Raw genomic sequence first — 72,089 nt, forward strand, 5'->3', positions numbered from 1 at the left:
GCTAATATAAAAAGTAAGCTAGTGCGTCTCGAAACGAGTTTGTATTGACCTTCCAGGATTTTTAACGTTACAGTATAAACACAGTGTTCACACAGTGTGTACAGTTTTGCTGTAATAGACTTGTGTACATGTTGTCCTTCGGAAATAGTTATCATGGCCCGTATTAACAGTGTTTCAGTGGAGTAAAAGTGACAAACTGGTACCACATCTCGCTAATACAGCTAACGCTACTCATAGTAACGTACAGTAACACTGTCAGTCTTACGTTACTCGCCATAAAAAGCGAAAATGTGACATTTTCACGCTATTGTCGGAGCTGAAGTCGGTGTAAAATGAAAGTAAACAGAAACTTGGACGGAGTTGAAGTACAGTTCACTTGTACCTGCGTTCACAGCTCGGTGTTTTTTTTCCTCCCGTAACCCTGTCAGAGTAAAACCAGGTTAAACAGACACATTCCCCTACCTGCAGGACACTGTGATTTCAACTTTGGTGGCTGGAATAGACGCGTTGAGCGGGTCGAAGTCGCCTATCGACGCCATGTTTAAGAAACCGTTGTTCATCCTGTCAAATGTTTTCCTTTTCCTTTTCCCCTTTTCCGTGCAGTCCAATCCCCTTTTTATGAGCGACGAAGGAGAGCGAGGAGCTGTGTGTGTGTGTATGTGTGTGTGTGTGTATGTGAGTGTGTGTGAGTGTGTGTGTGAGTGTGCGCCTCCTCGGCGAGAAGTGGAGCAAAGGTGCCAGAGAGAGGGAGAGAGAGGCTGGGAGAAGTGATGTCACTTCTCCCTTTCTCTCTTTCTCCTCCTCTGTGTGTGTTTCTCTCTTTTCCTTCTCCCTTCCCTCTTTCTTTATGCCACCCTGCCATCTCCTTCCCCTCTCTTTCTGTCTGTCTCCCAGTCTTTAAATTCAGTTCAGTTCACTTCTGTTCTCTGCATGTAAATTCAACGCTTCAGATTTACTGGCATGGAAGTAATGACAATGATACAATCATCACGAAAATTGAATAAATTTACCATGAAAAGTCTTTCCTGTGTGTGTGTGTGTGTGTGTGTGTGTGTGTGTGTGTGTGTGTGTGTGTGTGCGGGCGCGCGTGTGTGCGTGCGTGCGTGTGTGTGTACGCAGGCATGCACACATTTCATACTTCCATTCACATCAGTTCAATTCAGTTCAATTCAATGTGAGTTATTGGCATGAAACACCCCTCACTCCTTGCATGGCCGGGTAAACCCGTTACGGGGCCCAGGGTAAAAAGGAACTGTGGGCCCCTGATGATGTCATGAGGTGTGTGTTACAGACACTGTAGGCTGTAGTGTTTTATGTACTTGACTTACTCGTTTTAGTTTTAAAACGCATCTCTTTTGCAACATTTACATCTGACGTCCACACTACTCTAGAGTTTTCGAGCACCTGAAACTGAGACTTTTGGAAAGACTGCTGGACCCGTTTTAGTTTGAAAACTTCAGGGTAGCGTTGTAGTCTGGACGGGCCTTTGGAAACGATGAAGCAGACACCCACGCTTGCCTCCTGGTCTTATCAGTCACAACTACCAGTGGTGTACCGGTGGACTACTAACATGGGTAATCAGTTACAAGTATTACTGACCTTGTTGTGTTTGCTTGCGGCTTTTGCACAGTAAAATTCTGCATTTTAACGCTACAACTGCCTTTGCTGTTCCTTGTTTGTAGTATTTTGTTCAACTACTCAACTGCATAGTAGATAATCAGGTATGATTGTATGGACGGAGAACGTTTCTGATATGGGGCTAAAACGGTCGTCTGGGTGGAGATCGATTTCATTTTGAAATGAAAATGTATTAGTGTGGACGTAGCCTAAAGTCAGATTCAGCTGCTTCGATATTGACCTTTTTATTTACTGATGCGTCTCTTATAAGTCCTTCTACTTCATGAAGAGCTTTTTTTGATCTCTGGGTGTCTAGGCCCCTGTAGAGTAGTAACCCATTTGTGTGTCAGGGCAGTAGAGTATACTGTATGTTCCTTTGCCACACGCTTTTTCTAGTCTCAGCAGTCTGTGAGGATATTATTAGTATTGTTGTTATTAGTGTTTGTGTAGAAACACTAATAACTTTAACACTAATAATCTAACCCTCTCTCTTCTCTCTCTCTCTAAGCTATGAGGATAAGCATCTGATTTAATTAACTGAAAGGGAGACCCTCCGCCGGCACAGAACAGAATGACAGCATGATGAATGTAAAGGGATAAGGAGGAGAGTCATATTATGAGGACATTGTGTGTGTGTGTGTGTGTGTGTGTGTGTGTGTGTGTGTGTGTGTGTGTCCAAAAGAGACCTTCAGCATATCAAACTGCTTTGCCCTAGAAGTGTGTGTGTTTGTGTGCTATTAAGCAAAATCTGAAAGTTGATGACATATTACTTCATGTGTTTTTTGCACTCAAGTATAAAGGGGTTCAAAAGAGCGCATTCCTCCTTGTGTAACTCCCTGGCTAATGAATACATGTCACATCCCCATATCTCAAGTATTACAAACTGCCCTACTCACCTACTCACTTTTGCTGTATGCTGCATAAATGTGTGTGTTTTTGTGTGTGTGAGAGCATTATGTTTAGATAATAGAGTCATAGGATCTTAAAATGACGCATCTCCGTATTACTCAGTGTGTTTACCAGCCAACCACGTCTCTAAATATAGCAGTATTACACACACATGCACACACACACACACACACACACACACACACACACACACACACACACACACACACAGACACAGACACACACACACACAGACACACACATGCATCAACATACCCTGGGCAGGATGTGTGGCATGGTGGCAAAAACCATTACGGCACCTTTGGGCAAACATCATACCACCAGCCCCATGTCCACACGGGTGGCTGGGGTGGATGGGTTCAAACACACACAGGGGCAAATATAATGGACACACACTGAGAGAAACACACACATGCACACACGCACACACAAACACACACACACACACATACAGCAGGTACAGACAGAAAGACAAGCCATTTGTGTGAGTAAACATCACATCACTTCCATCTGACTGTAGCACCACACAGAGCAACACACACACACACACACACACACACACACAAACACACAAAACTTTGCAGTCCATGCTTTAAGAAGGGCCATTTGTTACAAATAAACTGCTGTATAATTATGACACACAATCATGATAGCAGTCTCATGCATCTATATTAAAGCCCCACCTACATAGCATTCATCATAATGTGTTTGTATGTTCATTATGGATCAACATTTTAAGAACAATGTATTTTTCCTCTTTTACTTCTTATGTATCACACAGTCATTTAACAGAAGTAAAATACTATATCTCTCCTTTCTGCATAAATTGTATCTCTGGTGCATTTTATGATAAATATTTATGACTGTAATTCAGATCAGTTGACAAATAGTGGGGCATTGCATTTACTTGACAACTTCTAACATTTCCACAAACAAAAGACTAGATTCAGGATTCAGGCAATTAGATCAAAGCACAACAGTCACATCCAGTGCGTCAAGACATATGTTTTAATTAAAAAAACTATCTCAGTATAAGGTGCAATTAGTTATTTCTCATGTTGGATATCTTAAGAACAATGTCCATTTAGTACCTGTTCTGAAGCTTTTGGTGATTAATATGTTTTAATTTGGACTTTTTGCAATGAATGATATAGTGTGCAGGGGAATTAAAAAAAAAAAAACTAAATTAAGCTTTCTTTTTTGCAGTTAACTGTCAGGATTGAAATCCAGTTCTGACTCACCTAAATAGTTGTGTTAGTGTTTATTTGAATCAGCCATTGCAGATTTGAAAAATGCACCAACTAAGTGTTGTGTAATGGGCGTGTGCTTGATTGGGGCAAATGGTATGACAAACATGGTGTGAAATATGTCACTTATGTGTACTAGAGAACAGAGTCTACAGAGTTTAGAGCCATGCTAGCAGCTCTGTGAAGCTGCACTGTGGCACAGTGGTGCTTTGAGCTATATGCTCAGTTTAGCATATTGTGATGCTAACATCAGATAATTAGCACTAAACACAAAATACAGATGAGGTTGATGGGAATGTCATTAGTTTTTGTCATACAGCAAAGTATTGGACAATCAAAATTTTGACCAGATGTTGGTGCTATATGAAAATTAAATGGATCACCAAAGTCATTAAAATGTGGCAAAAATTTCTCTAGCAAACGTCACAGCAATCCATCAAAATAGCTGTTGACACATTTCACTTAAAACCTCAAATGTCAACCTCGTGGTGGTGCTAGAGGAAGAGGGGGTCACCAAAGTCAACAGGATTCATCATCAGGAAACCATGAACAGCTAAAATGTTGCTCCAATCCGTAGCATAGATGTTGGGATATTTCACTGCGTATATATGAAAACTCTGATTTGATATTGGCACTCGGGGAATAGTTAGCAGGTCACTAAAACCAGTAGGATTCATCCTCTGGGGACCATGAATGACTGCACCAAATTTGATGGCAATCCATTCAGTAATTGACCAGTGACGGACCAAACCTACTGTTCAAAAGTCTGGCATTGCAATCCCTAGAGAAACATCGCTAGCTTGACTAAATATCTCTAAATGCACAAGTTACAGATGTTTGCTGGAGCTACCTTCCTGATACATCAGTGAGTATAAAATATAAAGCCAGGTCTGAATTGGTACAGTAAATATTATTACATTAATATGCGTAAACTGTGTAAAATGTCCTTCTATCTTTCTCTTTCAGCTCAGCCGCATCCTTAATGTCCTGTTGCCCTGGTGTTAAAGTCCCAGGTAGTTACGCTCTCTAATGTGCTCATTTACTCTCCACTACACGGGGTTCAACTGGAGAGCTCTCTGGGTTTAATAGTCACTGACACTCAGCCACTAGACACACAACTGATACCCACCTGCACTTACATGAAGAGATCTACAGCAGATGACTGAATGTAAAGAGCTTTCCTCTGTCGAATGTAAATGTGAATACAAGGGCACACACTTGACCTGCTCACTGTGGCTGCTACTATCAGGTTTATCTCCCTCTGTCAGCCCCCTCCCTTCACACACACACACACACACACACACACACACACACACACACACACACACACACACACACACACTGAAGATCTCCTGCTTGGTCTTTGGTCATCTATAGTCTATGTTAATATCCATCATCATCTTCACGCTGCTCTCTTTATTAAGACATAAAACTCAAACTGATTCAGTAATTGAAACACATATGCTATTTCTCCAAAGGCACTGCCCTCTAATTTCATGCTAAAATGCTTTCACCAGCATATTGCAAATGTTGTTCTTCCCAGACTGACTTTCCTAACAACTCAGATCAAGGTGGGTCTTTGTAGCCACATTAAAAGAGCAAGCAGCAGTATCACAGATCATCACTTCTGGTCATAAAGCTGCAGCGCTGGTATTTTTAGCTGGAGGATTCACTCTGCAGATGCTGGGGTGGTGAATATTGACCCTGTCCTCCTGAGCTTCATTCCCGCTCAGGAAAAAAAAAAAAAAAAAAAAAAAAGTCTTTAACTACCATTTGGCTGTCTCTGCCTGTTTCCATCCCCCACACCTTATCTCTTTCCTCTTCTGTTTCAATCTCAGACACGTCTTCTCCCACCTATTCCCTCTTTGGGTTTGTTTGCGCGTGGTTGTCAATGCAGCGAAATGCAAAGAAGATGTGCTTTTTCATATGGCAGGTTGAAGCGAATAGCTCGCTGAAATGTCAGAAAACAAAACCTTCCTGCCGCTAATGATGCTCATATATATTTCATGATTCAATCCGAAAGGTAAAAACAGTGGAATACGTAGTAGAAGTCTCTAATGCACCAACTAATGGCCCAAATAACAATGGGAAAGTAATACTGAGAAGATGTTATGAAACATACAGTGCATCATTATTATGTACAACAAATGCATTTCCCTCCTTATTTTCATGGAATCTCTCCTCAGCACAAATATTGAGGAGAGCAAGACACACATACGCACACACACACACACACACACACACACACACACACACACACACACACACACACACACACACACACATAGACATTAAATCTCATCCCAGGCCATATCAGATAGAAATTAACCTGTATTGATTTTAATCTTTCAGTAAATACAAAGCACCCGCAGCTGTACAAATCACATTATTCAGACAGATTTAGCTGTGAAACAAGAGGATCCGACAGGGCACCTACTCATCACCAATCAGTGTGTTCATTGAGCAGATTAGAGGAGGATATGTCATCCAAACTCATTATAGATCGCGCAACAATTAAACTTAAAGTGGAACTCTCAGGCCTCGCCCTACGTCTGGGAAGTCATTATTGATTCCTGGTGAAACTTGATCATCATGGGTGGTGCACTGTATGTGCCAGTAATATGGGTGTTATATAATTATTGTAAACAGTAAATATCCTGAGGAGCCGGTCGGACAGTGACTTGGCATTTTTTAGGTCAACATGCTTGTGTTTTTCCAAGAATTTATTTTTATTTAAAGATCACTGTGTGCCCAGTTACCTGCCTTGTTATTAGCCTGCATAATAAAAGGGAGCAAATAGGTGACTGTGGGCGTTGACAGTTTGATAGAAAGCAGATTCATAGGGCCATACAAGGTCACACTGTTGTCCAATGTTGTCTGTATGTCCTTTCAAGTGACCCTCTGTCACAAAAAAGGTAATAGAGTTTCTGGTTCATGTTCATAATCATGTCAAATCTAGATGGATGTTTGAAATAGTCATGCGACAGCCATTAATGTTAGTATATATGAGCTAAACTAAGCTAACCATCATTTTAATGTAATAAAAGCTAAATATAAAAAAGACAATGCTGGAATTATTTAAGTTCCAGCATGTTATGTCCCATTATACCATTTTGTACAGGTTACGTAGAGATACAGTGGTGTGGTAGGTGGATTTCTTACCTTTGGACGGAGCCAGGTTAGCTGCTCCCCGTTGCTTCCAGTCTTTATGCAAAGCTAGGCAAATCGCCTTCTGGCTTGAGCTTTATATTTAGAGTATAAACAATGATATCAATCTTCTAATTTAACTCTGGGCAAGAAAGCAAATACGCACATTTCCCAAAATGTTTAAAAAAAATCCCTCTAAGGTCATGGTTACCACAGTTACCTTGTTTGTGCTTCCAATACCTCATGGCAAAATGCATGTACATAAGATGTGAGATGCTCAATTAAAGAATAATTTTCTCTTTTTCCATTTACATACTTTTTACTTGACAAGGCGAAGAAGAGGAAAATTTGAGAAAATTCTAAAAAAATAAAGATGGCTCTGTGTAGCAGTGTTTGGTTTTTATTTTCTACCTTGATCTCACGGCCACCTATGGGCATCCTGACCCCCCCCAGGTTGGGACCCACTGCAATAAAGTAGTTAGCTATAGTATCTACCTAATTTGAACCTCTATTATATCCATGTGCAAATCATATGTATATATACAGTGAGGACATGGTGGCTGGCTCATTTCCAAGCTGACAATGAAATGACATTAATGCAAATTGGTCACACCTCTCAATATGAGCAACCATTTCCCTGTCAAAACCAGGAGAGGAAAGAAATAAGTTACGTTGAGTGAATTAGTTTGAAAGATGCATTGTGGGGGATGTCATCAGAAAGAACCTATTAGAACAGAATAAAGTACAATTCAACAGAGGTTTAATGCAGAACACACGGGGCAGTGCGAGTCAGTGCTCTACTCCTGCGAGGGCAATTAACACTCTGCTGCTCTCAGTGCGGATACACATTAAATATTGATCCTTCCATCACTGTTCACATTAATTTGCATCTTCAGGGGGAGTTTCTAACTCTTTTTTTTCCCACCTCCCTCCATCTTTGTCTGTGTCTGCTGCTCTGGAGTAAATCACAGGGCACAATATTACTGCCTGCAGTGATAATTAAAGGAGGAGTGGAGCACGCCGCGGATAAATGATGATTTAGTGAGAGCACATAGGATCCAGAGGTTATGTGAATTCTTGTGAGGTAAAGATACTGTGTAATGTATGTACTGTATATATAATGTATGTGAGGCTGTGCTGTTATTTGTCTTGAGTGAGGTTACTCCCCTAATCCCCTCTTTATGAGACAGGTATCATGGGTGGGTGGGGTGGGGGTATGAGCACCAAAGAAAAAAACTCCACAGATTAGAATTATAGTCATAATTACTGATATCCATTAGAGGAAGTAAAACAGGCCGCCAAGAGCTGTTTGTCATTAACCATCTCGTATGATCAAGCTGCTTCTTTCAATTGTTGTCATTTTTATTCATGGCCTGTGGATGTGGGTATTGCCTGGGATTTAATTGGAAATGATTCACTTAACTGAAGGGGATCACTCAGAATTTGAATTTTGTCTTCCTCACCCAGAGAGCAGTTGTGTCCACCAAAAACATGCCAGGAGAAACACAATGCAGATGACAGCAAGTTGCCAAAATCTCAGATCCCGTACATCACATGTCATTATACAGTACTACCACCATGTGGTCATAAACCATTAATGCATGCGTTAAAAAAAAAACAAAAAAAAAAAAACTTAACACTTGTAAAACCGGTTTATTTTACAATCTATTTTCACACTGCGGCTTGAATTTATGCACAACAGAATCAGCAGGAAAAAAACAACAACAACAGTTGTATTTACATAAGAGAGATTTACAGAAAATTTCCAAAATAAGATACAACTACAATTAGAAGGATTATTAAGGTTCATCTTGAATTTGACTGAACACTTACAGCCTATTGTTTCTTTTTGGGATCATTTCTTTAGCAATTCAAGTGCAAACCAACGGGACTGAAAACCACTCTACTGTAAACTGTGCTGTGAGTCAGATGGGAAACTTATCTAAAAAATATGATTTTTCAGTGCAATTATTTTAGTCCTATTGATTTAAACAGTGTCTACCTCCAATGTCTAAACCACAGCAGCAAGTGTATTTCCAATAAATCTCAAAGAAATGCACGGATAGTTCATGATAAATTGCTTACCTGAACATTTTAATGAGGAACAGTCCACATTTATCAGGTTGCAATAGGACAACTCAATACCCACAGTTTAGGATTTATAACAGGCACTGATAATACACCTCTGATTATGGAGAAATCCATCCCCTAAATTCTGTGCAGTCCATCGTCTCAGAGGCATCAGATGGGAATGAGTTCAAACTCTCAGACTGATAAGGAACACACAACAGCAAAATCCAAAACAAAAAAAAAAAAAATCAAAGAAAGTATAAATAAATAGTAATTTTTTTTTTTTTTTTACACTCAATTTGAAAGACTGATGTTCTGAAACGCTCTGCTGTCGCGTGTGTGCAGTTAACAGAGGTGAACAGCACTGTGGATGGAGAACTCACTGAGAACTTATCACATCGTTTGGATTGAACAACACACACACACACGCACGCACGCACGCACACACACACACACATCTTTCAGGAATAGATGCTTTCACAAAATACTCCATGATTTAGGGGATTACAAGGTGCTTGATTGCATCAACATGAATGATTTCCATTTCCATTATTCTGATTAGAAACAGCGTCTCTTCAAAGTCTCATTTAACCGTTACACTACTTGTTATAAATGTCCTAAAAGCACTTCTGCTGCCTAGGCTGTACTTCAGTTTTTTGAAACGGCTGCGCAGACACTAAAGTTTAGAGAACGTAAATACTCAGCGGGCAACCTTCTTCAGCTAAAAGAATCGAAATCCTGGAAGTGAGAAAAAATGTGCCCTGAGAGACGCGGGTCGGAGAAGCCAGAGGGGAGCATGCTTACAGGAGAGCACGGGGGAAAACTAAAACACCACTTAAGGCTACAAAACTGTTTGTGTATCAACCAGAGAATACTTGAAACCAGAAACCCAGCTGACCGCCGACAACACATCACCGACGAGAGAGGAAAACAGTGTTTACCTCAGTCTGAAATATCCGAGCCGGGGAAACACTTTTAAACACATTTTAATCTGGATGTAACAGCTGGTCTGACCGGGGTTTAACAAGTTTGCTAACAGATAAAAGCAGGGGTTTAACTGTAGAGTGTGTAAACATTTTTATCACTATGCTGTTTCTATAAGCCTGTATGTATAGGTTTCTGTAGTTCCTGCTCTCTGCTTCTGTACGGCAGTGTGTAAGGATATAGTTCAGCTGTGATACATGTTATTGTAGAGATATAATATCGCTGAGCAGGTGATTTAATGAACACTGACCTAACACTGATGAAAGCGCTGAGAGAAAAGTGGAAAATTTGTAAATCGTCACAGGATGACATGATGTTTTATTTTATTTAGAGGCCTCTATCTTTCCACTGGAGGGTCCGGCAGTAACAGCTGAAGAACATGCAAGTTTCAGTAGTTATTTGGTCCTTGCTTACAGAGAACACACACGCACACAAACACACACGCGCGCGCACACACACACACACACACACACACACACACACACACACACACACACACACACACACACACACACACACACACACACACACACACAACCTGAATCAGCCTGTAGAGCAATGACAGGAAGACACAACACATCATGTGAACACACAGGAGAGACTCACATTGCTGGTGAGCAGGAGATTCAAAGGGGAATGCTTGTCTTTTTCATTTGGTGCGAGGAAGCAAAGCGCTGCACCCTTTTTTTTTTTTTTTCTCAGCAAATTTCACTGTATGCAAAGAAGGTATCCATGTTGTCTTGCGCTGAACTGAGGAGAGGAATGTTGAAAGCACAGGAGAGACTCCTGGATCAATTAACGCGGATCCTTAAATCCGTAGTTTTCCTTTCATTTTACAGTTATGAGAGGTGCTGTTCACTCCAGCTGTTCTGGTCCACTGACTCTGACTCCACTGAGTTTGTGGTGATCCAGTTTGACCGAAAGTATCAGTAAATCAGTAATAGAGATCGGTGTTGTTTAAAGATGATGACTTTTCAGTCTGGGGGGGGGGGGGGGCACACTCCACTCTGGGCTACCCATCCACCGTTTGACAGATTCATTGTGATTGGTTGAAGAGAAGGAATCAGATGTCAGTGGACTCCTTCCTCCAGAGATCCTTTAGTTTCCCAAATTTTCACTGTGCGGTCACTATCAAAAGAAAATAAAACAAAACAAAACACACACAGGAAGAAAATGAGATTTAATATGTTTGCGATAAAACACACAACAGCGTCATTACAGACTTGACAGTAATGAAAAATGTTTTGTGACTCACTCCGAGGCGGTGAACAGTTGGCAGCTGTTGGTGGCCAGGCCATTAATGGGGCTGTCGTGTCCGCGGACCTCGCCGAGGGGTGCTAGCGAGTCGGCGTGCCAAAGACGCAGCAGCCCTCCTCTGCATCCGCTGAGCAGCACCGGGGAGCCTGGCACCACGCCCAGAGCGCTCACCCAGTCTGCCTGGGCACTGGCCGACTGCTGGAGGGAAAAAAAAAAAAAAAAAAAACAGCTGACGGGTTAGTTAGAGCAGACCCTATTTTGTATCTCAGGTCATAGATTTCAGTCGTTTCTTTGTCAGCTTATATGATATTTAGAAATCTGGGGAGCCAAGCTTGAATGTGGAGGCTACCTGTAGCAGCTGTTTACCGGCCAAGTCCCACTTTTTGATGTAATAGTCTCTGGAGCCGCTGTAGAAAACGTCTCCGTACACGGCGAGGGACTCCACGCCTTCCAGATGAGCGGGCTCAAACGTATGGCTGGAGGTGATGCTACCCTGAGCGCCCTCTGCTACTTCGAACATCTGGGGAAAAAAAAAACAAAAAAAAACATGGTGTCGTTTACTGCATGCAAAGGAATGGGAATGTAATTACAGTTGTGTGCGTGTTTTGTCTCTTACTTTAACATGATGGTCTTTGGAGCCGGTGAGGACAACATCCTGTCCATGACCCAACTTATCAACAGTCAGACACATGACCGGTCCCAAATGGCCAGTCAGCTTCCCCGTGGACACGAACCTGAAGAAAAAAAAAAAAAAAAAAAAGGGAAGGAAAAAGAGATTAATTCTCTCCTCTCTGCCTCTCAGGAACGGGTTTGTACAGCTAAACCTCTAATCTGTGTTTAAACTCACTTGCGGAGGTCCCACATGCGCACAGCGTTGCCAGCAGCAGCATAGAGGAAGGAGCCAGAGGGGTTGAGAGCGATCTGGTTGATCTGGCTCTCTCCTGGTGGGATGGATAAACTCCGCGCAGAGGAACACGTGTCTCCCGAGCCCACCTGGCCTGACGACCTGACACGCACAGACACGTATAACACATCGCCATTAGACGTACTGCACTCAGGTGAAGCTATAATAGACGTCGGAGGTTATGGGTGGTGCCCTTACGTAAGCGTCCGTATACACTTGGCAGAATCTCGTATGTCCCAGACTTTGATGTAAGCAGTGGAGACAGTGAAGACGAGGCTAGAAGTGTACCTGAAATATGGCAACAAAAACAAGGAGAACACACAAAATCATTTATCAAAAGTACATTAGACTACATACAGTTATATTTAATGAATAATGCATAATGAACTTGTACGTTGCATATTAGTACCTGACTGAGACAACACTGCTGGGATGATCTGCTAAAGACATTATCTCTTGACCCGTCACCAAGTTCCAGACTTTACATGTACGGTCTGAAAACACACACACACACACACACACACACACACACACACACACACACACACACACACACACAAATCACATGTTAGACAATAGGCAGAAAAGGTTTGTTAATGATCATGATCAGGGCTGATTGAGTTTGAGGAAGTTAAAATAAAGCAATAATGTTTCTTGAGTTGGAAATCTTTTTTTTTTTTTTTTTTTTTTTTTTAAACCTTTGGATCCTGTGAAGAGCAGATCATCAGTGGCATCGACACACAGAACAGGCTTGGTGTGGCCCTCAGCGACGTAGACACACTGGAGTTTGGCCCCCCGGCTGTTCTTAGGGGCCGTCACAGGGTTGATCACGCCTCTACAATAACACAAGACACAATATAAACTGTACCTAGTGAATTTAGCTTCCATTTACTAACCAGTCCTCGGCCTCTGAGAAGCGTTGTAGAGTTACGCTACGATACATAAAACACAAGAGTGCGTTTCAGTTTGCATTTAAAGAGAAGCAGCCCAGAAGAGTCCTTTTAAAAAGCTGAAAAATGAATAAGCAGAGGTGGATTACCTATGGCTCTCAAATACAGGTGGCTCCTCCAGCCTGACAAAATAAAACAAAATGACATCAAACAGCTGAAACGGGGTGAAAACTTCAATTTAAGGAAACACCAACAAAAGGATAAAAAGAGTCTACAGCCATGTTAGCGGCTCTGTGAGGTTGAATGCTAATGACACTACGCTAACATAATGCTAACAATGACAATGCTAACATGCTGATTTTAAGCAGGGATGGGAATGTCATTAGTTTTGCAGGTATTTAAATTATCAGTTGAAAGTTGTTTTTTTTCTTCTTTTAAATCAATAATTCGGAATTGGGATGAAAAGTCAGGGGATCCCCAAAGTTGTTAGAGGTTTTCCAGAGAGGGGCATGAACTAAATTTCAAAAGTTGTCAAGATATTTACCTCAGTCAAATCATGCACCAGATATTATACCAACCAATCCAGTACTTGTTGAGATATTTCAGTCTAGACTGAGAGCCACAGCATGGCTAAAAACAAAAAAAGGCTTATGTGTTAATTACTGATACTTTTTAAACTTACAGTGTTTTGTAGTCACTGCTTTTCGTTTTGGCTTCTGCTGTGCTAACGGTTGTGTGTGTGGGTGTTGGGATGTGTGTCACTGTGGGTCCTTTCTCTTGCGTCTTCCTTCGGTTGAGGGGCGAACGCTCCAGTTGCCTCCTCTCGGTCCCTGTAGGTGACCTGGCTCCAGATCTACACACAGTCAAATTGTCAGGAGTCATTTTGTGATAAATATGGGGATTTATTCAAGGGTGCTGGCTGAATCTCCCTGATCACCACACTGCCTCGCTACCAACAAAAACAAGCTCTTACAGACCTACAGTGCTGACTGATGAACTTGCGGGAAAAATCCCCCCAAACACAATAAATATTCAACATTTCGGCACAGAGCTCTGGAGAGATCTGTCTACTGCGGCAGAGAAATGCTGCCTTTAACACTTACATGCCAGCTGGCCTGGCAGACAGGGCAGATGGGGAAACGGTTTGCTCGCGGTCAGGGGTTTGACCAGCCGCGTGACCCAGCATGTCCGCCGGCCCTTCCAGGCGCTCCGACAGCGGCAGCAGAGGGGCCGAGAAGTCTCCGGTGGGGGATTCGCAGGATAGATCCCCACTGCTGGCGTACAGCAGCTCCATCTGCGTGGTGGTGCGCCTGCGAGCCTGAGGGACCAGGAACGTTTGACTCAATAATCAGCTGACTCACAAGTCAATGCACCGGTTAGTTAGTAATTATTCCAAATCCTAAAAAATACCTACTGTGGAATGGAAACAGACATTCATTTTTAACATATCCTGTTGCTCTAACTTAGACAAACACAGGTCTACAAAGATTGTCAGTACCTTACTCCTCGGTCTGGATTCGCCACATAACTTCATCAGATCTGATGCAAGTGTGCTGAAACATAGTCAGGAAATTTCAACCAGTTATTAACAGAATTAATTATTATTATTCACATTTATATGACACTACTCTTAAGAAGAGGAAAGAGATTTTAAGAAGTAATCTGCTTTGATAATGGCAGGTCTTTAGCCGCTGTTCTGTAATTTAGATCCACTGTGAATGACATTTAGCACATCCTGTACTTGACTGGGCCGTCTCTCCTGCACATATGTCAAATTACCGTCTTTTACCACAAGTGTAAGAATCAACTGAAACTAAACGCTGAACCTTTCCTGTATTAACCCACAAAGATCCTTAAAAGATGAGCGGATAAGATACTCCTTGAACTGAATCTGCCTTTTTTCACAGCACACATCCTGACTCGCCAAAGCACAGGTGCCACTAATGACATTAGCTTCCTCCAAAGTGTCTCATTAAGCCAGGTGATTGAGCCAGCATGTGTAATAGCACGGCCCTTGAAAGTTTAACCCTGTACATCTAAAACATGAGCTGCCATTTTTCTCCAAAAGATATAAGAACAGTTTGAATGTGAAAAGTGCTGCTGAATTGTCTGTGTTTACCTGCCCTCTGCGGCTGGGCTGGGGGTGGACTCGTCACTGCTGCTGTCATCTCCATTTTCTGCACCAGGGGAAACACACAAACACACACACAAACACACACGTACACATTAGCACACTTCATGGAAAAATATGGCTCCTCGTTGAATTTGCAAAGCACATGGTACATATGGTATATCTGCTAACAAACTGTATTTTCACAAAATCACAAAAGACAAAGCTACATATTACAGCACAACAATGGTGACAGCTTCAGCAGTTTATAACAAGGTCACCAGGGGTCACCGGGTTTAGTTATAAATAAAAGGGGACGGTCGGGGGTCATTAGCGTAATGCGACTGGAGGCTACAGTGTTGGAGTGTGTGTCCTGTGTAAAGGAAGAATGGAGAAAGCATGAAAGAGACAGAAAGCTACGAACACAAAAATGTAGACGCACAAATCGCTGTGAACACAAGACTTCAGTTTATAGTCCTGCTGCAGCGTGGGTTTTTACTGCTGTTTAGTTTTAGTGACAACAACCTGATTAAATGGGACTGACTAGCAGGTGGGCTTACAGGGGAGACTTAGCACAACACGTCATGCACGTCGTGGCAGAGTTACTTCAGCATGGTTAGTTTTTTAAAAAGGACTGAGGGTCGATGCACACTACAAGATTTCTTAATCTAGTGAAGACCAATAGTTATCATCAGCACTTTTAATCCAAAATTGCTTACACTTGAGAAAAATTAGAAGTCAAATTCTTTCCTTTGGCAATAACTAATCTTGTTGAGACTCATTTTCCAACATTTTTCTGTAATCATTTGGCATTTTTTCTATTTCTTTCTCTCTCTCTTTTTTAATATTGGAAACTGGAATTGGAAGCAAGTCACAAGAGAAAAGAAAATTGCAACTTAATTGTTGATGACAGTAATTATAATGTGTAAAATACTTTGAGTTTGTTGAAGAATAACAAGCAGCTCATATCTAAAAAGCCTGCAAAAACTCCAAAATGTTATTTGGTGCACCGTCGACCAAAAAGGCAAAATGTTCTCTTCTGATTTTAAAGTCTATTCCCATAATTGTCTTAAACTGGGAGGAAATCCAATGGAAATATTGTGGTGTGCATGTGCCACCGCTCTCTCAAACACAGTCACATTTCTATGCATCTCATACTCACCTGGTGACAGGTAACCTAACTCTGAGTTCACACCAACACAACAGAGAAAACAAAACAGAAATCAAATCAAAATCAAACCCAAAGATGAGAAAAAGGGCTTTTCTTTATTTTACAGGCTTGATCTATTAATGACGTGTTCTTTCAAGTGAGGAATACTTCGGTGACATCGCATCAATTGTCTTTGCACACATAGAGAGGAAACTGAAGCCTGCAAAATAAACTGTAGCCATATGATGAAAGAGAAGATGACTGAAAAGGTGAGTGTGACTGACATGCTCAGACCAGTTATTATACTTATTTTACTGGTGTCTCCTACCTTGCAGAGCGCTGCCCAGCAGGGCATCTAGCTCTGGGTTGATTTCAGCTTTCTCCTTCAGCATGTGGAACAGCAGCTGGTTCTGGGTGGCGCTGTTAATCTCCGTCTGCTTCAACCTGCCCTCCATGACCTTCAGCTGGGAATCCTTCTGAGCGGCCTGCAGACCCTGACAGTGACCACACGGCAGACAGGTTATCACTGGAGACGCAGTAATAAATTATGTGTATATCTTAGAAGCAGTCAAACATAATGAAGGCTGTGTTTCTTCAGCATGTTGTTTCAATTACTTCCACGTCTTCATTTGTTCGGTCTGTCCTGGTTCTTGCTGCTTCGTTGAATCACATTTCCTCGCTGGACCAATTAGGTTTCATCAAATCTAATCTCATCTAATCTAATTGAAACTTAATGCAATCAAGTTGTTCCATTTAAAGTCTCATTGAATTCAATCTTATAAAGGCTATAAAGGCAGCAAGATCAAGATGAACAGATAAATTGTAAAATACTTGCCCCAACAACCAGCAACATCAACTATCAACATACAATTAAATTCACATGGTACATTTATTTTGAAAGACATAGGCATCATAAATAATAAAAAATAAGTATTGCGCCGTGTTAGTTTGTAATTGATCTATGTTGGATTATAATGTTGGGGGTGGGGCTGCATGACTCACAATGACTAGTAAAGATGAAAGTGAGGTTTTATTAGGTTAAATAAGTTGCATCCAGAGTCATAGAGAAACCTGACTTTACCTCTTGTCAGTACGTGAATGCAAACAAACACACTAATAAAATTAAGACAGAGAGAACATTAAGTTGCTGAGGGCGGTAGGTACCTTATTGATGGCCATAGTCATGAAATGATCCAAGAGGAAGCGGGCCTCTGATAGGTTGCAGGAGCTGACCACTGCAGTAACATCCACTGTGTCTCCTTCCTCCTGTTGCCCAGAATAACAACACATTCATAAGTGTCACTGTAAGAAACTAGCTTTTGTGTAACATGTGCATTATTTAAAGAAAATGATTTGACATTTTGGAAAAATATGCTGATTCACTTTCTTGCCAGGAGATAGACTGATACTACTCTTTTGTCTCTGTGTTAAATATAAGGCTACTACCTGAAGCTGGTTAGCTTAGCTTAGCACAAAGACTGGAAACAGGGGGAAACAGCTAGCCTGACTTAAAGGTAACAGAATACACCTGCCAGGACCTCTAACACAAACTAGAGATTAGTTAATAAATACTTACACCCTGTAAATGCCAGTAACTGCATCAGCTGATTTAAGTTAACTGACCAAACTAACGTTAGCTTGCTAACATATTCAACTGAAAAGAGCTCATGGGATATTCTTGACACTACTGACCTGACACTTAACTGCTATTTAATAAAAAAAACACTTTAAATTACAAAATGGTATGTCAATAAAATTAGCCTAAATTTACAAATAATGTCAATTACTGTTATAATTGTCCAGAACTGTTAGCATAATCATATGTCCCACTTGGAGACTGGTAATTGTATGAATTCTACTTAACTAAACATTTTTCCATGTATGCAGAGTCATACCTATTTATAAAGATTTGCCAGTTAATTTTTATATTTTGTTTGGCCTAAAACGGTAATTTTTGGTAGTTACGTCACAGCATGTGATGCAAGAGTGACTTCCTCTTTATATAGGTGAATGATTTCGATTGGAGAGCACTAATGTTTCTAGCAACCAATTTATATATTTCTACAGTTTTTACTAGAACTGAAGTTTATTGGTGAAATCCAATTTAGTAAACAGGTAGTTTGAAACTAGCTAGCAGACAGCAATCCAATCCCAAGCCTGCCTCGATTCAAAGGTTTTTGTGAACATCAGGGACTCACACAGGCATTCAACAAAATTACCACATTATATCAACTTCCAACACACTACAGCGCTCCCAATGCTACATCATTAGTGACTGCAGGCTTACAACTGATAAATAGCTGCACAGTTTAGCACCAAAAACAGCAGCCACAAAATCTTGGAGGCCAAACACATAAAAACCAAGCAGCTACGGTAAGTTTCTGCCATTTCACATCCTTTCTGTCACTGTGGAAACTAACATGTTCATTCACTGCCTCAATTCTGACATAAAGTACATCTCAACCTATGGTATATTAGCCATGGCAAGAATCCTTTACCCTACTTTACCTTTAGTTATAAAGCATTACAACTACAAGCATCATGGGAATGAAGAATTAAATAGATTCCTCATATTCTCTCACCTTGGCTTCCTCCATCTGCATAATGTTGGCCTGGCAGTCTGCAATGCTGTCATTGATGTAGTCGATGTTGGCACTCAGAGACTCCAGCTCTTCATTCAGGGAAGCCAGGGAGCGGTCAGCGTCTGCACCGTCCACCGCCATCTTCTCTCTCTTTCTGGACACTCGCTCCCTGCGCCTGGTCAGTTCCTCACGTTGCTGCGATGGTGGAGGAGTTTAAAGAGGCCGGAACAAAAAGGAGTCATTACTTTTCCAGAAGAAAAGAAAAGAGGAAAAGAAGAAAAAATTTTTTTTTAAGGTTGTTACCTTCAGCAGTCGGTTCATATCCGTCTCCATGTTAGAGATGGTCATCCTCTGCATGATGATGTCACTGACACGTCTCTCCAGTGACTGCCATTTGGCCCTGGCCGTCCTGCTGAGGTAGATGCTTCCCATCCGCACTGGAGACCTCCTAAGCAGGAAGACATTACTCTTTTACACACAAGCATGTAATACACACCACCTCACACATGTCGTACACAGACTCAGGTGTCACACCTGGCTCCATTGGATTGGGATGCTCCAGACGTGTGCAGCCTTCCTGGTGTGGCTCGATGTGACGGCTCATGGAGAGGTTCAGGTAAGCTCACCTTCCGGCTCGTCTTCCCGGACACAGGCCTCACCTGCCGCCTGAGAGCTGTCACCTGGTACAGTTCGCGAAACACATTTGAGTGCAAACAGAATTAGTAATGTACCGTAGTTGTGGATTAATTTCCGAAAACTCCCCGAGCGTCTTACCTCTTCGTTCTTTCTGCGTAGAACCAACTCCTGTTGTCGCTTCTGGGCCTCAAGCTGCCTCACCTGGTGCTGTAAGGTGAGACGAATATGAAGAAGACACTGCTAAGTACAGCAAGAAATAAAATTTTTGAGTCAGTGATCATCATAAGAAACAAACAACTATATTAACAAATACCATTTCAATTTTCCAAACTACCCAGGGGTGTTGTGTTGGATATCAGGTCATTTTAACGTATCTATGAATCACTAAAATAAACAATAAAAATAAATTGCGATAATTAATACGATAATTGATACGACTAGAAATAAGAATCTCTCTGGGAGATTCTTATTTGGTTTCCATCCCTCTCACCTCGGCTCTGCGCTGGTCTTTCTTCAGAGTGGCGATCTCCCTGTTTCTCCTGCACTCTGTGGCCCTGTTCCTCTCCTGCTGCTCCTTCATCTGACGCATCAGTGACACCTGGTGGATAAACACAACAACACAACAAGGCAGGAGATAAAAAAAAAATCAGCACTGCAACAACACATCTGTGCAAGAGCGGCTGCAAATGACCCATTTCCTCACCTTGGTCTTCTTCATCTCGGTCACATCCTGCTGGAGTTTCCTGAGCTGTTTCTCATACTGCGACTGGTTCTTCAGCAGGCGAGCGTGCTCCTTCTGAGCTGACTGGAGCTTCTGCAGCTCTTTGTTCATGGAGCTCAGCTTCCTCTCATACTCAACTTTGATCTTCTTGGCCTTCTCCTCGGTGCCCGACTCCACTGTACCTGGATAGAAAGAGGAAGAGGGAGATGGAGCAGCCTTTCATTCAATTTGTTTGAGCCTATCGTATCTGTGCCAGCGGGGTATTTAGGTACCAATTACAGTGGTCTGTTACTAAAGTCAAGTGTCTGCCTGAATGTGTCTCTTACCCATATTGTGCAGCACCTTGTCCCTCTCCAGCTGCGTGTCTCTGATCTTGTTCTGCAGCATCATCAGCTTCTGTTCGTACTGCTGTTTGAGCGTGTGCAGACGCCGCTGGCTGTTCTCCAGCTCATCTATCAGCTTTTGTTTGATGGCGATCTCACAAGTGATGTTGGCCAGGTCAGCCTGGACGTTTTCTGCACACAAACACGCAATCATTTTTGCTATTTAATAGTCCAAGAAAAAAGGCTGTACATAATGCCTTTTTCCTGTGAAAGATCAGTTTACCTTTCTCCTCCAGTTCTTCAGAGTCCGATTCATCAGACGTCTCTTCTCCCGCCATGTCAAAGTCTTCCTCGTCTCCATCTGCATCCTCCCCTTCGTCGTGATCGCTGCCCTCCTGGAGATGTGAAAGCACAATGTGATAAACATCTTTATACAAAAGTTAGTTCAGACCAAGTAATTTGATTGGACGAGAGGCATTTCATGAGTGCTGATACAGAGTACAACAGCACTGGTACTTTTAACTACATGCATCACTCCGCTTCACAGGTGTAATATTAACCGTTACTGCCTCGTACCTGTGACCGACTCACACAACATCACTCCCTCTCGTGCGATATTGCTTAATTAAATAAAAATCTCGAAGCTTCACTTACCACCTCTGCCTCCTCACTGCCTCGCTCCTGGTCATTGTCTGGGACTTCCTCTTTGATAACGCTGGAGGAGAAAAAAGCGTTAGCCGGCTGCCAACCAAGGGGCAGAACGTTCACACTGTAGGTCAGATTTGGATTAACAGCATTTTAAATTTTTTTTTTTATCAATGATGGGTGAAGGACACATGCAAATGATTGTTCACTTCACTGGATCAGGAGCAAATGTGGAATCAATGTTGATTAAGGAATTCACTGTGATTGCATGAGGGAAAACATTAATGATACACTGGGACCGATAAAATGATTAAATGATCATGATTCACAGTTATTATCAATCATATTACAAACTAATTCCACTGTAAGAAGGGCAGCCACACACTACTAAGATTTGTTGACCAAATACTACAGATATTTTTAGTATCTTTCCCCAAATTCAATTCCAGTTTTTATCCCTTTTTTAAAATTTTTTTTTTTTTTACTTATGATGAGATCTGATCAATATCTAGCAGTGTGCAGCGAAGAGGAAAAACAGCGAGAGCGGAGGGTTAAGAGGAAAAGGTAAGGGCTTGGTTAAGAGAGCTGCCTCCCTCCAGGAGTGTAAACCACCTGTAGGTGCAGAAGAAGTTAGAGATTAGTTACTTTGGGAACTTAGAAAGGAAGGTTTGGGGTTAAGACCTGGGTCAAGTATCAACTGAAATACTTTCAATTACTCGGTGCATTTCAGTGTGGTCACAAAAGCACATGAAGTAGACCGCTGTGCCAAACTAGCTGGTAATTGAATCAGTTTCAGTTTAAGTGTTCGACCCAATCCAGGATGGGACGTGGCAAACCTGGCTTGTTCAACCTCTTGGTGGTGAATCTCTTCGTATCGCCTCAGCCTTCAGAGAGGGATGGGGATGGGGGTGAGGACGGTGAGGTGTGGAGGGGAGGAGGAGGTAGAAGACAGGCCGTGGAAGATGGAGCAAGTGAGGGAATATTGCAAGATAGGAGAAAGACAGAGAGTGAGACAGAGCAGCAAGAAGCAGAGACTCTTGCAAATGCAGTGCGTTCCAATGATGACGCCTGATTGTGGAGATGCAGACGACAAAGACAGATTTCACCACGGCAAAAAAAACTTACACTGGTTCTTCGTAAGGTGTGGATCTCAAGTATATAATGTGGCCCTCACAAATATATAAATAGAAATGCAAGGACACATGGACACCGACTCACAACAGAAGGACAAATGATCATTGTGCCACAGCATGCAACAGCTTGCCCATCATCATCATCATCATCATCATCATCATCATCATCATCATCATCATCATCATCATCATCATCATCATCGGCTGTCACCATCTAAATCGAGCACACACTCCATCAAAGAAAACATCAGGGTGTAAACTGCAAATGCAGAGAGCGAGGAGATAATAACCCACAATGCACCAGGCCACACGCACTTACCGTGGCAACGGACAAAACATAAAGACCCTGCCTTTTCAGTGTCTAACACAACGCTTGTTTCACTCTAATTTACGTCTAAAGAAGGTTATAAGCTTTAATGCAAGTCTTGTTGTTTGCTTTTGGCAGCCATGGCATGACCCATACACTCAATTAATATCAAACAACATAGTAAAAACTGCCACAGCATCATATAGACTTGTAAAACAACTATGCCAATACAACAGTATACCTCTTCTTCTTCTTCTTCTCCTTCTTCTTGAGCTTCTCCAAGTCCTTCTTGGCCATCATGATGACGTCGCTGGCAGCCTCCTCGGGGGCGAGCAAGGCCGGGGAGAAGGAGCCGGGGCCTCCGTACAGCGAGGAGCGAGTGGAGGCTCGAGACAGGTTCTTCCTCAGGTTCTCACTCACAGCCTCACTTTCAAGAAGTTTAGCTCTGAGGGAGGCGGAGAGTTGTATTCAAATACTATCACACGTCCATTAACAACATTTTTACCTTTCACTATGTTTATGACGCGAGTCAGTGCTCGCACTCATTTTGACTCTGCTAAATGAGATTGTATCAGGATACATACCTGAGCTCCTCGATTTCTTTGATATAGTTCTGAATCATGTTTCCAATTTCTTCATTACCTTCACCTGTAAACAGAAGCATCATTTTAGCTTTAACATGGATTAATGGCGACTTGTCAGAAGCACGTACAGTAGCTTTACTACAAAACTACTCTTTATTCTTACAGTGATTCACAAACTTTTAATCTAGGTTCAGCTGTACTTGTACACGTAGTGCTAACTAGCAAATGTTAGCATGCTAAAATGCTTTACTAAAATGGTCAAATAAAAAACAAAAACAATAACAACAACAACAACAACAACAAAAAAATGCTTAACATCAGCATGTTAGCATTGTCATGGTGAGCATGTTAGCATTCTAATTCTAACGTTAGCATTTATCTAAAAGCCCCACTGTGCCAGAGCCAATAGCATGACTATAGACTCAGTATAAGTAAACAGTAAACCAAATTGACATCTACTTTTTTGTACTTAAATCAACATTAAAACTATATGAAAAAGAGTGACAATCACAGTCTATTTTATAAGTATGTGAAAACATATTATAAGTCTTACAAAAGGTATAACCAGGTGCCAAAATATATAATTCAAGCAGCTGAATATATTATGAAGTAATTAGTTAGGAAGCATCAGTAGGAACAATAACAGCACTTCTTCAGTACTATATTGTAATAATGGGATGCCTTTGAGTAAATAGTTGTGATTTGTTCAAGCCAAATTTGTACTGATATCCAGGGCGATTGGTAGATAGATAGATACATACAGTATTAATACATATATATAGCTTCTTTTAAATCATTTTTACCATGCTAATATACAGTAGTTCCCCACTACAGCAATGCAGATAGTAATGAGGTTTTTAAATCTGCTTTAGCCTACCTGCTTTAGCCAGAGCCTGGTTGGCCTGGTCACTGAGGATCTGTGTAAGTCTGGCTCTCTGAGCGTCAATGGTCTCCTGCATGGCCTTCACCCTCACCCTCAGGTGGTTGTTCTCTGTCTGCAGCATAGAGTTCTCATGGACCAAGTCGTTGATGCCCTCCATCCCATCTTCACCCACCATTCGCTTTCCCTGAGTATCAGACAGGGAAATTCATATCATGAAATAATAGTGTTTGTCCATTCACATACAATACATTGATTTTATTTTCTCCATTTTGTCTCTTATTCCATCTACTATCCGTGTGTTCTTACTGTCTTGTACTCCATCAGCTCCATCTGCAGTCGAGCCATTTCGGTCCTCAGAGCGCTGATCTGCTGACTGGCTCTGTCTTGGTTCACCATCACCTTGTTCTTGATGTTTCGGGCTCGGTTGGCGTACTTCAGGGTGTTCAAAGTCTCCATGAAGTCCCGGTCTGACGGGCTGATACAGGCGATCATCACAGTTTGACTGAAGAACACAGAGATGAAGAACAACAATCAGTCCCCATGGATTTTTATGAATTTTTATGGATAATTACGACCTCCACAAGTGCTGATTTTACAGGCCTGTGAAAGGTCTTCACATTCCCTTCCATTTATTTTGTCCTGGTTTAGATACAAATACAAATGTAATAGTTACAAAAGTGTCTCACAGACCTGTTGCCACCTAGTGAGTCCTGTAACAGCCGTGTCAGTTTGGAGTCTCTGTAAGGCACATGAGTGGAGCGTTTACTCCTGTCGCCCAGCGCACTGATGACGTTCCCCAGAGCAAGCTGACGTAACAGAGGGAAAGAAAGGAAAGGCATTGAGGAGGATGGGTTGGATGACATTTTCAAAATTGCAGGACTGTGATGGGAAATCTGTCATGTCAGGCCCAATCCCAACATCCACCCTCATGGACTCACAGACTTTTGAGATGCGTTCCCGGAAAGCTCATGAGGGTTTAGGGCTGTCCCACTGTAAAACCATCAAATGCAAGAGGGCTCTCTAGCAGACACTTTGGGCCCTTTATGCACACTTTCCATTAGTCCACATTTCTGCAGAGTATGCCTGAGAGAATTACCCACAGTTCATAGCAGTGTGACATTAATCACAGGGTTATCGTGGCTACTAAAAAATGGTCTACAACCGCAATAAAAAGGGAAAAAAGAATGAGATAGATGACTGGAGCTAACGTTAACGTTACAAGGAAATAAAAACACAGTTCACCGGTGACTGATAGCCAGAACTGTGTAGTTATGTGTCCTGTGATGGCATGATGATAAAGTCCACATCTGCTTTCATCATCTATTATCCAAATATTTTCTTTACAAACAGGGAGCGAAGTGAGGAAATGAAAAAATGAAGAATTAAAAGATCCAAACCCATAATTGTGTGCAACATATTTTGGCGTTGTTAAAGTAGCGTTGATAATGTCACAAAGTGCTGTCCAATTCCTCTTTATACCATTTTGAGCCCTTGCAGCGTCTCACACTCAATCACTTACCAGGGGACGTCAATTAAGTCTGTGAGGGGTTCAGGGCTTAAGTCTTAGGGAGTGACATTGGGATTGAGCCTCAGTGAAAGAAATCAAGTGTAATTCATGTTCTGGCCACCTGGGGGCTCTCTTACTCCAGAAAAATCTCCACAGAGGTTCATGGCTTTGTATCAGGTAATGTAAAACACTAGATTAATCGACCTATGACAGCACTGCAGATTGAGACATGCCCTCCGCTTCCTCACCAGACCACAGTTGATGGAGATGCCCTCTTTCGCTCTGTCTCCTGTCGCTCCAGTTCTCTTCAGCCTCTCTGAACCAGCCAGGTCAACAAAATGAAACTTGGCCGTCAGCGTCTCAAACTCATTAATCTCCGAGTCGTTGGCTAAACGGTTGTCTGTTACATTATCCTGGAGGAGAAACAGAAAATAAACATGAGTACAAGTTGCTTTTCAGCCAGGAGCTATAATTTAAACATTACATTGTGAAATTGTAGCTGATGATCATCTCAATAGAGTACACACGTTGTTATCGGGAGAGCAGACTCGAACTTGGCACAGGTGGATGGTGAAGATGGCGTGGGAGCGCGAACTCTGGACATTCATCTGGGTGCTGGCGGTGGTGCGAGACAGAGCGCCCAGCTTTAGACACTGCATCATCTGTTGGACGAGAGACGGAGGGGAGAAAAAAAAAAAATCACAACAGAAAGTGAGTATTCTCACATCATGGGTATTTTTGGCTTAAGTTTGTACCTACACAGGAAATCCATGGCAATATTAAAAAAAAAAAAAAAAAAAAACCTGCTCCGGGAACCTGTTGTGGTGTTAAAACTGACCTCGGCTGCAGAGGTGACAGTGCGGGTGGTGACCCCAACAGTGTAGATGCCTCCATTGGCGTCCTCGTGGATTTTGATATTGGACTTCTGTTTCCTGGCCTCGATGTCGCGCGTGGAGTCGAACAGATCCAGCACCTCCTCGTTGTACAGCTGAAGAGCAGGTGAAATAAATTTTTAGAAAAGTAAGTGATACACACAGATTATTGTTACTGATACATCATCAATGCTGTCGTTCGTCTGTCATTACTTCCCAGTCTCATCTTTTCCTGCTCAGCTGCTTCCTCACCAGCTGTTAGCAGCCACTTGTTGGCTGTTAAAAATAAAGCCAGTGGATGACCACAGAGACAGACTAATGACAGCTTAATGGCCGTAGGGTCATCTGGACACTTTAACAACCTGAACCCTTCACCCTCTGCTGACCTTTGACCTCTTGCTGTCTGCATGTCCTGGCTACATGTAACTAATGGATCTTAAGTGGACTGGATGTTTTGAGTGTTGAGTGCTGATAAATGCACCTTGATTTCTAGGTTCATATCCTGTGAAATTGTTAAATTTTGCTCTGCCTCTGTGTGTGTGTATGTGTGTGTGTGTGTGTGTTTGTGTGTGCGTTTCTGCACCTCCAGGAACTGTGCATTGATCTTGAACTCAGGGACTGGCCTGCCCTGCTCGGTGGCGGCCTGTCTGCGCTCCTCGATCCCTTTGAACAGGTGGTTGACGGCCCGGGGAATGATACCCAGCCCATCCTCTCCGATGTTGACGTCGAAGCCGGTTCCCATGGTGTAGGTCTTCCCCGAACCTGTCTGCACGCAGAAAAAAAAAAGACAGTTATCATTTACTTTTCCAAATGGGAATAAGGTCTATCCCTGCTCTCATCATGTGTGTATCTATCTAATCTCTCTGTGTTGTGTTTCTGAGCTAAACTGTACCATGATTTAGGAAAACACAAAGTCTTCATGTCAGAATACAAGACTGGTATCATTAGAAGAAGGAGTAAGGGTGCAGTTCTGAGGAGTTTTGGGGGGGGGTCAGAGGGGACCTCTCTGTGTGGTCACCATGGTGACAAAAAGAGGAATGCAACATTGAGCTCAAATTCAAACGTCACCCCTTTCCCTCCCTGTTGAAATGCCTGAAAGACCTTGGCAGTCTGTGTGTGTGATGTGATAGATGAGGGAGTGTGTGTCCAAATGTGTGTGTGTGTGTGTGTGTGTGTGTGTGTGTGTGTGTGTGTGTGTGTGTGTGTGTGTGTGTGCGAGTGAACGAGGAAGACTGTGTGTTTGTCTGTTTTATTGTATTAGACTGCACCTGTGTGATTATGTTCTGCACTATACTTCTGTGTGTGTGTGTGTGTGTGTGTGTGTGTGTGTGTGTGTGTGTGTGTGTTTGTGCGTGCGCGCCGCCTCCCCTGCGGTCTGTGAAAGGCTCTTTGACAGGAACACAAGAGCCGCAGGAACAATGTGAAGAGAGAATAATGAACAGAAAGAAGAGGAGCGGAGGGGAAGATTAAGAAGAAGGAAAGTTTAACCGCTGTTGTTCAACTGGAGAGCAAGAGATGCTGTGTGAGAGAAACACTCCGTTCCTACGTGCATTTTTGTCTCTGACAGACAATCACAGATAGCAGTCGATGACAGTTTGAGTGCGAGCAGGGTCGGTGTTACATACCGTCCTCCCGCCTATCATACCAGCAGCTGACAAAACCACCACAGAGTTATGGGACTCAATTAATTACGCTCAGTATATTTGCATAAAGGCACAGTAATTCACTTTTTATTTTGCCTCAGTTAGTGATTCCCCTCACTTATGAAAGAAAAAAGATTATGTACGTATTGTTACCTGCATGCTATATGTGGACCGGTCAGTAGCTTTAAGCAACACATTTAAATAGAAAGTTTGCATACTACACATCTGTGATTTGCATTCCGGTCGAGACTCCGGTGTTATTGGAAGAGTTAGGATCTCACATCTTCTGTGATGAATGTTGTCTTGTGCAAAACTTAATCTGAGTGAGTGACACCATTAAAATGTGTGATTTAAACAGATGGATCATTAGCATTAGCAAAGCTCTTGATGCGTCTTCAGAGGTAGTGAACCTCCATAAAGCTGTGGGACTTGCTGGAGACACATTTTTTTAAAAAGCCTGGTCCAGACTGAAGAGATATGCTGAGTTTTTGTTTTTAGTATTTGGTCAAGCAAAAAAAAAAAAAAAAAACCTGGATCCCACATTTCACATGACACCTTTTTAACTCCACACTACCTGTTTGCAGGCTTTCTGTTAAACATCTGCACGGAACATGTAAAATAGGTGAAGTGCACCTTTAATGGGACATTTTGCCACTTATCTGCACACAAATAAGCATTTCAGTAAAGGCAGAGCACATCCCTAACAGTTGATCTAATACATTTTACTTCAGATCTCTTCTATACATATGAAAGTGTGAATACAAAATGCATTTTCTGAAGAGCCCAGAGCTGTGGAGTTGTCAGCGAGCAGGTTAAAGTTCCATGTTAATGTCTCTCAAATATGTTTTGATTTTGTGCTTTAGTTCTCTGCTGTGGTATGAGGTGAAGCAATCTGCTCCCGTTCTGCTTTCATTGGGTAAGAGACTCCCTCTTCGGTCTCCCCCTCTCAGGCTGATCTATCAGAGCCAATATAAAGCGGTGGTGGTGGGGGCAGGTTGGAACATGTCAGCTGATAGTGTATTGACAGAGCTGCTGTGGCTGTGAGGCCTGTTCACTCCCTTCATTACTTGTCTGATGATATGAAATGAAATCATCTTCATCTCACATGTCGGCATAAATCTGGAGGCAGCTCCTTCCCCTTGAGGGATGCAAAGTGGAAACGTCAGCAAATGTGGATGTGTGTGTTGTGTGTGTGTGTGTGTGTGTGTGTGTGTGTTTGTGTGCGTGTGTGTTACGCCACTATGCTGAACTTGCAAGAGAAGAAAAAGTGACACTCTGCAGCTGCATTATGTGTGAGGCTGACCGACCTGTCCATAAGCGAAGATGGTTGCGTTGTAGCCCTCAAGGCAGCCCTCGATGAGTCTCTCTGTGCAGTGGGTGTAGATGCTGTCCTGCTGGGTGTCCATGTCGAACACGTAGTCATAGGTGAAGGCCTTGTCCTTACCCAGGACCACCTGGGGCTCCCCGGGCATCACATACGTACAGATGTGACAACCCTCAATCTTTTCTTTGGCCAGCTGAGGACGAATCCTGGCGGAAAGACAGAGCAATTGATTTAAATTCTCACTAAAGAATATTCCACTACTGAGCTTTCTAAGCAGCAGATATAACTTTAACTCTCTTAATTCCATTTTTAAATTCAGGGGTTTTCAAGGCTGTGGTCTGTGGATGTTTGTAAGTGTGTGTGTGTGTGTGTGTGTGTAAGACAGAGGCAGAGCGGAGCAGTCTGTGCATGCATCTGAAGCATCATCAAGAATTTGTGTTCCATTTAAAAACCATGATTGATTGATTATTGCAAGTTTGATAGTGAAATAAAACGGAGCTGAGCTGAAGGCAGGTAATAATTCACTCAGCTGTAAGCAGATGAGTGCTACTACTGTGCAGTGTTGTTGCGTGTACGTGCGCGTTAGACCATGCAGTGCCAGTACACACTACAGTGCCCTCACTGTTCACGAGAGAGAGAGAGAGAGAGAGAGAAAGAGAGAGAGAGGGAGAGAGTGAGTGAGTGAGTGAAAGAGCTCTGGGTAAACAGTCCCACCCTGGATTTCATTAAGGAATCGCTCTGTTTGCTTTAGTGCAAATAAACATACTGTTATTACATCATTTCCTCCCATGATGCCCCTCTGCCTCTCATCACTGAACTCACTGTCCACCTGAAGAGGAAGTGGAAATATTTGGACATATTGGAAGTATTAAAATGTCAGAAATATTTGAGGCTTTCACAGAAAAATAGTGCAGATTATACACAGCAAAACTTATATGAAAATATTTGAGATAATACTGAAATACTCATGCATTTGAAAAAAGAAAAAAGAAAAGAAAAAAAAAAAAAAAAAACACTGGAAATTTCCTGTCGGGAAACCTTTTGTAGGTACTAAATTAATTTCCCCCGAGGCTGCAGTCAAAATGAACCCAGATAAATGAGAACTTTACTGAGAAATAATAACCCAGACACACTGCTATTGTTGCTCTCTGCTCGCAGGCCTCAACTGTGTGTGTACGTGTGTGTGTGTGTGTGTGTGTGTGTGTGTGTGAGCGTGGATGTGGCGTTTTGCATGCCGTTTGCATTCTGTGCGCAATACTTGTGAGCGTGCACATTGGTGGCTTTTTGTGTGTGTATGTGTGCTTGGCCCCATTCATCACAGCAAGAGTCTTGAGAACTTTTGAATGGCCTGAAAGGACAGTCAGAAAGAGAAAGACGGAGAGCAGGAGAAAAAGACAAAACAAAAAAAAAAAACACACAAGCAAAGACGAGAAAGAAAGTAGAAGCTAGTGAGGCTGCAGCAAAACAACCACAGAGGTGTCATTGTGCGTGTGACATCAGATCCCAGCTATTTAGCAGACGCTCTCTGGGATTACAGCACTGATGAGAAAAGACGAGAGGGGAGGGACCGAATGATGCAGGTTTGGGGGAGAAATACAATCCTCTCTGCAGTAGCTGAACACTTGTAGAGCATTATCCCTGTCAGCTTCGTGCTGCGGGCAGCAGAAATGCCAAACTTCTCATAGAAACTGCAGTTTTACACAATGAATGACGTTATATTGGCAATGTCTTTCATTACTGATCGTCAAAGCAGGTGAAACTAGTCAAAATGTGTGATATACAATCCTTTGTAGTTTGCTTTTTGTGCTTTATGTTTAAAATATCTAGTTAGTTCTTAATAAAAATATCTGGGATTTTTCTAATTCTTTGTCATGCTGTAGTTCAGTCTATCTACTATAAGAGTATGATTAAAAAATGTCCTTGAAATGCAGGCGGCATTCACTTGAAAAATCTCCTAGTTTGGTCAATTTTGGCTAGACAATCAGACACTTACTCAGAAAAAGAACCATAAAATTTGATAAAAATCTATGAAATTAAGAACGAAGGGGGGAAACACTTGTAATGGCGAAAAATAGCTTTCCCCTCTGTTCAGGTCTGTGGGTTTTTACAGTTTATTTAAAAATCTGGACGACACAGCCAATTAAAAGAAAATCAAATTTTTACTGATTCTCATCATATGATGGATAACTGGATTATTTGACGTCATATTTTGCCATCCATGAGTGGATTATTATAATAAATTATATCACATTTTTCAAATCAAGGGAGCAGAATTTGAAGCCATGAAATTCCAAGAAATAAAAGGAAGCTTTATCTTCTGAACCTTTTTAACTTTTTGATGTAATTTATAAAACTACAGAAAAAATTAAAGTACTGCAGACATCTTTATGAGTGACGCCTTTCACATTATGCACAGTCATTCGATCCATTGTTAATGTAAAAATATTGATTGGTGCAGCTTTAAGTTTGACAAAAGTGCCTATTAATCTGCACATTATAGAGGTTGCTCCAGGCAAAAGTGATGTAACTGTTAGTCAGAGGGTTTAGGTCATCTGAGGAGACTGTGACCTAATGGTGGGGTGGTTTAGGGCATTACAGGAGTGAATCTGCATTAATCCTTTTGGCCACCATCCCAAAACTTGACAGAGAGCCATTTCTGTAATCCACTTTAACAATGGAGGCACTCACTGTTGCTTAAAGCGGGGGTATAAAGTCACAGGATTATTGTTCATTTTTGAGTGCTTTCAAGAAGTGAAACAAAACAAGAGATGTCTAATTTCGAAAATGTCAAATTCAGTAAAATATCATAAAGTCAGTGAATGGTTGCTCAAAGGGAACCAAGGGAACAAGCCTGTATGATTGGAGCCCCATTTAGAATAAATGCCAAGTCTATCTGACTGTGTTCGCCTCCACAAAGCATTGATGCAGTGTTTGTTTTCTTGAGTCCTACGACATCCCCAGGGTCCCCCATTCATAAAGGGACCACGGGTGGGGTAAAGAGGAAAAGAAATGTCTGAGAAAATGTAAGAGCGAGACATAAAGAGAAAGAATGGGAGGAGAAAAAAAAGAGAAAGAGAGGCACAGAGACTAGACATAATGGTTACAGGCCAGACAAAACACTGATGGCAATCTCCGCATTAGGAAGAAGCCCCTGACCGGCCAGTTAAACAGACCTATTATCTGTCTGCGTAATGATGGCCTTTCATGTAAACCACACTGATTCAACCTTTTGAAACTGCTGTTTTTCTCAATAATTTCTTGGCTCTTCAAGGTGTAAAAAAGGACCAATTTTAAGATGTCCCCATGTATCATAGTCAAATTAATTGTGACACAATGTTTTCTTTAATGTACTGCAAAGAAATTAGACCCTGAAAAAGTTATACTTAGTCACAAAAATGCTTTGAGCTAAATGCTAACATTAGCATGCCATTATGCTCACAATAACAATGCTGACATGCTAGTGTTTCAATTAATGTTTACCCTGTTGTTTACATTGTTCACCATATTGTTTCAGAAATGAGTCCCTGAGAAACCTCTACTTCTGTGCAACTATTCTTTGAGCTAAATGCTAACGTCAGCATGCTATCATGCTCACAATAACAATGCTAATATGCTAATGTTCATATAATGTTTACCATGTCGTTTACTATGTTCACCATGTTGCTTCAATGTGAAGCAAGCCCCTTCTCCCTTTTTCTAAGATGTTTTAGCTAACCATCTCCTGGCTGTTAGCCTAATACTTAAAAGACAGATATTGAGTGATATTTATCTTCTCATCTAACCTTCAACAAGAAAGCGTATAAGACTGTTTCCCAAAAAATATTCCTACTCCTATTCTGTCAGAAAAAACACGAGGTCATAGAAAGTTTGTGGTCATGATTAGAAAACCCTAACATTCATTTCTGGTTGTAAGACCAAAAACAAAAAGAACAAAAAGAAACAAAACCATTTTACTCTGCATTGGCACAGAAATCTGGACAACAATCTTACACTGCTAAGTTGTTCCTAGGATAGATGTTAAAAGTCAATGGCTGACTTTAAGATAGAAAATTATTCTAAAAACATACAGTGTGCTATGTAAAATGGTAAATATCCTATATGTATTTAATGGGTTAAAACCTCTCCTAGCGATTGGTTTGATCCATGTTGTGCATCATTAGATTTCTGATGGTGTGTAACAGATACCAAATAGATTGAGTTCAAATATGTCTTAACTTTACAGCAACGATGTTTGAGCGTTGTGGGACAATGGACCTTTATTTTGAGTATCTATTAGATGTGTATATATTTACAACTTAAACAAGTTCTGGCATCAAACATCTCACTTAAACGTAAGCAGGTGAGGGATAAGCTAGGTGTGAAGCACGTACTGCTGGTGTATTATTAGTGTGACTGACTGACTTTAGCTGTGATTATGATCTGGCAGGCTTCACTCTGTGGTTCAACCCAAAACACTCTTTTCTCCTGGCTGAATAAGGGCTGCCCTTCAGCGTTGTGGAGACTTACAGCACTAATCCACCTTCTAGAGTGACACACGCTGGCTCCGCACAGGCTGTTTCTCCAGGAAATTTAACTCCACCGCTTGCTAAACGTGCACATTCAAGCACATGTATGTAAGCATGTAACTACATTGTTCAGAAACTTTTTGATTCTTCACTAAAATTCAAAATTGTTTTGTTTTAGTTGTGCTTAATATTTAGTGTATTGTCCTATTTCCAATAGATATAACAGTGTCAAGAAACAACTGTAATTATTACTGAAAATCACATGTGAAAACCCTCATTCACAGGTACACACACACAGATCAGCCGCCCCAAAGGCAGAGTCAAAACCTGCGTGTAATTAGTGTAACTGCACAAAACATTAATCTGCTATGACAGTTTCAGCCTGTTGGCTGAAATGCTAAGAAAGAAAAATGCTAAGAAGTTCCAGAGTGGAAGGGATTAAAGGGATACATGAATGTAATGACTATGGAGAATTTATCACCAGGCACTTTACACTATAATATAAAGGTTTGTGTTGTTACTTAAATAAATATATAATACATAATTCAGAACGGATTTTGATGGACACAGTTGTAAAGGAGGTGACCGTTAGTTAACAACCGTCCCAAAAGACATAAAAGGACTAAACAGCACAATAAATATCCTGATATATTGAAAAAGAAAGGAAACGCGAAGCTTGCAATGATAACTGGAAACATATATTTTTGTACCGTTTAATGAAGGGAATAGTTTAACATTTTGGAAAATACACTTTTGCTGTCTTGTCAAGAGTTAGATGAGAGGATTGGTATCACGCGCAGCTGATTACTTAGCTTAGCATAAAGACTGGAAGCTGGGGAAAACTGCTAGCCTGGCTCTGTCCAACAAAATGTGCTTAAGGCCTCAGGAAGCTACTGTCAGCCAAGAAATGATGATGATGATATAAAAGTGTAATTTAAATTACTTTTTAATTGCTTTAGTTGACTTTTTTTCTATCCAGAGTGACAAACAATGACTGCTAGCATGTCGGGGTTCAGTGTTTGGCTAAAGGACATTTTGAGAGGACAGATGACCTTCCTCAGCCATTCAGAAATCAACCCATTATGCAATTCTGTTCCAATATGACTGTTGACATGGAAGTAAACTGCAGCTTTTAAGCAGTTTAATAAAAGAAGGCTAAATGGCACTGACTGATGTGAAGAGTTCAGAGTGCTGAGATACAGTTCACTTCACCTTGAAAGGGCTAAAAGGTAGACGCACACTCACATACACTGTAGTCTATATACACATCTCCAGTACCTATTCAAATACACACACACACACACACACACACACACACACACTACATTAAAGACGGAGACACACACAGAGGGGCTTTGTCAGCCTCTCCCCATGTGACATGGCCTGTTAGGCTCCTGCTCTCAGTCTCATTACTGCGATTACAGTGACAGCCTGAGAAACGGTGAACTCCTCACGCGTACACACATGTACACACATCATTCAGTGAAAAGGAAATGTGATGAAAGCTGATGAAAGTAAAAAATCTAAGAGTCACAAATGATTTTTAGAAAACTCTCTTATTCAAACCAACTAGAAACAGGGACACTTGCACTTGCAGCGTGCAACACTGAATCACACACTCACACATGCAGTATAAAGAAGACATGACTGCAGCTTCTTGGATACTACCTCAGATTTTTGGATCTGATCCTGGCAATGAGAAGAGATAGATAACATAAAAATAAATCCATCACCATTAACTCTGCTGACCTCATGAACAACATAAGAGGATGTGAAGAAACAAGAAGTAATGAGATACTGATAAAAAAAAAAAAATAAATAAAAATAGGAGATGAGTCAGCCCATCACCACCATGTTGCCGATCTAATCCTTCCTTAAACACAGCCAATCAAATCGCACGCTGACATCACCCCACTGTCCAATCAATTCACTCCCCAGAGATGCAGCCGATCATTCTGCATCATCACTGACAACAATAACAAAAGAAAAATGATGCTTCATTCCTGACGAGATAACCTAATGTGCAGTCAATTTTTGGTTTAGTCGTGTTTTTCATGTACAAGTGGCACAGACTGCACCCAGTGATTCAGCAGAAAAACAGAACGGAACATCTGAGCCCATGAGGCAGCATCAGACAACAAAACTCTTTTCTCCGCATTTCACGCTGCCATCGGCACACTGACTCATCACCTGACATCATCATGTAAAGTCACATATTTCTGGATCTTGAACTTAAGAGTTGGTTTAAAGCAAAATAATCTACTTGCTACTTTCATTACGTCCCAAAACACATGGCTGAATTTGCTTTTCAGGGTTGAGTCACCCAAATTACATTAAATATTTTTTCTTATTTGCTGATGAGATAGTTTTCAGGACATCTTCCTGGTGTTGAGTTTTAAGGTGTCACAGAGTGGAAATTAAACCGTAGAGGTGGTACAGCTGCATATAGAGCCGATGGAAAGACGTGAATTGTGCAAATTTCCAAAGTGACGTAAAGACACGTACGTACAAGTTGGATATTTGTGCATAAAGTATTAAATGCGTTTCCCCGTTGACATGTGTACCTTCCTCTTACCTTAATCTTAAGGAGCTTTATGAATCTACTTAATAAACACACAGAGACAACCCAACTGCTGAGCTGTGAGATCAGTCAGACGCTGAGCTCAACACAAACGCACACTTAAGCACACTTCAGTACACTAATGATGCATTGCTAACTAGCTTAAAGCTAACGTGTGTGCAGCTGGTACATTGGCTGAACACAGGCCTCAACAACATCTGAGACTAAGCAGCTGAAGAATGTCTGAGTGTTCTGATGAAGATGTGACCGGACTGCAGTAACTGTGTGGACTGATGACAGTGATGCCATCCAGCAGAGGTTAATGAGGGACCACAGTGCACTACTAACACACACACACACGCACAATTGCAGGTGCGCACAAGTCCTCATACACACACGCTCTGCTGGCCCAGTCTTGCTCGTGTAACTGAGACGAGAGAACCGCAGAGAATCGGATTGTGGTGAGCAACACACGCACGCACGCACACACACACACACACACACACACACACACACACACACACACACACACACACACTCCAGCTCTTCTTCTGGTCAAAGGCCTCTGTTGAAGTGTTAATAGTGAAAAGCTTCTCTCTTTATTCTTCAGACTCGGTGACTGTAGGAAACACGATCGTACCACTGCATTCATTCACATCCTTTTAAATGCGTGTGCGTTCAGGTGCACTGACTTGATGTTCTTATATAACAACATGCACAAACACATGCACACATAAATAGCATGGCTCTTTTATAGCAGCAGGTGGACTTATGTGTTTGTATCTTCTATGAGTGTGTGTGTATGTGGACCAGCTTGTGTGGTATATTTCTAACGGCCGCCCTGGGCAAAAAAAAAAAGAAAGAAAGAAAGCAGACTGTATGGACAGTGAAAATACAGCCACAATGAGCTGCTACTGTTTTATCCACCACAACGCCGCAGTAGAACAAGACTGTGCTTTTAGTAACAGTCTTTACATTGTCTAGCAGCTGGTCTTGACATCAAGAGCCAATTCACTGTATCTCTCTCTTCAGTGTATTTCTCCAAGTCTCCAACTGCTAAGAGGCTGAGAGCAGCCAAACTCTGGAAATGCAAGATTTAGCACAAGCTATTCGCAAATGATTCATGCCACAATAACAATGTTAAATGTTGCTTTAATAAGTATATGTTGGGGATTTCCATTTATTCTCAATGAAGGATGCATCCTTGATATTTTGCAGTTAAACTTTGACCAGTCCACGGGATGTGATAAAGACGTAAAGACCTTGAATGTGTTTTTTTCCCTCAGGGTCTTGTGTGAAAACAGCAAGGCAATGATGTCGCCAAGGAGGTTTGGGAACGACGCCAGAAAATGGAGAGGGGTCAAAAGAGAGACAGAGCGGGAAAGAGAAAAAGAGGGTGTTCTGCTAACTCAGCGTTTTAGTTCTTCGTTTGGCAAGTGAGTGCCGTCCATTCACAGGACCATCGCTGCACACCCTGAGGCTTGAAAGGACCTCCGGTCACCGTGGTGACAGCTAAAACAAGCTGCTGTGGAGAAATTCTGACAGGGTCACTGATCACAGCACCGACTGCTTCCTGGGTCAAAGGTCGCAGGACAGGAAGGAGGGAGAGGTGGAGAGGTGGCAGAGGATGGCGGCTGCTGTCACCCTGACTGGCAGCCAATGAGGGCGTATGAGGATAATACACAGACACAAACACACACACACACAGACACACAACTGGCCTCCAGCACTGATACCAGATTAATGGAAACATTCCTTTTTGACAAGGACAGTTCAGCCCAGTCACGGCACACATGGGACTCCAATGGAAATTCAAGTTGAAAGCAGTAAAATCAAGAAAAACAATAAGCACAGCATAGTAAAAAACATGTTTTGCATACATTTATGGGACATTCAAGGATGAGGGGTGGTTAAAATAACAAAACATGAGGAGTGTGTGTGGCCAGATATAAAAGAACAAACCAGTGGTGTTAAAGCACAGCTACACTACATAAAACTAATCTTAAATCTATACTGAATTAACCTTTGCCTGTGCTGGTTTAGACTGAAGTTATTGAATATCTCAACCACAATATCACATGACAGCGGCTGGCAGATGGCTTGCAGCTTGCTTTGCTTTGCGTCTCGGTTCACTTGAGTTGGTTCATGAATATTTATCATGAATATGCCTGGACAAACACAGGTTTATGCATGCGCACACACACACACACACACACACACACACACACACACACACACACACACACACACACACACACACACACACACACGCACACACACACAAGCATATGAGCACACACAATGCTTTTGTATCGCGGCAGCAGGCACACAGCCTTTGCCCTCAAACATAATCCACAAAGGTCAAAGGGGGAGGGACTTGTATATGACAGGCGCTCAGAGGAGCCAATAGGAGACAGACAATTTGGATATTAAGAGTTGCTGGGGGGTTTTTAGGTCTACTTTGCATTTGACAAATTCATTCTGATTCGATTTTTTAAATCCAAACTTCATAAAAAATATAAAGACTTCACTCAGACGAAATATACAATGAGATGATTTTGCCGTAATGTTTCCACCTTCCATTTATGGCCGCCACGAACAATTAAGATTATTTAGATTACTTTCTCAATAAAATATCAGAAAAATACTGACAAAGTCCATCAAAATTTTCCAGAATGCAGTTCACAACCCAAAGGTGCTCAGTTTGCTATCACATGAGACAAAGAAAAGCAGCAAATCTTTACATCTGAGAAGCTGGAATACATATATGTTTTTGTCATTATTGCTTGAAAATATGATTTAAATGACTAATTGTTTCATTTCTTAGTCCCTTTAATGTGTCAATGAGTCAAATCACATTTATCGATACTGCCATATACTCTAAATGTTATCAAATTCAAGCATTTAAATGAGGATTAAAACATAACCAGTTTACCATTTTCAAAAGCACTCACTCTATCCCATCTAATTAAAGAGAAAGAAACTCTCTTCCTCTAAATTCAGCAGTACGAAACCTGAATCCTTGCCACAGGCTAATCCTGGCTGCCAGCTCTGAATTATTAAAGCTGCACTTCAAGGAAACTGACAAACGAATAAGTGACATGACCAGCTCCTTAAAGCAAAGTCAGTATCACGAGTTAATTCTTGAATAAATCATTAACTTCCCATTTTTCTTTTTCATAGCATATGGGACAAGAGACACGTGTGTATGCCTGTAAGCGAAAACGCACACATACAAAGATTCGGTGTTACATAAGAAAATGAACACACACACAAATACATTCACACAGAGGACAACCCAGCAAACAGTGTACGTGTTTGCTGAATCATCCAACAATGTGCTGCAGAAGTGCCCCATCCGTACGCTGTCAGGTGTGAAGAAAAACCTTTAAAACCACACATGACAGCACAGCACAGGCGTCTAATGTTTAATAAAGTATAATCTCACTGAAGAAGAGGCAAGTGCATTTCTAAAGAGCAAATACACTTTTACGTTACATCATCTTTCCAGTAATAAATCAAAATGACAAAACAAAAAAAAAATAACTCCCCCTGTTCAGGCTCAAGATCCCTTTCTTTCTTGTTCTGCCTGCTACCTCAAAAAAGGAGACAGAATTAGGATGATAAAGAAGCATTTCATCACTGAGGACCTGTTGGTGTGGGGGATTAGGAACTTGCTAACAGACAGCATTAGCCTCGCAGGCTGAGGCAGGTACTGGTTGGCAACCTGATGGCTGCTTACTGCAAACACACACACACACACACACACACACACACACACACACGCAGACACACACGGCTAACTAAACTATTACAGAGTGGTGGTGGGGGTGGAGGGGGTGGGGGGGCTGCCAGTCAAAACCTCTAAGATGCTTCTAAGTTCAGCTTCACCACAACTATGAAGCTCCAAAATAATTAGAATGTTGCCACGGTGATTAATCGAGCTGAAAACACCAACATGAAGCTGTAGTTTGATGTTCAAATACACAAAGTCAGTGATTAAGAGGCAGATGAAAAGGTGTGTCTTCTAGAGATTATTAAGTGAAAGTAAATTGTACTTTCAGTTAATGATGACACATTTTGTCTTAAGGCTCCAGCTGCATCAGCAAAACAGAAATCACATTAGCTAACACAGGAGGGTGCCTTAGGAGATTCACTGTAACAACACAAGAAACCATTTTGACTCTTTTTTATTTCTTTCATCTTTGTTGTCAGTAAACTCGTGTTTAATGGCATTCTCCAGTGGTTTTTGGAGCTCATATTCATGTTGTATATTTGTGGGTGGACATAATTATTGTATCATATGAGATATAACTTAAAGTTAAAGTCATTTAAACTTAAACTAAATTGATTTTTGGCCACTTGTCAGGCAGTACAACAAGCTCTAAACACAACATTTACTAATTATTAACTTAAGCCTCTTTTCCACTCGTCAAAAAACACACTAAGACTCGCTGACATCTGGCTTTTGTTGGCAAAGGAAAAGGGAACAATCAGCATTCACTCCCAGGTCAAATGACTCTGCAGTAGACGCAGGTGTTAATCGGCTCCAGCTCCTATTGGCAGTCATGTAAAAACAAAACCCAGGTGAACACGCTAACGTATATGGACACATTAAACAGACCTGTCACCTGCCCAGCACAGTGCGGTAAAACCAGAGACATTGCTACACGGCTACTCTGCACTTGGGATGAAAGAGTGAACGCAGTAATTTTGGTGTATTATAGAGAGTATTATAAAGTTGCTACGGCTAACTTGTTAGCAAACCTACTCCACATTCAGCAGATGTAAAGCAGCATTAGCATTAGCTACCTTCAGAATTTTGGTCAAAAATCTACTCTTGTTTTAGCTCTGTTATCTGGCTCTTAAGCTGTAAATGCTCCGCTAACAGCTAGCTGCTAACTCCGTCTGTCTTCTGTTTGGTGCTTTACCTTAGCACTAGATTTTGGGCTAAGAAATGGCTGCTGACAGGAGAGAGAGTGAACCTCCTGTGAAGAAAGTCCTATATTTTTTCATGCTAACACAGCCTACTTGAATTTAAAAATGTATTTAACACAGAGAAAGGAGCCTGATGTGATACAGGGAGATTGCAGGTAAAGTCAGGAGAGCCTCAGAGACAGGACATGGACCTGCACATTTCCTTTTCACTGAATGATGTGTGTGTGTGTGTGTGTGTGTGTGTGTGTGTGTGTGTGTGTGTGTGTGTGTGTGTGTGTGTGTGTGTGTGTGTGTGTGTCAAAGAAAAAGAGAGAGATTAGTGACAAAGCATTTTCAGATCCCACAGCTGACCTCAGAAGAGTGTGCACTTCAAAGCTCAGAGGCTTTGAAGTGCACACTCTTCAACAATCAGATCTTTTTCACTGTGAACCAAGTATTGCTTCTAGCTTTGTCCCCAATCCCATAAACTACCTAGTTTTTACTTTTAGCTTCAACAAATCTTAACATTAAAAAATCTTTCCAAAATTCATACACCTGCCACACAGAGGAAGGGACATAATCTTTACCTAATTTGTGCCTACAACATGTCAACGGAGACAATGTCGGTTCATGTGTAGTCACCTCCACCATGGAGGTTATGTTTTCACCTGTGTCAGTTTGTTGGTTTGTTTATTTATTTGTCAGCAGGATTATGCAGATCTGGATCATACAAAGATGAATTGATATGACACTGGCCTGCTCTCTCTGACTGCCCTTCTAGTTACTTATAAATTCAAACGCTCGCTTTACATGAAAGGGTGAAGAAAGAAAGAAAGAAAGAAAGAAAGAAAGAAAGAAAGAAAGAAAGAAAGAAAGAAAGACAAGTGATTCAGAGAATGAATGGATGAATGAACCAATGAATAGTCAGCTGATTGTCAATAGGTCTAAAGATGGAAACACAGAGCTCACCAAATAATGAATGAAGCCTGAGCTCTTAAAGAAGATACAATAGCAGGTAGTTAAACACCTGTCTGTGACTTGACTTGCCATATTATTAGTGTGCCTATATGTTCTTTAGTGTCTTGCGAAGCTGAAAACATCTTTAAACCTCGTCTACAGTAAACTAAGGCGGCACATCTCTGCCCATATTACATTACAGAGGAAACCAGACAAATGTAATCTTGCTGTCTGAATCTTAATAATGACACTGCACAGCGCTGAACAGCCAGAAATAGCCTGATACAGAATATGTACTATCCATAAAGGACAGGGACGGGATAGTAAACTGAGTTGGCTCAGTAAACAGAGTGCTGGGTCAAAGTCTGAACGCACAATAACAAAGTGAAGCTAGGCAGAAAGAAGAGAAACATGAGAGGAACACGCTTTTGTCCTCTCTCTTCCACTGATCCAGTTCACATGATGTTTCAGATTGCGTTTCCTTAACACACACAAACACACGCACACACTGGATCACAGCTGCCACCCTATCATCAGCCTATTGACGTCTATATTGATTTGTTATGTATCTTATTGTTTGGATTGCGTCTGGGCGACACACGCACATAGATGGCAGAAACACTTCTGGGAAGCACTGATATAACTGGTGACCAGACGGTGACTATCTTAGTGACAGCATGGATTGGCCCAGGGGACAAAGGTCACATCAGCATGATACAGCAAACACACACTGCCTGAAACACAACACAAAATACACTTCTACCAAAGCATTGTATGCTATTAAAAATATCACATAAGGTGTCGCCGTTTAAAAACAGACCATCAGCCAGTGCGTGTTGTGCAGGAGAAACAATGTATGGGAATAGTAACAGGCTTTTCCTCGGCCTAATCCACACGCAGATCTTCATTCATAAATCCACTACACAGCATGTACATGCAGTGCAGGTATTAACAAAAGAAGGTCATGTAATCTCGGGCCAGTGGTCTATATTTGTTGTTTGAATGAGACAATAAGCTATAAACTGCAGCTCCTGGCATGGGTGTGGAGAAGACAATGTGTATGTTGCTGAATAGCTTCAAAATAAAAGCACATATAGGGAAGGAGGGGTGTCGTTTTGGAAGGGTTTGAGGATACAGACATAAGAATGGATGCACTAGCTCCAGGTGTATGTTTACATGTTGGCTAAAGGTGGACGGTTAAGCAGCAGGAATAACATGTGCACGGTTAAAGCAGGTGTGTCGCAAGAGCATCTTCGGAGAGGAGGGTCCGCCGCTGCATCCTTACCTCAGGGCGACGCGCACCGTGCTCTCATCCGGCCCGCTGGTCATGGTGTCACCGGGGTCCGGCCCAAACAGTCCGCTTAAAAATAGCTCGATTTCCCTTTTCTCTTTATCCTCTTACGAGACAAGAGAGCGCCGCCGGCCCCCCCTCCCTTCCTCCCTACACCTCCAAGGAAAGCGCTTCTATCTTGAGCCTCCACCGCCGCCGCTCTCACCTCCTCCTCACCCGCTTGGAAACAGGAGCCATGTTTTCATCAGATGGAGGAGCTAATTAGGAGCTGATTTTATTCATCTGCCATAGTCCTGTGGTGGTCACCTCAACAGAGGCATCGTCTCAGCCTCCTGCCCGGGCTGGGTGCACCGTGTATGTATGTGTGTGTGTGTGTGTGAGTGTGGACGAGCCAGGACTCCGCTCGGCGTGTTGATTCCCAAGACGGAGGACGTAACCAGACTCCTCCTCCTGAGCTGTACCAATCCAGACAGGGGGGCAACCTCAACCACAGCCCAGGAGGACATGTGGAGAAAATGTATAACCAGACTACTACTACTACTACTAAAATTAATGACAATAATGATAATAAAAATAATTTTGTAACACATAACGTTATATAATGTTGAGTCAATCTTGATGGAGGCAGGATCTATTATATTAGACTGCATTACTTTAACCTGTATGTACCTAATAAACTGCCAGCTGTATGCTGACTCTTGTCTCCTCTGAATTTGTTGAATAAAGTTATTTGAAAAAATATATTGAGAAAGGCTCAATCAGACTCTCACCAGCCTGACACCAGCCTATTTTACATCACAGACTGATGGACAGCAGGTCCAGCCCCCCCCCCCCCCCCCCCCCCCAGCCTTTGAAGCCTTAAATATGAATTTACAATCGTTAAAGTCCATTCAAATGAAACCAATTTCTATTCTGTCTGTGTGTAGTTTGACTGCATTCCTCTCATTCTCATATTTTCATAATAAGCCATATTGTATTTCATAAGATGACACACATCAGGTTGGTTTAGAAGATGAGGGTCAATAAATGAATATGGCTTCTTGGGCATGCTGCCACCTTGTGATCAACTCATATTATTGCACTGGTGAAGCTGAAGTGATGTGTCACTTGATTCTGCCAGCAGATGGCTTCACAGACTCGCCTGCTGTGTCCCAATCCCACATGCATAGTGTGAGCTATGCTACTTGTCATTGTTGCAGTTAGCATACAAAAAATCAACAGACTTTTGTACAAACAATAAATGACACAAGACAAGTCAATCTTGATGTTTCTTTTAGCTGTTTCTGGATCTGCTTCATGTTTCTAGTTTGAATGCACTATGTAGTGAAACCCTGCTTACGAGTACTTGCTTTCCAACTTGGACACAGTTCCTGCTCAGTCTTGTGCAACAAAAATAGTACAGAGCCAGTAAGAGGTCATCAGGCAAAAAGCAGCTGCAGGCCTCTGCGCTCTGCATCAGCTACAGTAGCTTGAGTTTGCTCCCAGTCTTGCGAATCGGACAGAAATACCGCCTCGAATCTGAATCGTGCTGTGTTTTTGGACCGGGCCTGACATTATCAGCCTAAATACCCCACAGTGAAGTGGTGGCATGGCCTTTAGCTTGCTGAGATGGGTTTATGCTTTACCTCTAGGATGCTTCAAGTCGAGATCAATAGAACTACTACACCCTTTATTACATTAAAAGAGCTGGTAAGAGCACATCAACCACTTACTCTAGCTAAAAAAGACATGACATTCACTTCTCAGCATTGAAAAAAAAATAAATAAATCAGTGATAAACAATTCTATTTTAGATGCACATTTGCAGGGAAATGGTGAATTAATGTTGGGGAAATGAACACAAGATGACCCACTCTTAAAGGTTGCAATGTATTGTTTTATTTACAAGAAAATACATCTTCATCTTTCAACTTAAAGTGACCTTAGCACATGATTTTCGAAACAGATGACCTTTATGTCGATGTACCTCCCTTGATTCTAAGGTTAAAGAATACAGATTCCTACACATGCACGATGAGATCTCAATGAAGGAGGTCTGGGCTAATGTTACAGGAATTCAAAATATAAAATCGTTATATGTAACTGAGTTTTGATTGCAAACAGAGCTCTGTTTAAAGTAACTATGGATTAGGAGTCCAAACCGTAGAAGCCCCTGGCTTTGAGGGAGAATCACTGCATGTTGTTTCTGTGTTTTTTCCGGGACAGTCTCAAAAACTCTCAACCTTTCACTGAGCATTTTTCCTTTCCCATAATCCCACTTCACACACCACATGTACAGCAAATCCCACTTTAAAAACCACAAAGTGGCTCTAATAAAATAACATTACATGCACTATAAACACAATTATAAAATCCTCAACCGTCAAACCATGACAGAAACGTGTATGACCAGACCACATGTATTCATTGTCTTCGTAACCTTAGGACTTACTTTATCATACATGATGGATACATTCAATCTCTTACTGACAGAAGGGATGATAGGATGAACGTTTCAGTGTCAAAGTTTCGTTAGTAAGGATGTCATCATTGTATAAAGCAGGGTCATACAGCGTAGTAGGCCACAGCGGGCCTCATCTCACTGGTAAGCTATATTAACTTGATTCCTACGGGGATAAAAAAAAAAAAAATGATGAGGTGCCATGTTATGTGATATAGTATAGTAGTTGTCTCCTACTACCTCACCCACGGATAAGGGTGTAGCACCCACTGTCCACCCTTTTGCCTGATCTTCCCTGGAGAAACGTAAGATCTGTGCCGGGGCCTGCTAACGAGAAGGCACCTCATCATTTCTTCTCCCAGATGAAAAAATGGCTAATTACTGCCTATCGATCGCGCCTACGTATTTCAGGCACTACTACTCATGTTCCAGTGTCACGTCGCAGACCCTGTGTCATTCAGCGGCTCGTCTGCCCTCCTGTCAACAGAGTCTGACGGACGGCACGGAAAGATTATGTATTTCAGGTCAGAAACTCATGTGTGTAATGCTGTTTAAAAGGCTTGCCATGCCATTTTGAAGACCTACAGTAATGCCCATGTGTACCAAATGAAAGCATAATTATTCTTTAGTATTACAAGGCCATCACAGAGCATAACAGTTATCATTCCTTTAGATATTAAAAGAACGTGTCAGTCATTGTCTTTCTTCCTCAGTCACATTTAGGGGAGAACAAAAACCGAAGTTTGTCCTTCGGTAACCTGGCAGCCATCCTCCTGAGCGGACCAAGGCTGCATTCAAATGCTCTATAATCCTTTTCTTGAACTGTCCTCTAAAAGCCAAAGAAGGAGGTTTCAAAGGTTTAAAATCTCAATGGAGGAAAGATGTGGCACTTGTAGACATCTTGGATTCAGTCGGAGCTCAGGCTGAAGAAAAAGGCCTGAGGGAGTCATTAAACTTTGACATGCATAAGAAACAACATACATAGTAAGTTCCATACCAAATTAGATAATGCAGGTGTAGTTATAGACCTAAAATTAGCACTCATTTGCCCATTTGTTTGAATGATAATAACAAGCCATGGTGTTGTTTGTATTCTGCTGATGATGCGACTGATTGTCCATTCTCTTCAACAAGAAGTCAACACCGACATTGTTATGTCAGTGTCCAAAATAGTTAACAAAACAGTGGCTTATTAACCAGTGAGATGACTTAATATTATTACACTGCACTAGTCACTCAAGTCCTGTATGCAGTACAGTGTGAGAGTAAGACGAAGTCCTGTGTTCCCCCTGTTTGTGCAACATCTGGACCATTCGTACAAAATACAAACAGATTTCACTATAGCCATGTTTCCAATGTGGGTCAACACATTTTTTTTTTTTTTTTACAGAATGAAATAATGTCTCTGGTTGTTTTTTCTGCCATTAAAATGTGCTGACATTTTGTGTCACTTGGCAAAACCTGAGGCCCAGGACGAATGAGGCCACGTATAAAACTTCATGTGTCTATGGTGAAATCTGAAGGCTATACTGTAAATGAATGCCACAGTGGGAACACATGATCTCCTATCCTGTTTAACCGAGGGGCAAAAGTCAGCCTGGTTCACTGCTCCTCGGCCTCTTTGTGCAGGACACGGCGAGCATGTACACAGGTCTGAACCACACAAAGAAATCAAATAACACCCTATAAACATAAGCAGCCACTGCCACAGTTTAGAATCACCACAGTGTTTTTCCATAAGAACAAAAACATGATATTAGCATAACAAATCACTAATTTCACAGTATCACAACTTCAGGTAAGTTGCTGGTAACAAACATGGAGGCTAAATGAGGAAAAACAATCTTAACTTTGACAGCAACTGGAAAACCACCAGGACCTCGGGGCAGCCATTAGTCGAGAGGCGAACAACCTGCTGAAGTGTCTTTGAGCCACAAGTCTTCAATCTATAAATAAGTCTGACCTCTAAGCTTTCTACTACTGTGCATGAGCCCAATTATGAAATATGCAAATTAGGTAGAACCCAATAAGGCCTCATATAGTATAACATAATCATATGTTGAATTTAATCTGAAACACACACTTGATATTAAATGATTATCAGCCTCAATTGCAGAAAGGTAAGAAATAAAGCATTTCTTACGTCATTAATAAATGTATATGAAGTCTCCTGTCACTGCATAAGCTGCTGATTGACAGAGGGTATCAGCTCATTGTCCAGTACCTTCATGCATCTAAACAGGAGCAGCACTGCTGACGTAGCAGAGTCCCAGCAGGCACCTGACACGCAGCAGACACACGAGTGTGTTTTGTGTCAACACACAGGGGGGTGGGGGCTTCGACAGGAGTGTGTACATGTATCTGACAGTTACACTGTCTTACTTACATGGCTACCTGCTCGCCCATGTGCAGTATACTTTATACGTGTGACTGTTCACAGACCAGACCAGACTACCGGCTTGTTCCTGCTCCTCTTCCTTTGAAGAGGGCCTCTTCAGCTCATTGTATTTGTTCAATAAACCAGAAACCTATAGTTTTGGGGTCAGACCTGCGTCACTAATTGCTCTAATAATAGACCTCTGGCTCTTTTTTTTCCTGCTAGCCTTGTGTAAATCTGAAACTGAGCCTGTACCAGTGGTTCAAGGGTCTGCCATAACCTAAAATGGGTTAAGATGAGGTATAAAGAAAGGGATTGTACTACTACTATATACACAAACCAAGCAAAGGCATATTGTGAAAAATAGTCTCTTTTGACCTTTCCAAACAAAGAGGTCATGTTAAGTTCAGTAAAAGCTAAAATCTACTGCTGAATTATGGAGGTAAAAACAAAAGTGGATCCTGCAGAGCCCAGCAGACTGGGTTTGGAATACTGTTTTGGGCATCAGTTAGCGGCTCTATATTAAAAGTTTTCCAGCTAGGATGCAGCTATCACTGTGAGCTAGCATGACAAACAGAAACAGCCCTCTAGAAGCAGAGTAAAGTGCTATAAAACAAACTAACAAATTCGTTCTCTTGGTTAATTTAGATTTCTGCCACTTTGAAACTGTGGCAGAACGATCTCAAAGTTGATATAATGTGCTAAAACCAAACATTAAAATCTACAGCTGAGTATGCAGTCGATCTGCAAGCGGGGTGGGGGGTTTGGGGGGGGGGGATACTTGTGAATCCACTTCATGCTCCCCCTCCACCTCTGAAGAGTGCAGCAGGGCAAAGGGACGATTAAAAGAAGAGGGAGAGGAGAGAGGAGAGCTGAAAGACTAGTTGGCATTAAAAGCTCTCCTGCTTTAACGGAAGAGGCTCGGAGCAAAAGAAAAAAATCTACACAAGCTAAAAAAAAAACAAAAAAAAAACAGAGCCTGAAAAAATACTAACAAATCCCCTCCGGATTTCTTTTTCTTTCATTGCCTCTTCCGTCTCCCACACTCTCTCCCCCACCTCTTCTCTGCTCTTTCCCACTTGTCTCTTTCCCCCTCTGGGCCTCTTCCCTCCCTCCCTCCCTCCCTCCCTCCCCCGTCTCTCTCCCCCGTCTCTCTCTCTCTCTCTCTCTCTCACTCCTCAGCAGTTTTGAGGACAGAGTCGTCTCCCAGGATCTTGCAGAGCTCGTTGAGGCGATGCTGCATCTCGGGAATGCCGGCCAGCTGGGCCTCCAGCCGCTGCTTCTCCTCTGTGAGGGTGAGGCGTGTCGCCGTGTCCAGCTGCTCGAAGCGCCAGCCTCCCTCCCCGTCGAACTGCAGCAGGTGGGTGTGGTACTTCCTGGAGGTGGAGGGGGAAGGATTTGAAGTGAGAGAGTGGAAAAAAAAAACTTGGGTTCATCAGATATATCAAATATATATAGATATATATATATATATATATTTTTTTTTACTGAATAAACTAGAACTTTTTCTGTGTCTTACCACAGGGAAGGTCTGTGTGTGATGGAGAGCAGAGAGATACCGGCGTCCTTGGCAGCCTGGAAAATCTTTCCCTCCACGTCGATGCTCACAGCACTGGTGCACTCATCCAACAGGGCATATTTAGGCCTGACACACACAAAGGAAAAGTTTTTGATAATTGCTCTCCACACAGCTGGTAAATAATGAGACTGCTCATGTAGTCAGCTCATGTGCACACACGAAAAGTTAGAAAAATAACATAGCTAAAATACAAGCAGTGGGCCGACCAACGGTGCCAGAGATGAAGTTGGCAGTTTACCCTCCAGGTCTGTTGTATGTCGAGTGTATGATGGCTAAACAACAATGACGCTGCTTCTCCTTACTTTTGGTAAAACATGCGAGCCATGCCCATCCTCTGCTTCTCGCCTCCTGACAGCACGTCCTTCCAGTCCAGCTCGGCATCCCAGCCTGGACGAGAAGAAGACGTTAACCTTGAGATCGCTTGCTGCCAAGATGTTGTATAAAGATGGTGATTTTTTTGGGACTAAAGATAAATGAGAGCAAAAATGTTTTCCAGTTGCATCCATATCAGGATGGAGATGTCAGCACGTAGGGCATTAAAACCTTTCAGTGCAACGGAGAGAAAGCGCACGGACCTATTTAACGAACAGCCATCACAAAGGAGGGGAACAGCACTGATGATTGCTCTCTCCTGCAGGACAGTGTGTGACCTTTCTAAAGATGAAACACACGATCCCTGGCAGTCGGGTTATATCGCATACGTGCCGACGTCAGTGACTGCATATGCGCCAATTCATCTGCGCGTGTGGTGAAGAAACTTCTCAATGTTTTCACAGTGCAGCCATTGATACATTAAGCCCTCTTGCAGCTCTAAGCTTCATACAGCAGTTGGTTCTCAACAATAGGCCTGTTTGTTTGTCAATGAGAGAAGGGCGGCTGCCAATTAGCCGCACACTCAAGTTTGGGCAACACAAATAATACCTGAGTGCAACAAGGTCAGGCTTCTGGCTGGTACACATGCAGAACCCGCTCTGTTTACCACAAAACACCAGGACAGCTGCAGATACAGTTTACAAACTTTAAAGGATTTGAGTCGCATTTTATAACCTGTAACACTAAAAGATGATTATTTCAATAGTATTGAATTAGACTTGGATTTATAATAGCTAATGGACACTTTGTTGTTTTATTTTGGTGATGGGTTCATTTGTGTATTTTATTTTGGTGATTGTTGTTTTATCTGATAGTTATTTTGTTTATTTTATACTGGAGATAGTGATTTTGTTTATTTTGTATTTAATGATAGTTATTTAGTGTACTTTGTTCAGTTCAGTTGTCAGAAAACGTTCCCTATTTTAAGCTTCTGTGCAGTTTCCTTCAGCCTGTCGCTTGTAAACACACAGCTCACATCTGTGTGGAACTGTTTCTGTTACTTATCCTACCTCCCTCTCTGGTGACAATATGGTTGAGGTTGACTATGTCCAGGATGGCCTCCAGGTCCTTGTCACGCATGCCTCTGGCGGCCATGTCCTCCACAGAGTCTGGGTAGATCACCTGGTCCCGCAGTGAACCCATGGACATGTAGGGCCTGGAGACCCACACACACACACACACACACACACACACACACACACACGCACACACACACGCACACACACACACACACACACACACACACACACACACACACACAGACACACACACACACAGACACACACACACACAAACACAAACACAAACATTACCCTGAGTGTTTCTTTGTTAACCTCTCGTTTCATTAAGTGCTCCTGACTCTAAAGAACAAGAGGGCGTGCGTGCACAACGGGCCACTTTTTTTTTCTTTTTTTTTTTTTTTACACACTTAAAGAACAAAAAGCTAAAAGGGAAAGACATCCATTATGCTTGTGCTGTTTCTATTGTTGATAGTGCATTGGATTCTGTTACAGCTGCCAGGTGGCCGTCTCATCCCACGTATAAAATATTTACCGCCCTGCAGGAGGGAGTCGGCTGAGTCTGCAGCTCTACGCAGCCCTGGGTAGGATTACGCTTGAAGGTCTGTCTTTACTTCAGGTCAGTTTAAGGACTACAGTCAATCTACTATTGAATTTTTGGAGGATCGTCTTAAATTGAACTTAAATACATAAAAACTAACAAAAATCCCTGCGGAATGGGCAGTTTCTAAAAATAAATCTTGCTGTATAAACAACTAGAGCTGAAACGCTTAACTGAGCAACATTTCAGACAATCACTTCATGGTTTCAGTAAATGCTCAAGCGAAAATGTCAAAATTACACTGGCCTCAGCTTCTCAAATGTAACCATCTGATGCTGTTGTTTGTCACAGATGAAAATAAACGGTTCGGATAGACAATAGCACATGTGAATATGTTAACATGGGTTTGCGGAAATTGTGAGGGGCATTTTTCCCCCCACTTTCTCCTAACAAAGACACAACAATTAATTGAGAAAATGATCTGCAGATTCATTCATAATGATCGACTTCGTTACCGTTAGTTGCGGCCTTCTAAATGACAGCGGGTTAATGATATATTTTGATATTATCGGTCTATGTGCCCATGACATGTCAGGGCATTTTTACTCCTGGAGGGTCAGTAGTTAAACTTTGGATAATTCCGGTAATGACGGCTGATTTTGTTATCCACGCTCAGTCACACTTTATGAAGACAGTGCGCTGATGATACTTACTGTCAAGTGGCTACAATGCTAATGGGAAAACACTGATATACAGGAGAAGATACACAGAAGCCTCAGATAGTTTCACCTTGTGGTCTTTAAACCTACATTTTTTGTGCTCTAATAAGTATATGGGAGTAAATGTTGTAGCCGAAAGTATTTCAAGCCTTGTCTGGGTGGTAAATATTTCACTGTGGCCAGTGCTCTGGTTTCTCTTTGCCCGCCACTCTCACCCACACAAAGATCCTGTTACAATGGATTAAGTTACTGGTAGGGTTCACCGGCACAATGGGTCAAACCCTACAGTTGTTGCTGTGTGATATTGTAGCATTGGATGTGTGTTTTGCGTGTGTACCTCTGGGGGATGTAGAACATATATTGAGGAGAGGGTTTGTGTAGTCGGCCGCCGTAAACAGGCCACAGGCCGCTGAGGATCCTGAACAGAGAGCTTTTCCCACAGCCGTTCGGCCCCGTGATTAATAAGTGCATCCCCTCCTCTACCTGGAATGAAGAGACAAATTATTAATCCTCCCGGAGTGGAGCCGGCCGTCAGTATCGTTACATGTCAAACAAGTCATTAGGATATAAAGCTGTGGAGAGAGTATCGGTGGGTGTGCGGCTTTTGATGTGCAGCGTACGTCTACTTCACATTACATGTAGGAGATCTGAAATGTAAACACGAGAAGACTCCACAGAGATCTTTGCTTTTTATCAGAATACACGGTATTACATATGTATACATACGTTTGTTCACCGTCTCTGAAAGTGAACTACACTCGAGCTACAGCCGGAAGCCAGATGTCACTAAATGCCTCTAGTTCACCAGCAGCTAACAGGCTAACAGGACAGCAGCGCATCATATACTGATTTCTGTCTCTTCAACTACAGAGGCAACAAAAAAGACACAGCAAAGTAAAAAAAATATTGAAGAAATAATTATGTTCTGAATGGAGCGTCACTGCACCAAAATAGAGTAAATGAAAGTGAAAGTCACAGTATCATAATTGCCTCGTATATTTCTCTCAATACATCTACCTGAACCATTAAAATGGAATAAAAATAAAGGCGTCAAAATAGGTTGAAGACAATATTTAACAGTGAGAAATATAAACAACTTCTCTACAAATGTGGGTACAATTTATTATTATTAACTATACAGAAACATCCTAGCCAGAGGAGGCTAGAGTGACCGATCACTGCACACACCTACATGTATCATACCTTTATAAGTTAAGACGTAATAGTAGTCCAAATATTGTGGGTAATAATAAAAAAAGTATGTCATTAGTAAATCATTTGTGATGCTTGTTTTAGGTTTGGCCGGCTTTATCTTAGCTATCTCACCAGTGATAAGTCACTGTCTCTCTGTCTCGTATGTACATCCTGCAAAAATAGTGACTGAACCTTTGATGTTTGATATTTGTGTAAAGTCTTAAACCTGTGAGTGCAGGCACAGCGCAAACATGTACAGTATGTCTGATATCTACAGACTAAATCAACGTCAGCAGGGCGCTCAGATATACTGACCTCGATGCTGCTCGGTACAGTTCGTGCAGACGTCTGTTAGCATGCAGTTTGAAAGCAATACTCCCTCAGGACACTCTTTTGTTTATTCATTTATTTTGAAATTGAGGTCAGGGCCTTCGCTGAAGCCACAACCATTACTCTGCAGATGGTAAAAGAAAGTCATGAAGCGGATGGCTACCTGATGCAAGGTTTAACTAATCCAGGCTTAAGATTGTGTTAGCCAGCTAAACTGAATTCTCATTTGGTGCAGCTTAGCAAAAGAATAATTTGAGGTCTGTCATGTTCCAAGTAACTGTGAATAAACTCACAGTGTTGTAGTTTTGAGCTCATAGTCATGTTTCTCTGACAACGGTTTTAAATAAACTTTAGAGCCAGCTTTGAAGAATCCAGGGTTTTGTCAAATTATTAGCAATGAACTCAAGATAACTCAATTACAGGGTCATGGGATCAGGAGACCCTCAGCTTCTCTGAAGTTTGAGAAGCAAATAAGCAGAACATGCCCTGAATGCAGCATGGATAAAAATGCTAAATGTTTTTAGCATTTTCTTTTTTTATATCTACGGAGCAGCCCCTCAGGAGAGATGGGGCAGTACACACAGTGAGAGTGTTACATGAGTACAGGAAAGGGTACTGATATCGTAATATAGCATCTGAAGTGTTTGGAAAGTAACATGTGACTATATTTCATTACTGTTGTGTAAGTTTAAGTACCACAACATCCTTTTCCGCTTGCTGAAGCAGTCAACAGCCTGAGGGCAGTGATACGCTGACACACAAAGGATACATCTCTTTCCTAATGAGACCACAGAGGATTGTTCTTAAAACGGTAATACACGGCACCTAGACCAAAATCCTCCGGGGGTTTGATGATGGAGAAGGGGTTCAGAGAAAAGCTGAAACTCTTGAGCGTGTGCAAATATATCAGCTCATATTTGTTTGGTGTGGCTGTTGGAACAAAGGAGCATTCTGTTTCTTTTTCATATGTTGGTCCATTTAACTAAGAAGACTACAGCAGAGCAACACTGTACAATACAAGCTAAATGGTAGAATACAATGGACAGAAAAGACAGTAGAAAACTATAGAGTAGAGCTGTCTCACCTTAAAATTCAAGCATGACACTACTACGTCCCCATTGGGCGTGATTATTGGTACGTTTTCACACACGATGCCTTTGTCCACATCTATAACTTCACCTGGAGACACAAGAGAGAGAGAATTCGATAAGAAGGGTCAGAAATATAGAGCGACTGTGTATTAGAGTGGAAATAAAGGATTAGACTCGCTCAGTCAAGGCATAAGCATGGATATGGATGGGATAATACCTACATAGCAGGAATTATGGGGTTAAAAAAGAAAAATCCCTCTTTATCACTTCACTTATCTCTTCGCTTAGCAGTGCTCTCTCACAGGAGCTTCATTCTGGGGTCAAATGATGTTTACACAAGGATATTTATGCAATGTGAAATTTTACTCTGTAGTCAGTGTGCAATAGGAGTGCAGAGCAAAGAGGAGTGATTCCTAGAAAACCAATACAATGAGATGCTCTGGAGATCTAACTGAATCTTAACCTAACTCACGTATTATCCTTTAACTCAGTGCTAATGTTTTTCTAATTTAAACTTTAGATAATTAAAGATATGGACAAAATAGTGGGGGGAGGGGTTGACAATAAACCATGGATGTAATACTGACTACACAGCCTCCAACTGGTTCCTCACTGCAGACAGTGGCAGTGGTAAAAGTTTTCCCAACATAGCAACAGTAGCCAGGAGCGTGCAGAGGATGGGACTGGTAACTACCTGTTTCTCTCTTTCAGTTTATTTAAGTACAGAAGGAGGTGCCTTTGTGCGCGTGTGTGTGTGTGTGTGTGTGTGTGTGTGTATACATCAGAACAGACCTACCCTTTATCTCTAGTGGTCCATCTATGTGCATCTCAGGCTTGCTCTTCTTCTCTGCTCCTGTTGTGGCTGATAGAGAGGAGCGCTTGTAAACACCCCTCTGAACGTCCTCGAACACTTCAAACATGTTGTGGACCCGTGCAGTGTAGCCTGCCAACTCGGTGACCTGTCCCAAAACACACACAGGGGTCAAAGGTCATAAATGTCAGAGGGACATTAGTATGACCCAATAGACAGACAGCAATATAGGTCACTGTCATGGCCATGTGCTGATAAGTCTCTGTGTGAGTGTGTTAGAGAAGTGATTCTCAACCAGGGACACTTCTGCAGCTACCTGGGAGTATGTGGAGAATAAAAAAAAAAAAAATCTACATATTGAGTCAGCTGTAACACAAATGTGTTGTGATTGAGAGTATGCAAAAACTAGTTAGAAGGCAAGCAGAGAGGTCTGAACAGTTAGCTAAATGGTTGTAATGGATATGTGGTTGAAATAGCTAGCGTTAATGTTGAAACAAATAACGCTACTAAAAGTGAACAGTTTAAATTGTTAACCTAACTAAAAGTAACAGATGGGTGAAAATACTGAGATAAAATGAAAATGAAAAAGAAATGTTGAAATAGCTTAAAGTAATGGATAAAAGGCTAACATGCTAGCTAAAGTAAACCATTTTAACAGTTAGCTAAAAGTAATTGATTCATGTTGAAACAGATAAAGGTAGCTAGAAGTTAACAGTTTAAATAGTTAACCCGGCCAAAAGTAATATGGTGAAAATACTTTGATAAAAGTAAATAGCTAAAAGTAATATAGATGGCTGAAATAGATCAAGCTAGCTAAAAATAAACCATTTAAACAGTTTAAACATTTAGTTTGATCAGCTAAAAGTAATTGATACATGGTTGAAATAGTTAGATAAAAGAATAGATAGCAAGATTATAGAATTGCCAGCTGAAATAGTTTTCTTAATTGATAAATAGTTGAAATAGCTAACAGATAAAGAAAAAATAAATAAAATGCTTTAGAAAGTTGGGAAACATTGTTAGAGAGTGTAAGTGTGTGTGCAACAATGTACATACAAATGTGTTGCTTAAACCAACGTATCTGCTTCTGCTGTTGTTGTTTTTTTTTTAAATAAAAAGAAAGTAATTACAAATGTATCCATACAGTATATATAAATATGCACATGGATGCACACAAATATTTGTAGCTGTAATATGTTACTTACGGCTTTGTTGTTAAGGCTATATTTCTATATTTACTTTGCGTAACCAAGCGTATACTCCTGGATGAGTAATAATCCCTCAAAGTTGTTTATTCTTCCGCTTGTTTACAGTGTGTAGAGTGAGCACACACACAGATGTGACAAACTGCTGTACATAACGTGTAATGGCTTCTGGGAGTCACAGTGAATGAAAAAGTATATTAAAAATGTCTAAATTATGTAAAACACATACTAAGAATATATCAAAATATGAGGGGGAATAATCTTAATTACGTTTAGGAGATGTATGAGAGCAATTGTAATCATTTTAACAGCAAAAAATTGTGAAGATGAAAAGGGGAAAAGGGGAAAGGAGGAAAACAAACATCTTTATAAGCAACTGGAGGGTGTTCTGCATTAAAATATAATGAAACTCATAAGGAAAGATGGAAAAAAAAACAAAAGACAAATCACCCTCCTGCTTTGGCTTTGGTGCTGCACCCTGCAGCGAGACAATACAGGCTGTTGACACAGCTTGATTATATTAAACAACAAACACCAGTTCTGGGAATTCGTGGACACCATGTGGGCCTACAGAGATGGGGCTGGCTCAAAGACGGAAGAAAGTAAACAGCAAATTATACAAAATGTGTGTAAAGAGGAAAGGAGAGGGGTGACTGTGTTCCTCATGTGAAAAAGCATATCAAAAGGTAAATAAAATAATATTTATAATATAATAAATAATAATAAAATGTGTTACTTTTGATATGAAATGTCCCTTTATTACTCTGCTTTTCCGTGTTGCTGCATCTCCTAAAATATCTTCACAGCTGTTGAAAACAGAACTGAGTATAGTGCTGAAATCATTAGTCAATCAACACTGTAGACAACCAGAAGATTAATTGGTTATAATTCAGATGTTTCAGTCATTTATCAAGTGAAACAACTTATTGAAAAGGGGCTAGTTGTAGGTTTTCTCTGCCGCTGAATGTGGTTTATTGCTGGGAGCAGGTGGTGGGGATTGCGGGTTGACACGAGCTTCAGCCATAGTTGTTTTTATAATAGAGGTTATAATAGGTTATAATAAGCAGCTACGTCTTCAGGACAGATTGGAAGCTACAGAGAGTTGCTATGGGAAACTGATGCGAAGGTCCAGGGCCCATTGGCGTTGCTTTCCACCACTGGAGACAGTGCTTGGCGAGTAGTGGGCAGGTGTGACGGGCCTGTATTGATGTGTGTTTACACCACTTCCCAAAAAATATGTTATCATGGAGAAAAAATGACTAAACAATATGGAAAACACAGCATTTTGCTGTGATTAGACATTTCTGAAATTATGGTTTAAACACATGTTGGTATTTCAACATTGTGTGTACCACTTGATGTGCATAAAGACAACCTAAGCTACACTTAACCGACTGGAGCAAGTAGGTTAATAATGAGTCACAAAACTACCAAAAAGAGCCCTGCACAAAACAGAAGTGCTTAGGGATCCAAAAAGAAGCGAACATATATACTGACCGAGAAAATACTGCTGTGGTTCTTCTTGTAAGTGTATGGGTATAAAAGTCATGATGAATCAGGCCAGTACATCTGACAATGGTCCTTCCTCATTTACCCAAAAATTGTGTAAGTACATACAGAGAGAGGGAGTGAGTGAGAAAGTGGGGAAGAGATACAGAAGTGTGGGTTGAAAGATCAACAGATGGAGGATTATTCACAGCCAGGCTAAGCCCTGAGAGAAGGAGCTCTGGACACACACACACACACACACACACACACACAGACACACACACACACACACAGACACACACACACACACACAGACACACACACACACACACAGACACACACACACACACACAGACACACACACACACACACAGACACACACACACACACACAGACACACACACACACACACAGACACACACACACACACACACTACCCTGAGTGTTTCTTTGTTAACCTCTCGTTTCATTAAGTGCTCCTGACGCCTAACACCAGGATTCACTGCTGGCTGACCTACAGTGACATGAAAGGAGGTGGATTCAATCTTGAGGAACTGATGCCTATTGAAGATTTTTCAATTCTATTCCGATGAATCAGATCTAATGGAGTCGAACACATATCAGAGGAACAATCGGATTCCGGCGCTTGGATTATACATTATGCATTTTCAGTAGAATTTCAGGGATGATTTTAAAAAGCTGTAAAAAAAAAAAAGAAAAAAGAAAAAAGAAAAAAAGAAAAAGGCTAACGGCAGGGCTGAATTCTAGGAGAAGAAAACATAAAATCTGCAAGATAGGTAACACACTACCATGAGCTAGGACATGTCATAGGACCATCTAACCCTAACCCCCCCCCATGCACTTTCATATCAAAATAGGCAGCGAGTGAGCAGGACACACTGCCTCAGGAATGTGCTCCATCCCCGCTGCCTGTTAAAAACTGCACACACACTCGCACATCCCTTGGCCTTGCATGCAGGGGCTTGCCGCTCCTTCACTGTACTCAACAATCACAAAGAGCAGAGCTGCATGCAGGCCAAAACTCGCATCATCCAGGGCAGCGTTTTGCACAAGACAGTTGCAATGAGAAGACGCGCAGATTTGCATGTTACTGAGATACAACAATTCGCTTGGGACATATTTTCTGAAATTTCACGGCAGTGAAGTTTAGGCCTCCTGTTTGACCGTGGAACCGATCTTGTGTGCGTTCGGGCCTGCGTGCTCACATTCTAGTACAGGTTTTGAGAAGAGGTGACTCACAGTAAAGGAAGCAGACAACAACCCGTTACACTTTTGAAAAGAGTTTCAATTCCTCCTCTTCACCACAAGTGCAGGCGGCTAAAACTGTCACAGACAAATCAGACGCAGACACGCAATGCGACTTCACCTGACCCTTGCTTGAGTGCTGCATACTTTGTGAAACAGAATTACAGGATAGCTCGAGAAAAAAAAAAAAAAAAAAACACATGCCGAAGCACAGGGTGGGCATATGATCAGAAGTAGACAAGTACAAACCAGCTGCACTTGCAGTACAGCTTCACCACAAATGTGCCGCAGCCAAATCCTCTTATGGACCTCAAAATGCAGCCTGAGAGAGAGAATGCATGAATGGGTCTTGCTATTTTTTTTTTTTTTTTTTTGGATTAAAATGCAACGAGAGATCAGGGATTTGGCCCTCAGTGAACAAGGCCTTTCATTCACTGGCTTCTTTCTTTTGCTTTTTTTTTTTTTCCAGTCTGGACTCAAATACATTCCTGAGCACACATGGCAAGTTTCACATGAGGGAAGAATAGAAGGAGGAAGATGGATGTACAGTTACGCGTCTGTCAATCATTCTGCCCCTGCACTCATCCATCCCACCCGCCCATCTGTTCGACCACTTGTCCAAGTAAACGCTGGCCAGTGAAACGATCCAGACGCCCGCGCTCACGCATCTGTCCTTCATGTGAATATCTGAAACTCTACTGACAAATCATTTATATTTCAAGAAGTAACACATCAGAGTAGTTATGTGTCGTTATGGTGGAAACTTCCTCTTCCTGTGGCCTTGTTTAGCCCCTGATCAGAAAACTGGAGCACTGATCCACAATCTATTTTCACTTTTTCTTCCATGTCTTTCAGGTCCCTTGATAGTTCCCCCACAGCACTGGTGGATAAACAAACAAATAAAGCTGCAAAAATGTGTCAAAAATGTAAAAAGAAACCCTTAAAAAAAAAAAAAAAGTGTATAAATTCCCATTGCAATCAAGCCCAGTTGAGGCCTTCAAATGCCTTATTTTGTCTGATAACTCGACGATATTCAGTTTACAGAAGCAAAATTCTCACATGAAAGGAATCTGCAGTGACTTTTGTTTTGGTATTTCCTGTAAAAACTGAGATCTTTCTTTCGAAACTTTTGATAGAAAGCAGGGCAAGGAAAGCCTCATGGACGGATGGATGGACGGATGGATGGATGGATGACGGATGGCAGGACGGATGCTGCACCCCAGTGATGCTACATTAACGTCAGCGTGCCGCGTCCTCACCTCTTTGTAGGAGGACATGATCCTCTCGATGGCGTCGGCTCCCGAGGCCAGGAGGTTGCGGGCGGTGGTGAAAGCCTCCGTCCTCTCGCTCACCAACACCTGCGTCTGACCATCTGCTGTTTCTAGAGGACGGACGGAGAGACAAAAGACAGGACAGAGAGTGAGACAGGTGGTCTGACTACAAACCACAGGCATGCTGGCTGAAGCGAAAAACTTTAGCTCTGTGGTTTACTGTAACCGAAAGTCATGTGAGCCAGTTGGCACCACATTCCCACAATATCATGGAAATAAGTTCTTTAAATAGCAGCAGTGACGCAGGACCAGGAGTACAACAAAAAGAGGGACTCAGTTATAGCTTTATTTCTGATGCTGCTGAAATGTCATCAGGGGTGGCGTGAGAGGCGGTTACTGTTTCACACATGCTAAACGGCTCTTGCTTTAGGAGGAACCAGTAGCTGCTGGTTTGGAGATGCGCTTCAACCTCAACACACAAAATACCATCAAAAGATATGTTGGATTTTGTTCGTTTTCTAGTTAGGCTTCAGCTTCTTGTGTGTATGTGATAAAATCAAGAGTGTTTTTATAGCCCGGCCTCGATTTCATTCTTAGGAATAGATGTTTGAAGCCCCCTCGTGGCCTCCTCACCGTTGTCAGCGAAGCCGGTGGCCGTGATGATCGGCACGGCCACCATGACGAGCCCGCTGCCGCTCCACACGTACTTCATGAGGAACTGCTCGATCATGATGTACCAGAGACGCTTGGACAGGATCAGGTTCATCTGCTCCGCCAGAGCCCGGTAGCACTTCTGCAGCTGACGCATCTCCACCTGCAGTGGACAGTGTATTACAGTGTTTATCAGAATGCTGCCTTCGTGGAGTTTTCTGTGATGGAACATTGTGCAGGATGCGGACTGTTATCCCCAACTGGCCTGTTTGTGTGTGCACTAATCAATCTGATTTAACTGATATGCACATCTTATGACATTAAATCAACTTTTTTACTGGTTGTGGTTCATCCAGATGATCTAAAATGTGTTACAGAGGGAATAGAGGATAAATAGAGTTTTAAATTTGTCTAATACAGTTAAGGCCTCCAGGGGTTTAACTGTGCAAATTCCTTTTTGGCAGTTAATTACTTATTTGGGGATCTGCACCACAACAGGACAATATTAACTGGGTTCTGTATTTACTCGAATCCTGAGTCCTGTCTCATAGAGGGACACTGTCAAAATATAGTTCCTACACCTTTATTTTCTAGTTCACACAGTGCTCACATGGTGCTTTTTTTCCTAAATAAAGTTCATCATAGTACCACATACCAACTGACAAACAGAAAACCTGGGAAAACATAGTGAAGCTGTGTGCAGTGGACTTAAAGGGAACCCCAAACAGGTTAATCAGGCCATGATTTAACCCATCTATCTCCCAGACTGATTAAATGTCATGTTGGACTTTTATACTGAGACATATAATAGCACATGGTCATTACCACCACATTATGGCTTACACTGCTGCTGCACAATTAAAGCAACCTCCATGTAAGTCATCATTCTCCCCTGCATACCTTGTGTCCCCTGTAGAAAGCTATTTCCTCAGCATTTGCAATGATCCTGGAGTGCACGTAGCGCAGGTAGCCCTTCCTGTGAGCCTCCTCGGCCACCAGCTTGCCAAACTTGGGCGAGCAGGCACGCAGGACCTTCGCCGTGACAAAGACCACCAGCCCGGCTAGCAGGGTCGGCCCGGAGGCGTTGGCCCCCCTGGACCTGGCAGTCTGGATCAGCGTGTAAGAGGTCAGCATCACATCCAGAATAGGCTTGGTGAGGTTAGAATAGAGATGAGCCACCGACTGGGAAAACATCATCACGTCTTCAGTGAGAGACTGGTCCGGGTTGGCGAGTCTCCCGTCCATGTTGCTAACTTTGTAATAGGTCTGGTCGGTGAAGTAGGTCCGGTAGGCATGGTTCACCAGGCGGGTGCGGAAGGCCAGAGCCAGTTTGCACTCCAGGTACCGGATGGCGCTGTTGACGAACGTGGCAGGGATGGCAATGAGGAGCCATTTGATCAGCTGGATGATGAAGCTCTTGGGTTCCTTTTCCACGATCGTTTTGACAATCTTGCCGTCCAAGCTCGCCACGTATATAGACAGAAACGTCCTGGATATCAGCGCCACCGAGTGCAAGGAGAGCAAACCGAGCTCTTTGGATACAAGCTTGGGGAAGAGGATTTTACCAAGTTCGAGGATCTGCTTGAAAAATTGTGCATTTACACCCGGGGATGCCTTCCTGTGATCCACAGCATCTGTCTGTGTTTTTCCCGAACAAGTAGAGCCATTCTCCGCCTTTGAAACCCGGCCATTATTCCTGGGATCTTTGTTTTTGCTGAGCTGATTGCAGATGATGGGGTACAGTGTTTTGACACCGTAAGCAGCAGCCGCAAGAAACACGGCTCGCTTCGCAGCAGCCGTGCGGTCCCATTTCACTTTGGACGCCGCATCGAGGATATTGGACATTTTTCAAACGTTAGTCGTCTCTGCTGACGATCCTTACAACACCCATCCCCCAAACCAGACTCCCCGCGTCGGTATAAAAAGAGAGAAGGACTTCTGATGGCTGGATTGATGTGAGGTGAGCCAGATACATGTACCGCTACATCCTGCTCTTTCTAGTACCAGTGTCAAGTAAAAAAAACAGCGCCTACTGTACTTCCGGTTGTATCTGTCAAAATAAAGCCTCAAGGTCAACTTCCCCTATACTACAAGCATATATGAACCGCGTCGTTAAGATTGTCCTTTTAATTTTTAAACTCAATTGTCATTACTTCCTGACTTACTGTACTTGTTTCTGCTAACTTGACGCTATTTATTTCCGTCCTACGCTTTCGCAGCGGCTTTTTTCATTGGTCGCGCCCCCGGCAAAACAGGATTGGTTGCGTGGTGGACGCGAGCAAATTCACCTCTGCTGTGTCTACTGCAAAGACTGTATATGCTGTATGTACTATATATTTACACGGTATCCTACTTGTAATTTCATTTTTTGGCCAAAACTATGTCACCCTACAATGTGTTTTCCAGTAAAATATATTGTTTAAAGTAACATTAATCACTAACGGCTTTTACACAAGTAGTTAAAAGACATTTAAGAACATTTGCAAGTGGCGCGAGGAAGGATAGTGGTTTTGCCTCGCACCCTTACATATTCTAAGCAACAGCTTTAGCTAAGGTTAGATACCTAACAAAAACACGAAGCTACCTAGTTCTGAACTTTAACACTCACATTAACCATAGCTGTTTTGTTTCCACTTCACTGAAGTTTTGACGTGTCTGAAGTCTTTGCTTCCTTCATAGTTACAGCCGTTGAAAATGAATTGGGTTGGGGGTTCAAGGTAAGCTGTCGTGCTGATGTTAACGTTAGCCCATAAACGTTAGCAAAGCTAAGCTAGATAATGTGAATGATGTGAACATTGTAACGACTCTCATTGCAGGAACCGGTTAGTGATGAAGAACGACAGTAAAAAACAGAAGGTGACAGCCAAATAACATTTCTATGTTTTTACAAGAAGATAACAGGTGTAGTTTTCCTTCCATATGTCCACCTAAATATTAAAGTATTGTTCTTTTCACACAGGAGTTCTTTGAAAAGAGAAAAATGCAACAGAAATTAAAAACCATGGGAATAGCTCTGCCAGCTTCCCCTGGAGACACTAGTTCTGGTAGTATGGACCTGGTGACTTTGTTTATTGTCAACCAGATTGCTGCTAAGAAAGAAAAGAAAGGTGAGAGATAACAGCTGATGTAGGCAGAAACATTACAAATGGACAGTTTTGATAAGTAAAAAGCTGAAATTGAATACATTAAACAAGTTCAGAAGAATAATGAACTGCCCTAAACTGTCTTCACCCTGATGAAATGTCTGAAAGATGATAAAAAATAGTCATTGTGTGTTTTATAATGAGATATCAGATTAAGAGGCTGCAGTACATGAAAGTATTAAAGCATCAGATAGCACTGTTTTGCATAATGAATGCTCTGTGAGTATATATGATTACAGACTTGTCTCCACCACTATTTTCCATTATTAATGCCTGATAATGGCAAGTGATGGCAGTGAAAATCGTTTGTGTTTTTCAGATCCTCCTAAGGTAGCAGTTTTTGGCAGTGGTAAAATAGGATCCAGTAAGCAAAATAAACCTCTGGTACTCCCAATGAGCCCCTGTTCTCCATCACAGTTGAGTCTTGTTGAGAGCCAGCCTCAGTACAGGTACAGCTGCAGTGATTTTGTCAAATTGCCCATTGTAATTGCAGTAGAATCCACTTCAGTAACAAAACTGCATGAGGCAGCAAGTGTTATCAGAGTAGTGGTTTGTTATGTGATCAATAAATAATGAACACTGTATCTATTTTATATCTGTATATATAGTGTTCAAGGAACGAGAAAGAGAACGCAGGTTATTCCACCAGGTTTCAAGTGTCGACAGGTTAGTTACTTTACAGTTATTTATATTCTACTTTTTTAAACATTTCTCATCTTAGTAAAGATTGCTGAACGTGAACAAATATTAGCTGCTTTATCTATAGTAATCACTTATTTTTCTCTACCTCAAGTTGTCACCAGTGCTGGAGTCAGCTTTCTCCGACAACAGTGCGTCTGACTACCTGCCGCCCATAGCTGACCCCCTCACCCCCTTCTCCTCGACCTCATCAGCCCCCTCAGGCCAAGGTGGTGCTGTGAAGCATTTTATAGATCAGACTTGCATGAAATAAAATGACATAATGTTAATTATGCATTTTTACTTTGCATGAGAAGATTTTATGCAATCAGTCAATTTAGGCCAAACCAAACTGGTCACCTCAGGAATATTCCCCCCGAAGCTGAGAGGCCAGACACAGCTGCCTCCTCACTGCTCCGCGCCACCCTGGGCCACCTCAGGCCTGGAGCAGCTCAAGGTAGTGAAAAGAGAATATTATATCTTTAAGAAATATCTCACATTAATATAACAATGTTATTCCATGGTTAGAGTTGACTGCTGCACTCTTGCACGTTGGCAAGCAAGAAGCCTCCAATTACATTTATGTTGGTGCTGTTAAACAGGTTATCATAGATTTTGCTCATAGGAAAGTATCAGCCTACTATAACCCTGCTTTGCATTTCACCTTAAAGTAATATTTTGCTTTGGTTAAAAGAGTACCACACCCTGTCCACACCCTGAGCAAAGCAGCAGGACAAACTGCCACCTCAAATGTCATCAGATGAAAGCATTTGCTTACAATACTGCCAGTAATATTAATTAAAAACTTTCAAATTTGTCAAGCAGTGTCATCCCAGGCGTAGAATTAAATAGTCATGGTAATCGTGAATTTTTTTTTCAAGTGGACAGATCAGTAAATTACTATTAAATACAACAAAACAATCAATTTGGCTTTGTAACATTTGTATTATCTGGACAATAATAAACTGACAATGGCTTGATCTACTTCTCTGTGTCTGCAGATGTGTCAGAAATAGTATTGTAGACCACTCTGTGGTAATTGGCCAAATTATTTCTACGAGCTAACTATAGGAGCTCCTATGAAGGTCTAAGCATTAACAGGTGACAGTGTGTTCCCAAATATGATGCTTCTCTAACATCTAATCTTAATTTATTTTGTTAGTTTCAGCCTTTCTCCCAGCCCAGAGTTATGACAGACAATATGCTCTGGTCCTGTGGATCAAACCCAACCCTCTACCAACTGGAGACACCCACAGCAGTCCTGTTTGGAAGTCCAGAAGCAGAGTGAGACCACCACTAGAATGTAGATGTTTTGCTCTCCTTGAATGAACTGGTCATTTTGTAACCACTGTGTCATAGTGTTTCAGGGGCAAGAGACCGCACAAGACATGAGGTCAGCTTCTGTCTTAACCAACCAGAGGACATGGAGCCCGTGTTGGACTTCACGCTTAACCAGTCAGAAACTGAGCAGCAGTTTGAGGAGGACGTCTTTAGGGGCTTCAGTAATGAAGAATATGAAAGAGAGGGTAAATACTGCTTGAAACCTTCAAATAAGCACAATGAGTCTTTTTTTTTCTTCAGGTTAACATTAACTTTGATTTCAGCCTCTTCTTTTATGAGTGCACAATCAAAGATATATCTCAAAGATGGAACACCAGTCAAATCTTCAGCACCACAGTAAGTGTTTGTACTTAATATATAAGCAAACACTTTATTATTTTTGACATGCATTATTCTCTCAAGGTGTTCTTACATTGGACTTTCTTTCTTAATCTCTACTGTCAGAACTGTCCCTGACGCACAGACCATGGGAATGGAGGTAAACTCTTATACATCTGTGTGTTAAGGTTAAAGTAACCTTTCACTGCCACCAAGTGGGAGAGTCTGTAATTGCCAAGGAACAAAGATTGAATTGATTGAAAACAAACAATAAAAATCTAAGTAAAAGCCAAGTAGATCATTAGTAAAATTTTGCCTGGTTCTCCAAACATCACGAGCTGTTGTACAGAGCTTCTAACAGGATTTGTATGGTGATCATTTCATGTGGGCAGTTAAAGTTTTACAGTCAGTTCTGTTTCCCTCTCAGCTCTCCAACTGCAGTGACATAAACTTTGGTGAGTTTCCTCAGCATCTCCAACTAAGTTGCCCATTCATTGTGTATGTGCTAGAGAAAGAAAGAAAATGAATAGATGCCTTTTTTCAATCCCACAGCAAGTCCTGGACACAACACTGGCCCCATGAATGGCTGTGGATATTTGCCAAATTGCTCTTGTGGAGGAGGTTACCTCAGTTCAGACTCAAATGATGTAAGTTAAGTGACGTTGGGAACTTTTGTCCAACTTGTTGCTGTTTTGTGTTTCTTTTGAGTTTTGTAAAAAGTCTGAAATAAAAGTGATGACTTTTCCAGAGGGATAACCTTCTAACAAATCTGTTCAAACCACAGTTAAGTCTTATTTTAATTTAAAAATCTAAGTAATTAAAGAGTGTGTAGCGAGTGTGAACAAATATTAGTCACCACTGCTCTCTTTGGGAACATCTGACACAGACTTTCCTTTTCTAACTGTTTTAAAGGATGAAGAATACTGCCAGCCACATCTCCAGGCTTCTCCTTCTTCATATATGGAACAAGTCTGTTATGCAGATACCCCCAACCAGGGCTCACAGGGAGAATTGCAACAGAGAAACTGTCAGCCCAGGCCTCTCACCTCACTTATAAAAACCAAATTGAGCTTCACAGTTGATCAGGAAGTTATGGAGAGTGTGGTTTGCCCAGATAAAGCCTTAGGAAGTAATGGCCAACAGACAGGAAGCAGCACAGCTCAGTTTGCATCTCCTCACCCTCAGGCTGAAACTCGGAGCCCAGAGCTTTTCAAATGCAAAAAAACATCCAGCGAAACTCAACATGCAGGAACTCAAACTGCCGACATCCCCACAGCTGAGACACGCGACGCCTCGACTCAGTGCAGCTTTATTGCAGACAGTGCGTCCAAAGCCCCCGAGTTCAACTTGTACCTGCCACCTGTTGCCATGTCAGTACAACATCCAGCCACAGGGAGGCAGACAGATACTGCTGCACAGTCAAACACACACACAGCCTCATCAGGCAACACAAGGAGTGGAGGGAAGCAAACGCCCTGGAGCAACAAGAAATCCAAGGCTGGTTCTATATCAGGCAGCAGCATTATAAGTAAATTCGCTGCTAACGCCAGCGATAGCAAAGTATTCCTACAGAGACCCATAAACCCCTTTCTGGATGCTCTGAGCATAAGTGATGGCAGAGGTATAACATGACTGAATGTGTCATTTCATGTAGACACTGAGAAACTTCAGAAGGAAATGAACAAGACTGATTTTGCTAAATACTCATTTCCCTGGTTTCTCGTTTCTGATTTAGGTAAGGAGAATGAAGAGGAGAGAGTCGAGAGAGGGCAACAAGAAAATGGTCCTCTGATGAAAGACCTCTCAGATGATGCAAGCGAGGAGGCCACGTCTGCCACCGGAGTTCACAGACCCTCAGACAAGGCCGAAACACTTCAGGAAATAGCCGACATTTTGCTCCTGCTCAAGCAAAGGAAGGAGGAGGGATGATAAGGATGGGTCGAAGGAAGGTAGATGGATGGAGGCAGCAGGAAATAAAAAAAACATGCCTGTTCTGTGCATGTGATTTTAATTCAAAGCATTATTTTAAAAAGTTTTCATAGCGTTTGTTCTTAAAGCTATGACACACACAGTGAAATAAAGCCCCAAAGCCTTACTCTGACTCATAAGTTTATTTCTTTCCCCATATACATATTCAAGTGTTAAGATTTCATGAAGATATTTATTTTTTATAGAATATAAACTCTAGCAAAACATTTACAGCTCGAACAATAATCAAATAAACTATACAGCACTTTTTAATTTTTTATTTGTATTTTTGTAGTTCCCCGTAAACTGTAGAAACACACATAGCTGGTTCACATAGAGAAAAACTGCAACCATTTCACCATAAGTACACATTAAATGTCCCCACTGTGGTAGAGGACGGTGTTAACACAACTGGATGTTAAGGGCTGGACACCACACTATCATGGATTAGGTGCAGCCTGAAACGATCACGTTAAATATTTGGTTGACACAAGTTTTCATTACACAATCTGTGTTATGGACAGCTTCATCTGTGTGTGTGTGTGTGTGTGTGTGTGTGTGTGTGTGTGTGTGTGTGTTTTATCTGTAATAATACTCTCAGTACAAAACTAGGTTGTGTGATTTTGAGACACCTCACCCTGAACCAAATGAAACTAACAGTTAAAACAATACCTTCAAGTTTTGAATCATGGTTATTTTTCTTTACTTTTAAGCACATAGAAAGTAATACCCATTAGTTGAAAAGGTTAACGAGCCAATTTTAGTGGGGAATAATGTTACATAGTAAAGTTATAACTCATAGAGCAGAAAAACTGGTCTAAGTCAATCATCTTTTTCTGATAACTGAATAAACAGGATATGAGGGACCGTTCTCATAATTACTTGTTACCAAAGGTTATGTAAACTGCTGGGTTCCTTTATCCCATTGGCTTAAAGGACCATACTCCAGATGTTTTGCATGTTTTAGCTCCATGACTACAAATCACAGGTATTTTACATAGTTGCTGATCATTTTCAAAAGCATATGACAGATTTTTAAGTTCACCTGTGATAGTGTTTGTGATGAGGTTGTCATGTTTTAAATGTTCGCTATGATTTAACACTTTTTTTCTACCAAGTTTAAAGTCTGTGCAAGTTCCAATGCTTATTGAAATTAATTAAAAACAGCAACTGCTTGTAGGGAAGGGAATCACTCAAAGACTAATGGCATGCTATTGAAACTGATCAGCTGATATAAACTATAATGATTTGTAGATAATGAGCTGAATATGGTCGTGTAAAGCTGCTTAAGGAACATCTATGTTTATATTTTCTAACTTTGATTGAAGAACAGATTGATTGAAGCTAGCGCACTATGTTATTACTCTCTTACCATTTATTAGAGGAATATGGTTCTAGTTGCTTTTGTACCAATCTACCGTTTCCATAGGCATCCATGCGTGAATGTGACACCTTGAAAATACTATTCACTTTTGATGGATCACTTAACATGTCACCACATTGTGCCACGGCTTTTGATAAACAACTTCCATAAAAAGTATTAAATTGTATTAATTCATGATGGGTTAGGACCCACATGTCAAAAATTCACTGTCCTTCGTCTGCCACGTGACAGTAACAGCACAGCCTGTTAACGCCTTATTTACCGGATTTGTTTTGTTACATAAAGTTACTCCGGTGTTAACAGTTTTTGATACACTGAAACCTATGTGACTAACAAAGGTGTAACCTCACACAGTTTTACTTTACAAAACAACACTGGCAAATTACACTAAATCCTACTCCTGGACTTTTGACACGAGAACCACATAAATGATATGCTCTGCTATTTGTACATAAGGCTATGGAGGAAGACAGAAATCTAGATACATGAAATGATAGTAAAAAAATAATATTCCATCACAGCTGAAATGCAAATATGTACATGTCAAATAAAAAAAAGCTATGCAGACATAGTAGTTATCATAACATGACATAATACATACATGTCCACTTAGGGAATGTGACTGAAAAATGGCCATTAGGCACCTTCACAATACACAGGCACTAATATAATCATATTAAGACAGAATGAAATACTTGAAATCTCAATCATAAAACTAAGGTTTTACTTCACCGCCACAGACAGAACAGACTGGTTGTCTTTGCTGAATATTAAATGCACAATATATCCAGCAATAACAACCAGCTGTGGTTCATGACACATGCAGGTTCATCAACATTGGTTCATAGTGTAGGCCATGACAGTGACATTAAACTGTAGTCTCCATAGTATTATGTTAAAAACTGCATTTTTAGAGGCAACAGAATAAAGGGCCGAAACTGAAAAAACAGACAATGCTAAAGCAATTAGTAATTTGTTGCAAATCTGATAGAGAAAAAAAAATCGTATTTCAAGAAATAAATAAGAAATTATGGCAACAGAACTTTTATTCCTTTCAGTGCTACTACAGTGGTAAGTGGTTTTGCTTAGGCACCCACTGACAATACAAGTCTGCTAAATTTAAACAATACGCTGTACATCTCTGGTGTTTGTTTTTCATAAAAATATGAGACCAAACACAAGCTTAAGACTGTCATCGTGAGGAACTGACATTAATGTGCAATGCTAC

The 72,089-nt window shown here is 41.6% G+C and overlaps 3 protein-coding genes across 7 annotated transcripts in view; all 3 read right to left on the bottom strand.

The window, feature by feature from the left end:
* LOC111224635 (copine-8) overlaps positions 1-702 on the bottom strand; it is an 80,340-nt gene extending 79,638 nt beyond the window's left edge. For both annotated transcript variants that reach the window (XM_022749191.1, XM_022749190.1), the window contains exon 1: positions 463-702. In XM_022749191.1, the coding sequence (XP_022604912.1) occupies positions 463-560 (98 nt within the window). In that variant the 5' untranslated portion in view covers positions 561-702. The remainder of the gene's footprint in view (positions 1-462) is intronic.
* A 7,855-nt stretch (positions 703-8,557) lies between these two features.
* On the bottom strand, positions 8,558-44,027 carry LOC111224523 (kinesin-like protein KIF21A). Of its 4 annotated transcripts, none has more exons than XM_022749047.1 (36): positions 43,670-44,027; positions 29,429-29,651; positions 27,062-27,244; positions 26,445-26,594; positions 26,134-26,268; positions 25,855-26,019; positions 24,790-24,905; positions 24,406-24,601; positions 24,094-24,283; positions 23,217-23,280; positions 22,874-23,077; positions 21,202-21,262; positions 20,831-20,942; positions 20,551-20,739; positions 20,207-20,406; positions 19,994-20,101; positions 19,642-19,710; positions 19,402-19,547; positions 19,171-19,315; positions 18,868-19,062; positions 17,450-17,551; positions 16,614-16,779; positions 16,298-16,318; positions 15,145-15,202; positions 14,524-14,578; positions 14,129-14,343; positions 13,708-13,878; positions 13,175-13,207; positions 12,834-12,970; positions 12,545-12,629; positions 12,334-12,423; positions 12,079-12,237; positions 11,848-11,965; positions 11,581-11,751; positions 11,230-11,426; positions 8,558-11,102 (listed from the first exon to the last, which is right to left on the bottom strand). In XM_022749047.1, the coding sequence occupies exons 1-36, from the start codon at positions 43,711-43,713 to the stop codon at positions 11,045-11,047; spliced, it is 4,731 nt and encodes a 1,576-aa protein (XP_022604768.1). In that variant the 5' UTR covers positions 43,714-44,027; the 3' UTR covers positions 8,558-11,044. The 4 variants fall into 4 exon arrangements, with proteins under 4 accessions (XP_022604768.1, XP_022604767.1, XP_022604769.1 ...); XM_022749046.1 differs by having other exon boundaries at positions 11,230-11,429; XM_022749048.1 differs by lacking the exon at positions 16,298-16,318 and having other exon boundaries at positions 11,230-11,429.
* Positions 44,028-49,648: 5,621 nt separating this feature from the next.
* Positions 49,649-64,011, bottom strand: LOC111224814 (ATP-binding cassette sub-family D member 2-like). Its single transcript, XM_022749474.1, has 10 exons — positions 62,930-64,011; positions 62,012-62,192; positions 61,367-61,488; positions 56,134-56,296; positions 55,331-55,425; positions 53,060-53,205; positions 51,454-51,599; positions 50,374-50,458; positions 50,012-50,137; positions 49,649-49,868 (listed from the first exon to the last, which is right to left on the bottom strand). Exons 1-10 carry the CDS (start codon positions 63,872-63,874, stop codon positions 49,664-49,666), a joined length of 2,214 nt encoding a protein of 737 aa, XP_022605195.1. The 5' UTR covers positions 63,875-64,011; the 3' UTR covers positions 49,649-49,663.
* Positions 64,012-72,089: the final 8,078 nt, after the last annotated feature.

This window comes from Seriola dumerili, unplaced genomic scaffold, assembly GCF_002260705.1.
Source record: "Seriola dumerili isolate Sdu_G_001 unplaced genomic scaffold, Sdu_1.0 BDQW01000138.1, whole genome shotgun sequence".
NCBI lineage: Eukaryota > Metazoa > Chordata > Actinopteri > Carangiformes > Carangidae > Seriola > Seriola dumerili.

What these genes read in the sequence shown, in the direction of transcription:
- LOC111224523 (XM_022749046.1), bottom strand. Translation starts at nt 43,713, where the DNA reads ATGACCAGCGGGCCGGATGAGAGCACGGTGCGCGTCGCCCTGAG. An exon ending in GACTCACTAGGTGGCAACAG is followed by an intron (nt 24,602 to 24,789) that starts GTCTGTGAGACA and finishes TGTGTTCTTCAG; the next exon opens with TCAAACTGTGATGATCGCCT. An exon ending in AAAGAAATCGAGGAGCTCAG is followed by an intron (nt 23,078 to 23,216) that starts GTATGTATCCTG and finishes CGCCTCCCTCAG; the next exon opens with AGCTAAACTTCTTGAAAGTG.
- LOC111224814 (XM_022749474.1), bottom strand. Translation starts at nt 63,874, where the DNA reads ATGTCCAATATCCTCGATGCGGCGTCCAAAGTGAAATGGGACCGCACG. An exon ending in CTTTCTACAGGGGACACAAG is followed by an intron (nt 62,193 to 62,929) that starts GTATGCAGGGGA and finishes TGTCCACTGCAG; the next exon opens with GTGGAGATGCGTCAGCTGCA. An exon ending in TGGACCACTAGAGATAAAGG is followed by an intron (nt 55,426 to 56,133) that starts GTAGGTCTGTTC and finishes TTGTGTCTCCAG; the next exon opens with GTGAAGTTATAGATGTGGAC.